Source organism: Ceratotherium simum, chromosome 4 (genome assembly GCF_057802395.1).
Source record: "Ceratotherium simum simum isolate JZ-2026a chromosome 4, ASM5780239v1, whole genome shotgun sequence".
Lineage (NCBI taxonomy): Eukaryota > Metazoa > Chordata > Mammalia > Perissodactyla > Rhinocerotidae > Ceratotherium > Ceratotherium simum.
Window position 1 is genome coordinate 20,736,380 of NC_141903.1, and position 60,694 is coordinate 20,797,073.

The 60,694-nt window shown below is 37.9% G+C and overlaps 1 protein-coding gene across 3 annotated transcripts; it reads left to right on the top strand.

Moving 5' to 3' along the window:
- The first annotated feature begins 21,688 nt into the window (after positions 1-21,688).
- Positions 21,689-46,189, top strand: SOX30 (SRY-box transcription factor 30). Of its 3 annotated transcripts, XM_087430284.1 has the most exons (6): positions 21,689-22,691; positions 24,347-24,586; positions 25,833-26,012; positions 30,192-30,239; positions 33,668-34,157; positions 45,762-46,189. In XM_087430284.1, exons 1-6 carry the CDS (start codon positions 21,689-21,691, stop codon positions 46,141-46,143), a joined length of 2,343 nt encoding a protein of 780 aa, XP_087286410.1. In that variant the 3' UTR covers positions 46,144-46,189. The 3 variants fall into 3 exon arrangements, with proteins under 3 accessions (XP_087286410.1, XP_004428646.1, XP_004428647.1); XM_004428589.3 differs by lacking the exon at positions 30,192-30,239; XM_004428590.3 differs by lacking the exons at positions 30,192-30,239; positions 33,668-34,157 and having other exon boundaries at positions 45,762-45,880.
- The last annotated feature ends 14,505 nt before the right edge of the window (positions 46,190-60,694 follow it).

The window sequence follows — 60,694 nt, forward strand, 5'->3', positions numbered from 1 at the left end:
GATCTCAGAACCAGACCATGCCTCCCACCACCATTCCAGAGTGTTGGAGTGGGAGCAGAGTGACAGAGCAGACCCAGGGCCTCCCACTCCCAGCCCTTCAGTGACAGGCCTGGCCTGTGCTAGGGCGAGGAGGCAGGGGGCACTTGTCACAAAAAGACAAATACTGTATGATTCCAGAAACTCAATGAGGTGCTTCCAGTTGTCAAATTTATAGACAGAAAGTAGAATGATGGTTGCTAGGGAATAAGGGGAGGGGGAAAAGGGGAGTTTTTATTTAATGGGTATAGAATTTCAGTTTTGCAAGATGAAAAGAGTTCTGGAAATTAGTTGCATAACAATGTGAATGTACTTAACACTACTAAACTGTACACTTAAAACTAGTTAAGATGGTAAATTATATGTTATGTGTATTTTACCATAATTAAAAATAAAAAAAATTCTGCATAACAGATATTTATGACCTAACTGGATACTGACTTTTATTTTTTAAAAAATTCTATTACTTAGAAGATCACTTACTCACTGAGGCTGACAGAAAAAAAAAATAATTGCCTTTGGTATGAAAGTCATATTTCAGTTTGTCTTCTCCAGTGCTGACTCATTTCATTTGTACTTAGAGCTGCATTATGTAAATGAAATTCAGGGTGGAGCAGGGTAGGAGTCCCCCTCTGAATCAGTCTAATCAAGTTTCTGGCTGGGAGTAATGTAAATGATTCCGGGAATGGACTGCCTAGTTCTGTCATGGTTTTGAGGCAGATAGGAGCATTAGGACATACCAGGATATACAGGGGTATAAAATTTAGAACTGTTATTCCAGAATAAATTAATGATTACAAGGCCTTGAAATTGCTATAATATATTTGTTCTGCATTTTTGAGATGTAGTTTGCATAGGTTAGAGTGAATGGATTTTACTTCTAAATAGTCATTGATTGTGTGTCCTTAAAGGGACACATTTAGTCAACTACCCATTCTTTCTCTACTTAGCAGAGGTTCCAGAAGTTGTGAGGATGTTGTCACTGGAAGGCTTGGAAAAAGATGTTAGGAGAACAGAAAGGGGAAATTAGATGTATGTTTCCTATTCCACTTGACCTTGTTCCACTTAATCCCATGAATTTACTCATTTACTGAACAAATACTTCTTAATTTCTTACTATGTGCCACGCACGATGGGATGGAATAGCAAACAAGACAGCCATGTTGCCTGCACAACGGAGTTCATGGCAGTTGGGGAAGACAGACATTAAACAGAGTTTCATAAGTCACTGTTGGACTAGAATTGTGTTAAGTCTTGTGAAACAGGTTGGAGGCCCTGCCCTGATTGAGGGGCCGGGGATGGTCCATGAAGTTTTCTCTAGGAAGCAGGATTTAATTGAGACCTGAATGATGAGGTCAAAAGACAGCTTGTTTCATATATTCCTGGAATCATTGAATTTTAATGTTGAGTGAACATTTTGCCAAAACATTTTGCTTGCAAAAGATTTTGGAAAAGTATCCAGAGTAATGTGAGTTTCCATATCATGGATCAGCCAATTAAGAAACATCTATTGAGCACCTTCAATTTGTTAGGGCACTGGGCAAGGTACTGACTGGGAGGATATTAATAATAATAACAATAATAATATCTTATCAGTGAAAGAAACTTAGAGTTTCCAAACCATAGTTTCATACGTTATCATACATTATTTTTTTCCTTTCAATGAGACTGTGGGGGAGGTAGAACAATAATTCTCTCCATTTTATAAGAAAGAAAACAAACTCGTAGGAGCCAAACTTAACCAAGCGATTTGCCCAGTGTTCCACGGCTTCCAGAACTTCCAGTCCTTTTGATGCCAAGTCCAGAGTCCTCTCCACTCTACCACCTTACCTTTCCCTGCTTTTAAGGAATGAAATGGATATCTGTTGTTTTTGCCTCTCCAACTTTCATTTGTATGTCATCCGGCAACTGCACTCTAACTGTCCTTTCTCCACCTTCGGAACGTGTGGTTCAGGTGAGGATAATCCCATCTCACCTTTGCTCCAGGGTGAGCATGCAACCAAGACCACTGTAGTGTCTCAGTGCGAATTATAAAAAGGGCCCCCTCTCTGGGCAGACATAATCGTGCACCAGTCAAAGGTATGGTAAGTATGCCCTGCACTGGATTTCAGCCCCTGCTCATCCTTGTTGCAGTGAACAACCTGCACAAATATTTGTGGTGGCATTACCAACGACTGAGCCCTGGCCATTCAGGTTCAGAGATGTGCACCTGACCCAAGCCATGTCAATGAGACAGACTGACACTCTGCTAGAAGGACTGGGAAAAACAGACTCTCTTCCCATTAGAACTGCTACACTGGTGGCCATGTTGCCTTCAAGAGGGAAGAGCTTGCCCATGAATTAGGCCTATACAAAGGGGAAAAAAGCCTAAGAGATAGAGAAAAAAATTTCTGACGACATTGTTGGAGCATCATGCCCAGAATCAGCACTACTCCTAGACTCTTACAAGTTCCAAGAGGGTAGGGACCTTGCTTAATATTGTTCAAAGCTCTATCCCCCATGCCTAGAACAGTGCCCGGCACATGGGAAGCAATCAATCAATATTTTGACAGATTAAGCCAATAAGTTCTTTTTTGTATACAAATTGGGTTTTTAGAAGTCTTAATTCATTGGAGTATAAATAAATAATAACTTCATTGCTTTCCCAATGACTGCTCTCTCACGTTCTCCTTTCTAGCTGGTTAGCAATTCCCTTAAAGAAGCATGGCCAGATCCCATAACTTTCCAGTTAGTAAAATGTACTAGTGTTGGTGTTCAAGATTGATCAAGAGCTCTGTGCTCCCTCAATGCAGGCAACTTTCTCCCTCTCATTCTTATTCCTCTATCAGCTCAGGGTGGGGAAGTGGTTGATATGGCAGATCTGGTTCTGGCTTCTTTCAGCAATCCCTTCAGGGTGATAGCTGGCTCCAAACTGCTAGTGGCTTAGTAGGGGCTCTGTGAACTTAGAAGTGGGCTACTGTACATCTTATGTTCTCAGCTTTGGGCCTTTGGTATAATTTCCAAGCAAGAGGAAAAATTCCACTCAGCATTCTGTTTATCAGGTTTGAGTGGAATCAAAAGAAATTTATATAGATTGAGAGAGAATAGGATGACATTTTGGATAAATTCAGGAGCGTGAGTAATATATGCAAGGTAGATTGAGGGACGTGTGGAGACCCACAAAGAGGTGGAACGCAGGGAGTAGGAGAAAGGCTGTAAGAGACAAAATCAGACTTGAGACCATTAAGTACAAGCTAAGGACTTTGGCCTTGATCTATTTAATGGTGTTTTAGGAAAATTAATCTGGCTATAGTGTGAAGAGTAAATAAGAGTGAAGAAAACCTGGAGGAAGCTAGGCCAACTGAGAATCTATTTCAATATTTCAGATATGCAGTGCTGATTAAAAGGAAAAGATGGATTAAAAAAACAAAAAACAGGGCCGGCCCTGTGGCTTAGCGGTTAGGTGCACGCGCTCCACTGCTGGCGGCCTGGGTTCGGATCCCGGGCGCGCACTGACGCGCCGCTTCTCCGGCCATGCTGAGGCCGCGTCCCACGTACAGCGGCTGGAGGGATGTGCAGCTGTGCCATGCAGCTATGTACTGGGGCTTTGGGGAAAAATAAATAAATAAATAAAATTAAAAAAAAACAAAAAAACAAAGAATTTGGTGCCCACAAAATGTTTTGAGATCCTAAATTACAAAGAGCTTTAATCCTTTTTAGAAAAGGCAAGGCATTAAGATATCTTGAAATAATATAGATACTATTGATACAGAAGCAGAGTCATGTTCAATGAAGTATAAATTCTACCACATAACTAGGAGTTATTTATAGGGCTGCATATTGAGTGTCCCATAATATTGGCCCTAAATGGGCCATCAGTTGGTAGTGAGATTAATACACACAGATATATGTAAATTTAATTTTTTTTCCAGTGGCTGGGCTGATTTATTGAATAAAAGAAATTGAAATCTGCATGCCTATATAAAAGTGGAATCTGGAATGTGAATTGACTTTCTACTTGGCTTATACTGTTACTCATTCCTAAGCAATGGAAATTAAGGGTAAAAGAAAATCCACTAAGTGATTTTTGAGTAATTTGCTTGGGAAGAATTCTTTTCTTTTTTTTTTCCCCTGTTCTCCATGAATTTTATTTATTTATTTATTTATTTATTTATTTTTTGTTTATTGCAGTAACATTGGTTTATAACATTGCATAAATTTCAGGTGTACATCATTATACTTCTATTTCTGCATAGATTATATCATGTTCACCACCCAAATACTAATTACAACCCATCACCACACACATGTGCCGAATTATCCCTTTCGCCCTCCTCCCTCCCCCCCTGGGAAGAATTATTTTCTAATCCGAGTTTAGTGAGGTCTTCCTTTTCATTTTAAAAATGAAACAACAACAACAACAACAACAACAAAACCCTGCATAACAAATACTACATGCCCAGCCTAACAGATACCCATGCTTGATTTTTATCACTGGTTCTGGCTAGTTGGGGAACAGTAATACACAGAATTTTTATTTATCTAAATATTTCCAGCATATAGTTTTCCTCAGTTTCTGTGAAGAAACATCAAATTTCAAAGAGAATTCAGAGGATTTCAGAGACTGAGCCACATCACATCACTGATACTGCATGCATTTACACCATTTAAGCCAATATTTTCTCTCCATGATACTTTGTTTTTGATGATCACTACTTGGGAACACATTCTTAGGCAGAATCTCAGAAACTACTACCCTTGGATTTGACTCCTCATAGATACAATCTCAAAGTTACCCTCCTCCTTAAATTACTATATTTAAAAGTAAAATTATGTAATTGTAGAATTTCAGGATGGGTAACTGCAATATAAATCAGAATTTGAGTAACTCCCTCTATATAAATATAACCAAAGTATTATCACCCTTGAACTATATTTAGGTTTTGTTTTACACATGTCTGAATAAGAACATCATTTTTTCCATTCCCACACTGAATTTTGGCCAGAGTTATCTTCATTTTTCCAGTCAACCAGGCTTGAAAACTTGGAACCACTGTTGGCTCTCCTCTATTCTTCTTCAGTAATAATGGCTAACATGTTCAGTGTTTATTAGGTACCAAAATCTGTATAGAACCCCTTGCATGGAGCATTTAACATCCTCACAACAGTTCTCTTAAGTATACCATTTTTATAGCTGAGGAAACAGCCTTGTAGAGATTAAGTGACTTGCCCAAGGTCACATAGCTAGTAAGTGGTGTAGCCAGGATAGGAAGCCAGAAAGTTAAGGCCAGAGCTTATGCTCTTAGCCAGTTTTTCTACACTGCCTGCCAATCACATCATGTTGATATATGGATTCATTCATTCATTCATTTATTTATTCATTGCACAAGCACTTCTTAAGCAACCATTCTAAATCAGAGATTGTAGAAGGTGCTGGGAATTGATTAAGACAAGGTCTCTACTCAATTTAGGGAGAGAAACATGTTAACAAAAAATTAAAGCATATTACAAGTGTTTAACAAATGTTATTTTCTTTTCTCTGTCTATCAATTTGGATGCTTTTGGCTACAAATAACTGGGAATCTGACTAACAGACGCTTAAACAGTATGGAAATTTACTTATATAACATAGAGCAGTTTGAAGGTTGGCAGTTCCAGGGCCCTTTCAGTGGCTAAATGATGCCATCAAGGATTGGAACACTTTTAATTCTTTTGCTTCACTATCCACAGCTGATCAGAAAGATCTCTCCTCATGTTCACAAAATGGCTGCCATGGTATCAGACATCATGTCCTCACACGATAGCATCTAAAGCAGAAAGGAAGGAGAAGTACAGAAAAGAGCTTTCTTTGTACATCTGCTCTCTTTTATCGGGGAAAATTTTTTCCCCCAGGAGCATCCAACAGCTTCTCCTTATGTCTCAGTGGACAGAACTTGGGTCACATGCCCACCTGTACACCAAACTCTGACTAAAGGGAACAGTACTTGGCACAGTGCCTTCTAAATAAAAGCAAAGTTCTGTTAGCAAGGAAAAAGGGGGGATGGCTAGAGGGTAGGCAACCAATAGTGTTTGCCATACCTCTCTTCCAATATGAGTGCCAAAATAGAGGTATATAGAAAGTTCTCTGAAAGCATAGGTAAAGAAATGTTTCACTTTGCCTAGGAGAACTGAGATGGCTTTTTAAAGAATGGTACATTTAAGCTGAGTCTTGAAGGGTAGATAGGAATTTACCAGGCAAAAGACAAACACCTCAGAACATCAGGGATAATGGATGTAAAAAAATATTTAGTGCAAACTCCATTAAACATGTGCATCTCCTTCACAGTATTTTCCAAATATGCTTCATTCTTTTCTATGACCTATGCCTCTAGCCAAGTCAAAGCCAACAGTGCTTAGGCCTCCTTGCTTTGGCCAACAGTAATTATACATGGTAGGAGGTCCAAGATAACATAAATTCAAGAACCACATTTTTGCCAGCTGACCAAATGATCTTTCAATCAAAACAAAATAATAAAGGACATAGTTGGCACACTGTAAGGGGCCTCAAATATTTGTTCCTTTCCAAGCTCCCTTTCTCTCTTCCCATCTTTCTCCTTTATTAACTATCTTAAATTCTTGTTTTAGGGAATGCCAAAATTGAAAATGTAGAACTTACCTTGATTCTTCTGATAACAATGAAATAGAAACTGCAGAACACTGTGTGATAGAGACCAAAGAGTTTCACTTGCTCTTGATTCAGTATTAAAATTATACTAATGGCCCAAGATGGCAAGATAATAAGACCCTGAATTCACCTCCTCCCACAGACACACCACACGTGGAATCTGCACCTACATATAGAGCAATTTCTCCTGAAGAAGAAGTGAGGGCTGAATGAACAGCTCCTGCACAACAAACAATTGAGAGATCACATAGAGACGGGTAGGAGAGACGGAGACATGGTATTCACGGGAACCCCACCTCTGACCTGACAACCTGCAGCAGGCAGGGATATTACTGAGGGGCCTGTGCGCAGGCTTGCCTGCCCTGGGGCCAGTGAAAAAACAGCAGTTTAAAGGGGACCTAGACTACAAGGGAAGGAAACTCATTTACTAACCCTAGAGCATCTGCCAAACAAGCCGGGAACTGCTGGAACTCTTTCTGGGGTCAGAAGAGCTGGTAGGTGCCAGTTTTTGCATTCCCCCTCCACCTTGATAGCATGGGTGGCAGCACTGGTCCAGACACTCTAGCCAGCCTGCTAAAGCAGCCCCAGTGTACTCTGGGCCCCTGGCCCACACCAGCTCCAGTCATCTAGCCAGGATGGCCCTGGTGTGGTACACCCTGGGACTCCTGGCCCATGCCTGCTCCAGCCCCAGCTGGCCCACCAAGGCAGCCTAGACACAGTGAGCCTCAGGACTCCCCAGGCCTGTGCCTGCTCCAGCTCAAGCTAGCCTGGCAAAGCTGCCCAATACACACAGTCTACACAGGGGATGATCCTACACACAGCCACTTCTTCCAGACTAGGAAGGTAGCTGTTTCACTTAATTTGTAGAAACAAACACAGAAAGTCAAACAAAATGAGGATATAGAGGAATATATTCCAAACAAAAGAACAAGATAAAACCCCAGAAAAAAACTCTAATGAGATAAGTAGTTTAGATAAGTAATTTACCTAATAAAGAGTTCAAAGTTATGGTCATAAAGCTGCTTACTGAACTCAGGAAAAGAATGGAGGAACACAGTAAGAAGTTCAACAAAGAGTTAGAAAAATATAAGAAAGAACCAATCAGAGATGAAGAATACAATAACTGAAATGAAAGATACACTAGAAGGAATCAACAGCAGATTAGATGACATAGAAGAAAAGATCAGCAACCTGGAAGACAAAACAGTGGAAATCACCCAATCAGAACAGCAAAAAGAAAAAAGAATTTTAAAAAATGAGGATAGTTTAAGGGACCTTTGGGACAACATAAAGCATATTAACATTCAATTATAGGGGTCCCAGAAGGAGGAGAGAGAGAGAAAGGGCCAGAAAACTTATTTGAAGAAATAATGGCTGAAAATTCCCAAACCTGGGGAAGGGAACAGACCTCCAGGTCCAGGAAGCACAGAAAGTCCCAAACAAGATGAACCCAGAGAGGCCTACACCAAGACACATTATAATTAAAATGGCAAAAGTTAAAGATAAAGAGAGAATTTTAAAGGAAGCAAGAGAAAAACAACATCACATGCAAGGGAACCCCCATAAGACTGTTAGCTGATTTTTCAGCAGAAACTTTGCAGGCCAGAAGGGAGTTGCACAATGTATATAAAGTGCTGAAAAGAAAGGCAAATATTTAGTAAAGGCTGTGGATACACCACTTAAAAAGCTAGTATAAAGGTTAAAAGACAAAAGTGGTAAAATCAACTATAACTACAACAAGTAATTAAGAGATACACAAAATAAAAAGATGTAAAATATGACATCAAAAACATAAAACATGGCAGGGGGGTAGTAAAAACGTAGTGCTTTTAGAATGTATTCAAACTTAAGTAACTATCACCTTAAAATAGACTGCAAAAAAAGATATTCCATGTAAATGGAAATAAAAAGAAAGCTGTGATAGTAATACTCATATCAGACAAAATAGACTTCAAAACAAAGACTGTAGGGGCCAGCCCCATGGATTAGTGGTTAAGTGTGAGTGCTCCACGGCTGGCAGCCCGAGTTTGGATCCCAGGCGTGTACCAAGGCACCGCTTGTCAGGCCATGCTGTGGTGGCGTCCCACATAAAGTGGAGGAAGATAGGCACAGATGTTAGCCCAAGGCCAGTCTTCCTCAGCAAAAAGAGAGGAGGATTGGCATGGATGTTAGATCAGGGCTGATCTTCCTCACACACACACAAAAAAACCAAAGACTGTAACAAAAGACAAAGGAGGGCATTATGTAATGTTAAAAGGGTCAATCCAAGAAGAGTATATACCATTCACAAATAATATATGCACCCAATGTAGTAGGAGCTAAGTGTATAAAGAAAATATTAACAAACATAAAGGGATAAATTGACAGTAATACAATAATAGAAGGGGACTTTAATACCCCACTTACATCAATGGATAGATCATCCAGGTGGAAAATCAATAAGGAAACATTGGCTTTAAATGACACACTAGACCAGATAGACTTAATAGATGTATACAGAACATCCCATCTAAAAAGTGCAGAATACACGTTCTTTTCAAGTGCACATGGAACATTCTCCAGGATATATCACGTGTTAGGCCACAAAACAAGTCTCAATAACTTTAAGAAGACTGAAATCATATCAAGCATCTTTTCCAAACATGATGGTATGAAACTAGAAATCAATTACAAAAATAAACCTGGAAAAAACAAAAACATCTGGAGACTAAACAACACGCTACTTAACAACCAATAGGTCAATAAACAAATCAAAGAAGAAATAAAAAAATACTTTAAGACAAATAAAAATGGAAACACAACATTCTAAAATCCATGGGATGCGGCAAAAGCAATTCTAAGAGGGAAATTCATAGCAGTACAGGCCTTCTTTAAGAAACAAGAAAAATCCCAAATAAACCATCTAACTTTACACCTAAAGGAACTAGAAAAAGAAGAACAAAGAAAGCCCAAAGTTAGTAGAAGGAAGGAAATAATAAAGATCAGAGTGGAAATAAATGAATTAGAGACTGAAAAAAACAATAGAAAAGATCAATGAAACTAAGATCAATCAAAGCTGGTTCTTTGAAAAGATAAATGAAATAGATAAACCTTAGCCAGACTCATCAAAAAGAAAGAAAGAGAGAGGGCCCAAATAAATAAAATGAGACATGAAAGAGGAGAAGTCACAACTGACACCACAGAAATACAAAGAATCATAGGAGACTACTACAAACAATTATACACCAACAAATTGGAAAACCTAGAAGAAATGAATAAATTCCTAGAAACACACAACTTTCCAAGACTGAATCATGAAGAAATAGAAAATCTGAATAGACCAATTACAATGAAATTGAAGCAGTAATTAAAAAACTCCCAAAAAACAAAAATCCAGGACCAGACTGCTTCACAGGTGAATTCTACCAAACATTTAAGGAAGAGTTAATACCTATCCTTCTCAATTTATTCCAAAAAATTCAAGAGGAAAGAATGCTTCCAAACTCATTTTTATGAGGCCAGGATTATCTTTGATACCAAAATCAGAAAAAGACACCACAAAAAAAGAAAATTACAGGCTAATCCTTGATGAACATAGATGCAAAATTCCTTAACAAAATATTAGCAAACTGAATTCAACAATACATTAAAAGGATCATACACCACGATCAAGTGGGATTTATTCCAGGGATGCAAGGATGGTTAAACATGTACAAGTCAATCAACTTGATACACCACATTAACAAAACAAAGGATAAAAATCATACGATCATCTCAATAGTCAGAGAAAAAGCATTTGACAAAATTCAACATCCATTTGTGATAAAAACTCTCAATGAAGTGGGTATAGAAGGAATGTACCTCAACATAATAAAGGCCATATATGACAAACCCACAGCTAACATCATACTCAGTGGTGAAAAGCTGAAAGCTTTTCCTTTAAGATTAGGAACAAGACAGGGAAGCCCATTCTTGCCACTTGTATTCAACACAGTATTCAAAGTCCAAGCCACAGCAATTAGGCAAGAGAAAGAAATAAAAGACATCCAAATTGGAAAGAAAGAAGTAAAACTGTCACTATTTGCAGATGACATGCCACTATATATAGAAAACCCTAAAGACTCCACCAAAAAACTACTCCAACTAATAAATGAGTTCAGTAAAGTTGGAGGATACAAAATGAAAATACAAAAATCAGTTGTGTTTCTATACACTAATAATGAGCTATCAGAAAGAGAAATTAAGAAAATGATCCCATTTACAGTTGCATCAAAAGAAATAAAATACCTAGGAATAAATTTAACCAAAGAGGTGAAAGACCTGTACTCTGAAAACTATAAGACATTGATGAAAGAAATTGAGGACAACATAAATAAATGGTAAGATATACCATGCTCATGGATTGGAAGAATTTATATTGTTAAAATGTCCATACTACCCAAGTCAATCTACAGATTCAATGCAATCTCCATCAAAATACCAATGATATTTTTCACAGAACTAAGGCAAAGGATCCCAAAATTTGTATGGAACCACAAAAGACCCCGAATAGCCAAAGCAATCTTGAGAAAGAAGAACAAAGTTGGAGGTAACACACTCCCTGATTTCAAGCTATACTGCAAAGCTATAGCAATCAAAACAGTATTGTACCAGCACAAAAACAGGCACAAAGACCAATGGAATAGAATAGAGAGCCCAGAAATTAACCCATGCATTATGGTCAATTAATCTATGACAAAGGAGGCAAGAATATACAATGGTGAAAAGACAGTCTCTTCAATAAATGGTGTTAGGAATACTGGACAGCCACATGCAAAAGAATGAAACTGGACTACTATCTTACACCACATGAAAATAAATTCAGAATGGATTAAAGACTTGAATGCATCACCTGAAACCGTAAAACTCCTAGAATAAAACATAGGCAGTCAGCTCTTTGACATTGGTCTTGGCAATATTTTTTTGGACCAGTTTCCTCAGGAAAGAAACAAAAACAAAAATAGACAAATGGGATTACATCAAACTAAATAGCTTTTGCAGAGCAAAGGACACTATCAACAAAATGAAAAGGCAACCTACTGAATGGGTGAATATATTTGCAAATCATACATCTGTTAAGGGTTAATATCCAAATATATAAAGAACTTACAGAACTTGATATCAAAAAAAAACCTGATTAAAAAATGTGCAGAGGACTCAAATAGACATTTTTCCAAAGAAGACATACAGATGGCCAACAGGCACATGAAAAGATGCTCAACATCTCTAATCATCAGGGAAATGCAAATCAAAACCACAATGAGATATCCCCTCACACCTGTCAGAATGACTATTATCAAAAAGACAAAATAACAAGTGTTGGCAAGGATGTGGAGAAAAGGGAACCCTTGTGCACTGTTAGTGGGAATGTAAGTTGGTGCAGCCACTATGGAATAGCCAGTATGGAGGTTCCTCAAAAAATTAAAAATAGAACTACCATAAGATTCAGCAATTCCACTTCTGGGCATGTATTTGAAGAAAACAAAAGCACTAATTTGAAGAGATATATGCACCCTTATGTTCACTGCAGCACTATTTACAATATCTAAGATATGGAGGCAATCTAAGTGCCCATCAACAGATGAATGGATAAGGAAGATGTGGTATATATACAAAGGAATATTACTCAGCCATAAAAAAGAATGAAATCTTGCCATTTGCGATAACATGAATGGACCTAGAGGGTACTATGCCAAATGAAATAAGTCAGATAGAGAAAGACAAGTACCATATGATTTCACTTATATGTGAAATCTGAAAAACAAAACAAATGAACAAAACAAAACAGAAACAGACTCATACATATGGGAAACAAACTGACGGTTACCAGAGTGGGAAGGGGTTGGGGAGTGGCCAAAATAGGTGAAGCGGATTAAGAGGTACAAACTTCCAGTTATAAAATAAATAAGCCATGGGGATGTAATGCACAGCATAGGGAACAGAGTCAATATTATTGTAATAACTTTGTATGGTGACAGATGGTAACTAGTCTTATCGTGGTGGTCATTTCATAATGTATATAAATATCGAATCACTAAGATGTATACCCGACACTAGGATATTGTATGTCAATTATACTTCAATTAAAAAAAACTGTATTAATTATCCTTGGCCGTGTAACAAATTATTCCAAAACTTAGTGGCTTAAAACAACAATAAACATATATTGTCTCACATAGTTTCTTTAAGTTGGGAATTCAGGAGTAGCTTAGCTGGGTGGTTTTGGCTCAGAGACTTCCACAGGGTTGTAATTAAGATGTCAGCTGGGTCTGTAACCATCTGAAGGCCTGAATGGGGCTAGAGGATCTGCTGCCAACATGATTCACTTACACAGCTGTTGGCAGGCAGCTGCAGTCCTCTCCATGTGACCTCTTCATACATACATAGATACAAAGACTTGATACATAGAGGCAGGCTAAAGTAGCAGAAAACACATGGATCATTAGATGGTGTTAGGATAACTAAATTCCTATATGAAATGAACGTAGATCTCTATTTTACATCACATATGAAGGAAAATCCCATATAGACTAAAGACCTAAATATAAAAGGTAAAATTACAGAACTAATGGAAGAAAATATAAGAGAATTTCTTTGAGGAACTTGGAATAGGAAAATATTTCTTAAACAAGACCCTAAAAGTACAAAATGTAAGATTTAAAAATGATGGATGCAACTGCATTAAATTCAGGATTTCTGTTCAACAGAGGATATCAGAGACAAATGAACAGATAGGTTACAGACAAGAAGAAGATACTTGCAATGTCTGAATATCTGTATCTGAATATCTATATAAAAAAGGGGCTTCTGCAGCTCAACACCGAAAAAGCAGGAAACAATAATAAAATGGCAAGTGATCTGAATATGCATATCATTGATGGAGAAAGACTACTAAGTGTATGAAGAAATGCTCAACCTATCTAAAGGCTAGAGAAGTGCAAATTAAAACAACAATACTTCGGATACTTCTGTACATCTATAAGATTGGCAAAATTTATTGAATAAAACCAAGTGTTGGTAAGGAAGTGGGAAAAAGGAAACTGTCATGTAGTGGAGTTTGAAGTGGAATAGCCACCTTGGAGAGCAATCTGTTAGTGAAGCGGTGAATGTGCATACCTATGACCCAGCAATCCCCCTCCAGGTATATCTGCAGAGAAAATGTCATACAGGTTTGGGGGGCAATGTCCATGACAACACTGCTTGTGCTATAAAAGGAAGCTTACTGTGAGTGGGGTGCAGATGTTAGATTTAGCAAACAAAACTTCCATGAAGCTTTTATAAATATGTTCAAAGAATTAAAGAAAAGTATGATAATAACAAATAGGAAATCTTAACAAATAGAAATTATTAAAAATGGAAATTCTAGAGTTAAAACATACAACAATGGAAATGAAAATTTCACTAGATAGACTCAACAGTAGAATTAAGAAGGTAGAAGAAAGAATCAGCAAGCTTGAAGACAGATCAATAGAAATTATACAATCCAAAGAATAGAGATAAAAAGGATTGAAGAAAAATGAACTGAACATCTGAGATTTGCAGGATAATGGTAAGGATCCCAACACATGTTAATGGGACTCCTTAAATGAGAAGAGAAAGAATGGGTAGAAAAAGTATTTGAAGAAATAATGGCTGAAATCTTCTCAAATTTGATTCAAAACAAAACTTACAGATCTGAGAATCTCAACAAATCCCAAGGAGGATAAACATAAACAGAAGCACACACAGACTCACACTTGTCTAAGCAGGGCATGAAAGCCAAAAACAAAGCGGAAACTTTGAAAGCTGCAAAAGCAAAATGACTCATTACATATGGGGGAAATAAAGGTATAAATACTGGTTGACTTCTCCTCAGAAACAAAAGAGGGTAGAGGAATGACATATTCAAGGTGCTGAGAGAAAAAAAGAAAGTCAGTCAACCATGAATTCTATATCCAGTAAAACTAGCCTTCAAAGATGAAGGTGAAATAAAGATATTTGCAGATAAAAATTGAGAGAATTGTTGCTAGCGGATCTGCCTTCCAAGAAATACTAAAGGATATGACAATAGACAATCACTTGGATCTACAAGAAGGAAAGAAGAGCATGAGAAATCGTAAATATGTGGGGAAATATAAAAGACTATAATTTTTCTTTCTTTTCTTAATTTCTTTAAAAAACACAAGATTGTTTAAAGCAATAAATATATTACTATATTATTCGGTTTGTAACATACATAGACATAAAATATATGACAATAATAGCATAAAGGAAGGAAGAGAAAATGGAATTCTACTGGTGAAATGCTGCTATATTTTACCAGAATTAAGTCAGTATTAACCTGAAAAAGACTGTGATAAGTTAAAGATGAATGTTGTAAACCAAAGAACATGCACACACACACATACTCATACTTGCACACACTACAACTCATAAACTCCCCTTAAAAAATCAACAGAGGAATTGAAATGGTACACTAAAAGATATTTGTATAACCAAAGGAAAGCAGCACAGGAGAAACAGAGGAACAAAAAGCAGATAGAAAACAAATTCTAAAATTATAGGCACAATTCTAGGCATATCAATAATTGCATTAAATTTTACTGGACTAAAAACTCCAATCAATAGTTAGAACAGTCAGGATTAAAAAGCATATTCTGTCTACAGGAGAAACACTTTATATTTAAAATACAGTAGACTGAAAGTAATAGGATGGGAAAAGATATACCAAGCAAACAGTAACCATAAGAAAGCTGGAGAGGGTATATTAAAATAGACTTTAATACAAGAAATATCACTAGAGACAGAGAGGAATATTTCATAATGATAAAAGAGTCAATACACCAAAAAGAGACAGCAATTACAAATATACTTGCACCTAACAAGAGAGCCCCAAAATATGTGAAGCAGAAATTGACAAAATTGAAAGGAGAAATAGACTATTCAGTAATTATAGTTGGATATTTAAATATTTCTCTCTCACTATTGATACTACAGCTAGTCAGCAAATCAGAAAGAACACAGAATACTTGAGCAATACTACTAAACAGCTAGAACACTCCACCCAATGACAGTAGAATAAATATTCTTTTCAAGTATACACAAAAGATTCTCCAGAATAGACCATATGCAAGGTAACAGAACAAGTCACAAAACATTTAAAAGAATTGAAATCATTCAAAGTAGGTTTTCTAACCATGGTGGAATTAAATTAGAAATCAATGGCAGAAGGAATTCTGGAAAACCTCCATATGGTTGGAAATTAAACAACATGCTTCTAAATAACTCATGGGTCAAAGAAGAAATCACCAAGGAAATTAGAATATATCTTATACTGAATGAACATAAAATCATGACATATCAAAATTAATGGAACAAAGGTCAAGCAGGGCATAGAGGGAAATTTATAGCTTTAAATGTTTATATTAGAAAGGAAACAAGATTTAAAATCAATAACATATAAAAATCAATTAACTAAGCTTCTACCTTAAGATATTAGAAATAGAAGAGCAAATCAAGCTCAAAGTAAGTGGAATAAGGAAAAAAATAATAAAGACCACAGCATAAAACATTTTTAAAAAGCCAGCAAAACAGTAGAGAATATTAGTGAAACTGATGGTTGGTTCTTTGAAAAGATCTATGAAGTTGATAAAAGTTTGGTAAAATGACCAAGAGAAAAAGAGAAAAGATACGAATTACCAAAATTAGGAATGATAGAGGAAACATTCTGAACCCTACAGAAATTAAAAGGATGATAAAGGAATATTATGAACAACCTTATGCCAACAATTTGACAACTTAGTTGAAATGGGCAAACCTGTAGACAGAAATGATGAAAGTTGACTTAAGAAGAAATATAAAATCTGAATAGACCTATATCAAGTAAAGACATTAAAGTATTTGAGTTATCAAAAAAATCTATCTTCCTACAAAGAAAAGTCCAGTCTATAGATGTCAATGAATTCTACAGACATTTATTGAATTAATAATTCCAATCCAACACAAACCTTTTCAAAAATAGAAGTGAAGGGAACACTTTTCAGATCATTTTACCCTGATACCACAGCTGCAGACAAAGCTATCACAAGAAAACTACAGACCAATATCCTTCATGAATATCAATGCTCAAATTCTTAAAAGATCAGCAACTGAATCCAGTAATGCATAAAAAGGATTATACATTATGACCAAGTGGGGTTTATCCAGGAATGCAGGTTAGCTTAACATCTGAATATCAATTAATGTGATGCATTTATTAATAGAGTAAAACAGGGGTCAGCAAACTACAGCCCTTAGGCCAAATCTGGCATGCCTTTTGTTTTTGTAAACAAAGTTTTATTGGAACACAACCATGTCCATTCATTTACACGTTGTCTATAATTGCTTTCATGCTACAACAGCAGAGTTGATTGGTTGCAACAGAGATCATATGGCTCACAAAACCAAAAATACTTAGTATATGATCCTTTCTGGAAAATGTTGCTGACCCCTGGAATAAAGATAAAGTCATATGATCATCTCAATAGGTGTAGAAAAAGCATTTGATAAAATTCAACATTCATGATAAAGCTCTCAACAAACTAGGAATGGAAGGAAATTTCTTTAATTTGATAAAAGGCAGCCTCATAAAACCTACAACTGATATCACACTCAAAGATCAAAGGCAATGCTTTCCCCCTGCCATTGGGTACAAAGCAATGATGTCCACTCTCATCACTTCTATTCAACTTTGGATTGGAGCTTCTATCCAGTGCAATAAGGCAAGAAAATACAAATATAAAATCAATACACAACCAACTAGAAATGAAATTAAGAAAACAATTACATTCACAACAGCATCAAAAAATAAAATATTCAGGAATAAATTTAACAAAAGAAATGCAGAACTGTGTACTGCAAATTACACACATTGTCAAGAGAAATTAAAGACTGAAATAAATGGAGATATGTCCTATGTCTGCAAATTGGAAGACTCAATATTGTTAAAACGTCAATTTTTCCAAAATTGATCCATAGATTCAATGAAATTCTTATCTAAATACCAGCAGGCTTTTTTTTTTTTGGTGAAAATTGATAAGCTGATGCTAAAATTTATATGGAAATCCAAAGGACCAAGAATAGCCAATATGCTTTTGAAAAAGAACCAAGTTTGAGGACCTATATGACCTAATTCCAAAATTTACCATAAAGCCATACTAATCAAGATAGTGTGGTACGGCATCAAGATAGACATATAGATCAAAGAATAGAGATGAAAACAGAATAGAGTTCAGAAATAAACCCATACATATATTGTCAATTAATTTTTTACAAAAGTGCTAATGTAATTCAATGGGCAAAGGATAGTCTTTTCAACAAATGGCATTGGAACAACAGTATGGTTGAGGTAAGGGTCTACGTTCTTTCTTTGTATAAAAATTAACTTGAAATGGATCACAGTGCTAACCACAAGAGCTAAAACTATAACACTGCTAGAGAAAAACATGAGAGAAAAACCTTTGTAACCTTAGGTTAGGCAAAGATTTCTTAGATACAATCAAAGGCACATTGACAAATTAGACTTCATTAAAGTTAAAAATTTTGCTCTTCAAAAGATACCATTAAGAATGAAAAACAAAAAAAGAATGAAAAGACAAGACACAAACTGGAAGAAAATATTTGAAAAACATACATCTAATAAAGGAATTGTATCAGAATATATTAAGAATTCTTAAAAATCAACAATAAGAAACCAACAACCCAATCTCAAAAACGGGCAAAAAGACTTTAATAGACACTATGCAATGAAGCTATATGAATAGCAACTAAGCTCATAAAAAGATGCTCAACGTCATTACTCATTCTGAAAATGCAGTTTTAAACCACAATTATTTACTACTATATGGCTAGAATGGCTAAAATTTAAGACTTATGATAACTAATGTTGGAGAAGAGGTAGAGAAACTGTGGCTTTCATATGTTGCAGGTGGAAACATAAAATGGTACAGGCAGTTTGCAAAGCAGTTTGACAGTTCTGTAAAATGTTATACATATACAACCATATAACCTAGCAATTTTGCTTGTAGGTGTCCACCCAAGAGAGATACAAACCTATTCCCCAAAATATTTGTATTTGAATGGATGTCATATTCATAGTAGCCAAAACCTAGAAATAATCCAAATGCTCATCTAGTGAATGGATAACAACATGAGTGGGAGACACCTTACAATAAAATATCCATGTACAATTTGGTATTTCCACACAATGGAATATTACTCTGCAATAAAAAAGAATGAGCTACTAATGCATTCAACTTGGATGAACCTCAAAACCTTATGCTAAGTCAAAGAAGCCGGATATATAACCTATATACTATACGATTCTATTTATATGAAATTTCTAGAAAAGCCGAAATTATAGAGACACAAAGCATATAAGTGATCACCTGGGGTTAGAGATGGGGGTGGAGATTGACTGCAAATGGGAACAAAGGAAGTTTTTGGGTTCCCTTTCCCAATTTTTTGGGATGGATGGAATTGTTCTGAAACTGGATTGTAGTGATGGTTACAATACTTTATAAATTTATTAAAACTCATCGAATTGTACATTTGATTGTAAACATGATATATAAATCAAACCTCAATAAAGCTGTTTTTTGTAAAAAAAAAAAAAAAAGATTGCTTTCTGCTTAAAATATACTCCCCACGTACTATTTGCATTGCTGTTACAGAGGACTGTCACATCACTTTTTTTGAATTACTAAATCAGGTTGGAATATGACCTAGTCTTGAACAAATCAATACTAACTTGATATGTCTGCTTCTTTTATCAGCCTTTGCACACATATTTGGCTCTTTCATTTAAACCCTAGTCCAGTGGTTCTCAAAGTGTGGTTCAGGGACTGACTCTTTCAGCGAGTCTGCTAGGTTAATAACTATTTTCATAATAATTCTAAGGCAGTATTTGCCTTTTCCATTTCATTCTCTCATGAGTGAAGCTTTCCAGATCCTGCATGATGTGGGAATCACAACAGATTGAATGCAGAAGCAGACATGAGACTCCAACTGTTTTTTTTTTTATTAAGCCAGACATTAGATTCACAATGCCACTCTTTTAATTTTGGGAAAAACATACTTTTATCATGAAAATGTGTTATATTAACATGTAACGGATTTATTATCGATATTTTCAATGAATTGATAACTAAATACTTTTTAAAAAGTCCTCAGTTTTTATTTATATGGAGTGTATTAATAGATAAAACCACATAAATAAAGCTCTTGGGAATCTTCAGTCATTTTTGTGGGCGTAAAGGGTTCCTGAGATTTAAAAAAAGTTGGGGAACCACTGCTGTTCTCTCCTTGCCTGGTCCAAGAACTCGTTTTTGCCACATTTGACAAAAGGGGATTAGAACCAGAAATGGGGCAGGCCTTCTTTGAGGGATAATTTGTCTTGGTTGCAAAAACCATCTGCTTCAAGGTAAATCTATAGCTTTTAGTTAGGGTATCATTCAGAAATATATCAAATGTTAATACAAGACTTCTTTTTCTTTTTCTTGGTGATATTTAATGGAAATAAACACAATCTTAAAAGAAGAGGCATAAGCATGGAAAGGACTTGGAGCAGTGCAAAGTGTAACAGTAAGCCCTTAGTATGGTAGTGATTATTACTATTTTATTATTAGACAATGGCAGACCTTATTCATTCAACAAGTATTTACTGAATGCCTACTATATGCCAGGCTCTGTGGTTGGCATTGGTGATGCAACGATGAGCAAAATACAAACAGTGGGCCTCAAGGAGTTTACAGCCAAATGGAGGAGGCAGTAGAATAATGACATAAAGAAATATATAACTGCGAATTGTGGTAAGAGCTTTAAACGAACCGATAGAGGTATGAGTACATAAAGCAGATTTGGTTTGATTTTCAGAGTCGGAGAAGACTCCTCTGAAGAAGTGCCAGTTGAGCTGCAATTTGAAAAACGAGCAGGAAGAGTTAAGGAGACACAAGGGAGGAATAGCATTGCGGGCCTATTCAAAGGCCCTTGAGGTAGCAGAGAGAATGACCAGAAGCCAGTGTGGCTGAAGCCCACAGAACCAGGGCTAGAACGGTGAAGTGGGAGCAGTACTTAGGGCCCAGGCCATTTGGGGTTTTATAAGCGTTGCCAAGAATATCAGACCTTTATCATGTGGCCAGTGGGGAGCCATTGCAAGATTTAGGAGAGTGAGATGTGACAGGGTTAGATCTGTACTTTTGAAAGATCCCTGGCAGCTGGAGTGTAGTGGGACAAGAGTAAAAAGCAACGAGACTATTTACAGGGCAGTACCCAGGTGAAAGACGATTGAAGCTTGGAACAGAGTAATGGCGGAGGAAACCTAAAGAAGTGGATGAATTTGGGGTTTATCAGGACTGGTGATTAATGGAAAGTTTACCTAGGACATTAACCGCACGAAGTCGAACACTCTTCCCAGCAAGATGAGCTAATAGAGTTATTCAGAAGATGCACAATGTCCCCCTTTTCCCCTTGATACAGATCCAAAGGCCCCCGTGATGCTCAGGGCTGATCGTGTATTCCGGCGGCGCAAACCGCACGTACAAAACCCAGTTCCCCAGTAAGTGCAAGGCACTTAAGAGATTTTATCCCCTGGAGGGCAGTGGCGTGGAACTGCACCGTTTCCTGGGCAACACCATTGTCCCGCTCCCGGGGGCGGGGTAACTAAGGACAACGGCTGGAAGAGAACTCCGGGAGAGAGGGAAAGTCAGAGGGGAAAAATGGGCAGCACGTGCCGCGGCCCCCGCCGTCGCGGGTGATTCGAGGGCTCGGCACGAGGCGAGAGCGGAGGGCGGGCCGGGGGGACGGGGACGCTTGTGATTGGCCGCCAAGAGGGAGAGCGGCTTTTTGAACCGCGTAGGGTTCTGGGTAGTAAAGGCCTTGGAAGGGGCTTAACCGAAAGGGGGAGGGGGAAGGTGCCAACAAACGGCTGAGCTCACAATCCCGGCCAGGAGCAGGCCGGGGCGTCCCCCTCCCCCCATGAAGAGAGACAGGCCGGAGCCGCCGCCTCAGCCGCGCCAACTGCCGCGGGCGACCCCGCCGCGCCCGCTGCGCCCCGCTCCGCCCCCGCTGCCAGTGGAGGGCACCTCCGTTCGGGCAGCGGCCGCCGAGCCCCTTCCGTTGCCGCCCGCCCAGTCCGCGGCCGCCATGGCCTCGTCGTGCAGGGAGGCCCCGGCGTCGGGCGTACAGCCCGTGGCACGGCGGCTGCTGCAGGTGAAGCCGGAGCAAATGCTGCTGCTGCCGCCAGGGCCATCGCTGCCTCAGGCCCGGGACGAAGCCGCCGCCGCCTCGGCCGCGCAGGCGCGGCTGCTGCAGCTGAGGCCCGAGCTGCTGCTGCCGCCGCCGCCGCTGCCCGCGTCCGAGGGCGCCCCCTGCAGGCCTGACTTGCACCCGGTGCAGCCCCGGGAGTTGCACGTCAAGGGCGAGAAGCAGGAGCTGGGGCCCAGCTTGGATCTGTCGATGGGGCCTCGGAAGGCCGTCGAGGCGGGCCCCAGGGCCTCCAGGGCGGCCAAGGTGGAAGGCCCCGGGCTGGCCCTCGACAGCCGCCGAGGGGACAAAAAGAAGGGGAAGTTGGAGGTGGAGGAGATCATGAGGGACGCGGCGAAAGGCGAGGAAGGCAAAAGCCTGGCGGCCATCAGAGAAGGAATCATCAAAACGGAGCAGCCTGAGAGGCTCCGCGAGGACTGCAGGCTCGGCGCAGAGCCCGCGTCCAATGGGCTGGTGCATGGCAGCAAGGAGGTCATCCTGGCCCAGCCGTCCAGCGCCTTTGGTCCGCACCAGCAAGACCTCAGGATCCCTTTGACTCTCCACACTGTGCCCCCTGGGGCCCGGATTCAATTTCAGGGACCTCCTCCTTCAGAGCTGATTCGATTGACCAAGGTCCCCTTGACACCAGTGCCTATTAAAATGCAGTCCTTACTGGAGCCTTCTGTAAAAATTGAAACCAAAGATGTCCCGCTCACCGTGCTTCCCTCAGATGCAGGTATTAGACGGCAGGGGAATCTGGTTTTCACACTTCATCTTTGTTGCCCCATAGCTGACATATCAGTGGTTCAGAAGCCTAAACTAGAAAAGTAACATCATGGAACCGATTCTTTTCAGGGCAAAGTCTGCAGAGGTATCACTTCTGATTGACTTGTACATAGACCAGTAAAATACACTAACACGTTCAAGATTCCTAAACATTAAAAAAAAATCTATTTTAAGGCCCAGTGAACGACGAGATTTAGATGTGATTAATGTTTATACACAAAAATAGAAATATTCTTGTTAGGTAACATAAAGCCCTCAGTTTATATGCTACAGATAATCAACATTTTAAAATATTGTATATAGTAGGTCAATATTTTTATGTGTGTCAAGAAACAAAAAAAAATGGTGTTTAATGAAAAAATGGTTATAATTAAACAGGAAAGTTTGTACTGAAGTTAGAGGTGATTTATCTTTAAAAATGAACAGTAAACATTTTTCTAGGAGAAAACAGTACATGATTAAATGTAACGCTTTAGTATTCTAGAAGCTAAGGACTTATAGAAATATAGAAAATGAAAATACGGTGGTAGAATAAGCTAAAAAGATTGTTTTAAAAGAAAGGACTATAGTTACAGCAGTAACAAGTAGAAGTAGATATTTTATTTCTATCCATTATGTCCAAATATATAGTTAGAAAATTCTTATTTTAAGATTTAATTCAGACAGAATACTATGCCAATGAATGTCATGGAAAGTCATATTAATCTTCATGATTTTATTAACTTTATTGTTTTTATCGTTTTTTTTTACTGATTCTTCTTCCCCACCCCACCATCTTGCTTTTATCTTCAGTAGTTTTTAAACTTTGTTTTCATTTCTAAAGGAGAGAAAGGAAAAGCTTTCTTTATAATACTTATTTCACCCTTTGTGCTTTTTTTAGAATTTTACATATCAAGTAAACAGAAAAATAAAGAGAACAATATAAGTTTACAGACAGTTGTTTCTGATGAATTATGTAAGAGATGTGAATTTAGCCACCTTCCTTTATTGTAATTTCAGCTGGCTCTGTGACTCGCAAAAAGTCACTTTTATTATTTTTTTCCTTGGACGTGGGACTAGTGTTGATGACCCATCTCAGCAGGAACTTCACCTTCATAATGAAAAACAACTAATATACTATTATAATATTATAAATATTTTTGCTTGAATGGCCACTACAGTGGCATCTAAATGAGTTCCTTTAAACATTTAGGGAAAAGCTGCCTAGGGCTAGGATTATAGTCATGAATAAATGATAGTTCCTGTCTCCCAGTAATAGAATATTTTTAATGGGAAATAAGCTAAATGTTAATTATTGTTCGAGGTATTAATAAAGCTCAAAGAAGTAATAAGCCAGCAGTTTACTGTGTCTTCCGCATTATTATTTCCACAATATCTTCAATGATATTATTCATTTTGAGGAAAAGAAGAGTCATTCTAAGCTACAGTTTAGAATGCTGAGTTGAGGGGTTATGAGGAATTCTGGAATACTGGCAGTTCTTTGGCTATATTGAAGTGTATATTTTCTCCAGATGTTTAAAAAATAAATATATATGGAGGTACACTTCACTTTAAAATTGTTTGTGTGTGGCACGTTAATTTAGTCTCTTAATTTTTGTCATCTAGGAATACCAGACACTCCCTTCAGTAAGGACAGAAATGGTCATGTGAAGCGACCCATGAATGCATTTATGGTTTGGGCAAGGATCCACCGGCCAGCACTAGCCAAAGCTAACCCAGCAGCCAACAATGCAGAAATCAGTGTCCAGCTCGGGTTAGAGTGGAACAAGCTTAGTGAAGAACAAAAGAAACCCTATTATGATGAAGCACAAAAGATTAAAGAAAAGCACAGAGAGGAATTTCCTGGTAATCAAATGAAATGAACAAAGCCTCTTTCTAATTTCTTTTAAATTAATTTATTTAGGTAAAGATTAGGTTAGGTTGAGATTGAAAGACAAAAATGCGTAATTTTTTTCTAATCTGATATATACAATAAAGAGAATAATGGCTAATATTATAGTAATGATTGAATTGATACTGGGCATAAGTTTCCTTAAACAGAACCAAGTAGAGAGATATCTGGTCTCATATTTGTCAGCTAATACAAATCAGGGGACATACAGTTTCACTGTGGTTTTGATTAAATATATAGATATAAACTTAATGAAGGTAAAGCTCGAGAGTTCTAGGCTATAATTTTGCAAATATACTATAAAATGAAGTATTAAAATCACAGCAACAGAAAAAAATACGTAGTGCACACGTAAGGACAATGAGAATGCAGGGATTAACACCATGCTCCATTTTAATATTATATGGTTATCAGACCATAGTCCTGCTTTCTGATTGATAGATATATTGCATTATGATATTGTTTGAAATGATTTCCTGCCCAGCAGTGAGACACTGAGATTAAGCTTGGGTAAATGCACAGTGTATGGCTGACATGACTTTGGATGGTGGGAAAAGAATTACCTTTTCTAAGGTATGAGCGGAGAGGTTCTAGTGAGAGATGGTCAGAAGCAGCAATTACAGGGAACCAGTGATTGTCCTGGTTATACAGTGGCTACAACTGCCGTAACTCCACTCTTCTGACTTTGGAGCGAAATTGGGCTGTTTGTGGACTTGGAGATTGGCAAATCTAGGAGAGTGACTCTTCCTGAACTAGGCATAAAAATAGTGACTGGTCATTAGTGACCATTTCATTGTGAGATGTAGACAATTGTATCTTATAGAAAGTGAGGAAACGGGGAGATAAATACTATCTTAGTGGGGCATTGTTTTACAGGAAGAGGAAAAGCTTTGGGATTTAAACTCAATGCCTTTAATGTTGATTTTACTACAGATTCAATATATGTCTTTGGTTGTAAGACATTTGACCTTGCTCTTCCTTTGAATTATAGGTTATAACATTGACCACTAGTTAGGAGCTGTATGGATATATATGCTAAAATGCACAGAAATAGTATCATAGAGCTGGAAAAGATACTTTAGACAATAACTTATTTTTTAAAACTTAGAAGTGTTTTGGATTTTCAATGTGAATAGAACTATTTAAAGAGTAAATAGGGTCTATATGTTCAAATTAAAAATAGTTTATCTTCTTCTATAGGTTGGGTTTATCAGCCTCGTCCAGGGAAGCGAAAACGCTTCCCTCTAAGTGTTTCCAATGTATTTTCTGGTACAACACAGAATATCATCTCTACGAATCCTACAACAGTTTATCCTTATCGCTCACCTACCTACTCTGTGGTAATTCCCAGCCTGCAGAACACCATCACTCATCCAGTTGGTGAGTTGGTTTTAATGTAGATTACTAAATTTTTAATAGCTGTGTGAAAATTTTACCTTTTTAGTTGAAATTTTGTTTCTCTTAGCCTAAGAATTTAGAACAACAATATTAAGGGAAAAAATTAAGAAGAGAAAAAGTGAAAACATTAAATCAGAGAAGGAAAAATTTCAGTAGAGATTAAAGCATTTGGTTTGCCACAGTAGCAAATATTCCATGTTGAAAACCTCAGACCTTTTAAGCAAATCAGGATGAGCCCATGGGTTAGGCAGATAATGCAGGAAATGACTGAGGTAATTCAATAGGAAATAAGAGTGTCTTTTTACTATCAGCATAAAAGAATGCCTTGCTAATGGTGTATGAGGCATCCTGTTCTGGAATTTAGTAATGATGACTGATGTGTTAAGACCATTCTTTCACTGCTCTAGAAAGCAATGGAAGTAATCTATTTTCTACCAAATATTTGGTTCTTCGTGTTGTCTTTCCCTAAATTTCTCCTCTATTATCAGTTCTTTACAACTTTCCTGTCTGTTGCTTTTAAGAACCCCAAATAGACAATCTAGTGTCTTAATAACTTGTTATAGGGCTATCCATCATTGGTTTGTTCTTCCAGAACCTATTTTAACTATCCCTTAGGCAGAGGTTTATACATTCACTACTTGCTATCACTTGTCCTAAAACAACTACTCTTTTCAGTTTCCAACCGCTCAGATCCTTTTGGTAATAAAGCCACTCCTATGTGCTGGGAGGTTTAGGTATCTTGAAAATTGGCAAATTAGAATCTTATGCATTTTCAATGTTTTTTTTTTTCTCCTTATGTATCGTTATAGCACTTTATAGCAACAAAGCCGCATTCAGGAGACTCAAGAGAAAGATGCGGGAAGCTGATCCTCTTGCCCTGTTCTCTCCCAGCAGTCAGGCACTTTCATCCTTCACTATTTGGTAGTATCTCCTTTAATCCTGTATTTCAACCTAGGCTTAATTATACTTTTGTTATCTTTGTTTTGTCTGCTATGTTTATTTAGGATTTCTGCTTTCATAATCTATGTTTCTTCTCTTTGTCCTTTTTCCACGACCTCGCTTCCATCAGCTTCTATCCACAGGTAAATGCTGTTTGTTTTCTTCTCCGAGGAACTGATTTATCGATGTTCTCATTTGAGGGAGCTGACAGTTTTATACAATATATTAATTTTATGCAATTCTGCACAAAGATGTGAGGTGGATAGAAACTGTACAATTTTCTTCTGATGTTGGTAGAGCTCTTGCATCGTGATGTTTTATTTAAGTATGACAGGCAGAATTATAGGAAGCATTTCAGAGCCATACACAACAGTAATCAAATCTAAGGCAAGATAACAATCTTTTGTTTGGTTTGTTTGCTTTTTTATAATTTCTCTTATTTCTGGTGATATGTAGTAAATTCATTTCTTGGATCTCAAATGATAAATGAGATCATTATTTTATAAGCATAATTTGGGAATTATTTTCCCAGATATGTATCTTAATAGTTAGGATAAGATTTATTTGCGACTATGCTGCCCAGTCATACAACTTTGGAATATGTTCTTTTAGTTTGTTCTCATCAGCTTGGCATTGTATTACTTAGGGGGGTTGGTATCACTTGCAAATTTGGAAGTTTCATTATATATTTTATATTCTAAATCATTCATAAAACTGTTTAATAAGAAGAAATTATAGCACAAATCCCTAGGGGAATCATACTTTTAATTGCTTATCATTTGCAGATGCAAATTTTTATACCTTCCCTTTTTTTGTTTCTTTCAACTAATTTTACATTATATACCAAATATAAAGTCATGCTAATTTTGTTTTTGAAACTTGTTTTCTTTATTCCCGTGGAAGAAGGATATGAACTTAGTAAGGTATGATTTATATCTTACAGAAACAATTTGCTCTGTTTTTTTCTAGCAAGCTTTGTGCCCTCACATATTATATATTATATAGATTCACCAGGTTTTCAGATGTAGAAAATGGGCTCGCCAAGCTATAGTTCTCAAGGTCACCGCTTCTAATAGCTGGGAGTTATGTTGACTTTCCAAAAATGCTCTGGCATAGCATTTTTGGCAGAGAGATCATTTGTATCTACTTTATCAAATGTTTTCTCAGTTCTAACTTTGAGTTTTATCCACTAAGATCTAGTTGTATTCATTTTGTCAATTTGGGTTAGAGCATTCTGTGAACTTGCCATTGTACCACAGTTGATCTAATATTCTTAACCTATCTGCTATGCAAATAAATTAGGATTCAGAAATCTTAAGGTCTTCTTTAGTAGGAAGTTAGTAGGAAGGGGTTTATTGAGTCTCTGTCTTTCAGTTGCCTTTTATACTGTAATAACTATTCTACTGATTTCACTGAGTCTCTTCTTTCTGTAGAAGTATTTAAAGAGTCATTTAGTATTGACTTTGAGGTCCCTCAGATGTGACTCCTTCAGTTTTCTTTGGACTGCCTAATTTCTATTTGCATCTGATTTACACACTTGGGCTTCTCTGTCTTACACATTTGGACAAGCTTTTCATTTTAAAAAGATGTCTTTCCCTTTTGATGGGTTCTCTTTGATTTGGTCAGTTAGCCATAACAACTTTCTGATTTTTGAGGCACTTGTTTTGCTTCTGGGTTTTTAGCATTATCATATAAAATAACCTTCAGGGCCGGCCCCGTGGCTTAGCGGTTAAGTGCGCGCGCTCTGATGCTGGCGGCCCGGGTTCGGATCCCGGGAGTGCCCCGAGGCACCACTTCTCCGTCCAACGCGAGGCCGAGTCCCACGTACAGCAACTAGAAGGATGTGAACCTATGGCGTACAACTATCTACTGGGGCTTTGGGGGGAAAAACTGAATAAATAAAATCTTTAAAATAACCTTCATTTTTCTATGAACTTTTTATTTTAGTTATTCCTATCATCCTTATTTTTCCTAGCCAATATCTATATTTCCAAAAATCTAATAACCCCAGGGTGGATTTTTTTTTTTTGTCTTTTTTCATTAGAATCTTAAATTTAAATGTATGTTGTGATCACTACTGCCTAATATTTCACACACAGAATTCATGCATTTTTCTAGTAATCTTCATCCATTATTTGATTCTCAATCAAGCAAATTTCATTTTATTTTGTATTCTACTAAAACTGTTTGTTCTAATAAGCAATTATTTGTTCTGTACCAGATTGTTCCAGCGCATTTTTATCCCATTAAGTCAATCTATTTGAAATCTGGCAGTGTAATTTGGTATTCTCCCTTATTTAGGTGAATGTTTCCATTTCAGATGTTTTCTCAGTATTTATAGTATACTGTAGTACCATGTTTGCATATCTACCTACCTGCTCCCCATTACCTAATGTTTATTAAGTGCTGATTATGGGTCAGACTGGGTGCTGAGGACACAATACAAAGACCTTTCTACAGTCTCTGCTGTCAGAGTTATAAGGGAGTTGTAGAAAGGATAGATACAAATATACAAATAATTTTACTATTTCTTTGATATAATCTATAGTACTTTTCTTGTCTGGTATTATTTTTATGACCAGTGCATTATGTTTACTCTGTCTTTCACATTTAATGCCACATCCCGAACTCTTCTCCTGTTGTCAGTTTCTAAAAGTGCTTACAGCACAATAGTCCAGAATTCTTTTTAGATATCTTTCTTTTATCAAATGTCTTTGATGCCAGTTATGCTAGCATTTTCATTTTATATTAAGTATTCAAATTTGTTTATTTTAAAGGCTTTTGGAACTTTGGTAGAAGCTGTATTTATTTTAGCCTGGCCTTTAAATGTCACTTTATACTATATGAATTTTCTGGTGAGATCGTTTTGTTCTTTACATTTTATTTCTCAAGTCTGAAATGAGTTTTCCTTTTTACATTTTAACTCATTTGACATCTTTCACTCTTCTGAATGCATACATTTCTCTAAAGTTTTAGTTTAAAAGATGCTTACTACTGTTTTAAGTTTTTGTAGTAGACTTATGGTACCATTTGGGCTTACCCACCTCTTCTTGTTTAACCAAAACAAAACAAAAAACCCTCCATCATTCTGATACTGTTGTAATCCAAAAAAAGCTGGTCTTGTCCCTGCCTTAAGGTCCATTCCAGCAAAGTGTTATGTCCATAAGAAACATAAATCTGGCTTGAAAATTCCTTGAAAAGTGATGTAGCTTTTTATTGTAGGTTTTCTTGAGGGGGCAGGGAAGGAGGAATCACATGGTTCAATATATTGTAAGTCTTCTTGGGCTCTCCCCAGAGTCCCATTGTTCTTAGCAGTTGCCTAACTATTCCTAATTCTCTGTCCCCATCTCTGTCTCTGTGTCTCTGCCTCTTACTCTGTTTCTCTCTCTCCTCTCCTTTGCTCTCTGCCTCTGTTTCTCTCTCCTGAGCCACAGATGCTGGTCCTCCTCTCCTTCTCACTACCTCCATACAGCTTTTTGTTGTAGAGAAATTTGGTCTGTCCTCAGTTTCTGCCATTCGCCACTCCTTCACTGTTCATCCCAGTCATGCAACAAAAGCCTGTTGCACCCTTCATCCATTCAGCACAGGCAGTGGATTCTTCCTCTTTGGGGGTGGGTGGTGGGAGATTTGCAAGAATTGTTGAAAACTATTAATAACGTTTTATTTTTTCTTTTGTCATTGTCATGCTATAACATAGATCTAAAATTCTGCTCTTTACCTCGTGTAATGATTAGATAATGCTAGCTGCTTTAACAAGCACTTAAACATAATGGTTTAAACAGAATTATGGTTTATTTTTTACTCAAAGTCCAAAATAGGTATTTCTTGTTGGTAGAGGGCTCTCTTCCAAGGGGTGATTCATGGACATAGGCTTCTTCTATCCTGTGGCTCTGCCCTCTTTAATATGTGGCATCCAAGGCCACTGTACTAGTGTGCATGAACCTGCAGAAGGGGAAAGAACATGGAGGATCACGCACGAGGGTTTTTTATGGGCCAGTCTCAGAAGTGGTACACATCATTTCTACTTACATTCCGTTGGGTAGCCTTGGCCACATGGCCACTCCTAAGTGCAAGGGAGGCTGGGAAATGTAATCTATCTGTGTGCTAGAAGAAGAGAAAAGAAGTGAGTGGCTAGTCTTTTCCATACCTTACCTACAGCTTGATGCATTAGAGCTCTGCCCTTTCCACAAGTCTTTTCTATTCACTGACAGTTTATCTGAGATGACTGGATGTTGCAGACTTTAACCTCCTGCTTAGCAACCTGAATTTTGACATTGAGGACATCTTTGTTATACTTGCATATAACTCTGTGATTTAATTTTTTACCTCAGACCAAAATAGTGCCTGACACATGTCAGCTGCTTAGTGAATGTTTGTTGAATTAAATGAGTGCATGATTATGAACCCATGCCTCACTGGTACCCCTTCTTTTATGGAAATATCTTTGGTAGAAAAGAATATTTGGTATCAGCTAAAAGATGTCTGCTCCTTCTTCAGTAACTGAAATAATATCGATGGACTCCATAGCTCCTGTAATTTATGTTTCCTTTGTCCAGAATGACCATACTTCTTTGCTGAAGACTAAGAGCTTCTTGTACTGGATGTAGGGAAAAGAAATCTGCATCACAGGTAGATTTTAGGAGCTGATGTCTTGATTGCAGTGACTATTCAATTAATAAAACTTTGAGAGATTTTACAAGTCAGCCTGGCTTCATAGTTGTTTAGAGGAGAAGGTTCTCCTTATACCAGATCAGTGGTAGAAGTGCTGTCAGCTATAGGCTTATTTGTTAGTTAGTTTTTTCTTTCTTCTAGTCATGGCTTTCTTAAGTATTATGAACCAGATTTTGTGTCAGATATTGGGGATGCAAACATGAATAAAACTGTTCTGCTCTCAAGTGCCCAGTTTCGTGATTGTGGTAGAGGTTGCAGATGTGCAAATAACAATATTGACACTATTTCGTAGTAAGTGATAGATTTACAGGTTCTGAGGAAACATAGAGGAGGGAAATTACTTTGTGCTTGAGTAATCAAGAAGGGCCTGACTGAGGCCTGTGCCTCACAGATGGGAGGGCTAGTCCGTGTAACCCCACCAACAGAGAACCAGGACAGCTTCGTTTACACTCAGCTCCTGTGCTGCCTCCACTTCACTGGGTCAGAGGCCATCTCAAAACAGATGGATATATCCCTTAATTCCTTACCTCCAGATTTGAGAGGGGGTATATTGGCCTTATCTGGAGAGAAGGAAGGAGGGGAGGGTCTTTCCTGGACAAGGCTGAGAGAAGATCCACATTCCTTTCAGCCTCTGACAGAGACATTTCTAACCGTAAAGTCTGTTCTTGGACTATATCTTCTATATTAACAGAGATCTAACTGCATTGGAATAAACTAGACCATGAGTCTATTGCTCCAGCTTCTCTCCGTATTTCTTTGGAAGAGTTTAGTTAAATTTAGGCTGTGTCATTTGGATAACTCAGCAACTCAATCAGCAGTCCTCTATTCTTCAGGAACAGAAAGATCAAATACATGATTATTTCATCTACCTTTAAAAATTCTGCTGTATCTGTCATGCCTGCTGCAATAATATTCCTTTCATATCTGTCACAAATTGTTGACTTGTGGAAAGTCCTATTGTCACTGAGAATTTCCTTCTGTATTCACATTGAATACAATAAAGTGAAATAATTTTAATGATTGTTTCTTTAGTTTTTTCAGTTAAAAAAGTCAAATGTCATTCATAATTTAGTTTAATATAGAGAAGTATAGGGCTGGCCCCGTGGCTTAGCGGTTAAGTGCGCGCGCTCCGCTACTGGCGGCCCGGGTTTGGATCCCCGACGCGCATCGATGCACCGCTTCTCCGGCCACGCTGAGGCCGCGTCCCACATACAGCAACTAGAAGGATGTGCAGCTATGATATACAACTATCTACCGGGGCTTTGGGGGAAAACAAAGGAGGCGTATTGGCAATAGATGTTAGCTCAGAGCCGGTCTTCCTCAGCAAAAAGAGGAGGATTAGCACGGATGTTAGCTCAGGGCTGATCTTCCTCTCACACACACACACAAAAAAATAGAAGTATACAAAATTAAAAAAATGACCCACACCACTAAGCTGAAACCTCTATTAATATTTAAAATAAAATTAATATATTTAGAGAAAAGAAAATTCAGACAGTACTGATAGGTGTAAAATGAAAGTCTAGCTTTTCTTACTGCCCTACTGCCCTGTCCCCTCTCCCAGATGACTGTTCCTTAAAAGTAACCAGTCGGTAGTTTCATATTATTTCTTTTAGAAACATTTATATATACATACCAGCATTTGTGTGTATTCATCTTTCACTCAATCACTCAATAATTTTATTCATTTATTTATTAATCAAAAAAATATTTGTTGAGGGCCTATTCTGTGCCAGGCAGAATTTTGAGCCCTGGGGATACAGCTGTGAATAAAAGAGAAAAGGTCTCTCCTGTCATGGCACTTAGAGTCTAGGTGGGAAAGAGAGGCAAAAATGTAAAATAGGTAAACAAGATGACTTCAGTTTGTTCAAAATGCTATAAAGGAAATAGAGTGGTTTGACGTGGTAATGCTATTAGGTGAAGTGGTTAGTGAAAGCTTCTGGTTGTACTGTTTATTAAATTATACTGAAAAAGAAACATGGAGTGACTCAATTAATGCCTGACCTATGCTATTTTTATTTCTAAAGGTGAAGCCCCACCTGCCATCCAGCTGCCCACCCCTGCAGTCCAGCGCCCAAACCCCATCACTCTTTTCCAGCCCAGCGTCTCCAGTCCTGCCCAGGTGGCTGTCCAGGCTCCAAGTCTGCCCCTCTGTCCAACACTCCCACCCCAGCACTTTGCTGGACCCTCCCAAACGGACACTCATCGGCTGCATTCGGGGGGCATTTCTGTGAAGAGACCCACTCCTGTCTCTCTCGAAAGCACCAGCAGGATTCCAACTACTACAAGTACTGCCCATGCCAGATTTGCAGCCTCGACCATCCAGCCTCCCAAGGAGTATCCCAGCGTTTCCACTTGTCCCAGAAGTGCTCCAATCCCCCAGGCTCCTCCTATTCCACACTCACATGTCTACCAGCCCCCTCCCCTTGGCCATCCAGCCACGTTGTTTGGGACACCACCGCGATTCTCTTTTCATCACCCTTACTTTCTACCTGGACCTCACTACTTTCCATCAAGGTAAATGAACAATTTTTTTCCTTTCACCTAAAAATACATACAGCTAATGAATTTTTACCTCTGAAGCCATCTCTTTTTTACATCTAAAGGGGCAGCTGCTCCAGCTCCAGTCGACTGTTGCCACATGAGAATACGGGCTCCGATGTTGTCAGATCTGATTTTCATGAGAAAAATCAGTTGTAAAGGACCTTAAGATCGTTTAGTCAAACCCCCTTATTGTATAGAGCTGTGCTTCTCAAACCTTTATATGTATATGTGAATCATATGTGATCTTGTTACAATGCAGATTCTGAGTCAGTAGTTCTCGGGTATAGGAGTGTTCTATACAGGGGTATAGTAGGCTTGATATTTGCATTTCTAACAAGCTCCCAAGTGATGCCAATCCTGCTGCTTTGTGGACTGCACTTTGAATGGCAAGGGTATAGAGGAGAGCACTTGGTCTGAGAGCTTAAATGACTTGTCCAAAGTTACACTCCCTCTCAGTGCCCTTTTAACCAAAAAATTTTCTGTATAAATTGCCAGTCAAGGAATTGATTTTCATAGAGAGGTATCTAGGGAAAACAAATTTGTCACTTTTCATTTTAGAGCGATAGAATTTAACTCCCTTGCAAGTGTTCTAATAGAGTAGTACTAACTTCTACTTTTCAATTGCTGTTAAATGTGTAGACAAAGATAGTTTCTGTTGAGATTGGAGTTACATGTCTAACACCAATCTTCTATCATTACTTATTTAGAAAATAAATTTACTCCCCACTGGATATACCAACGCCTAAAAGAAAGAACTTTTGAGGTATATATTATGTTGCTTCAATTTGTAATGGGATTGCTTGCTTTCAAGTCCTTAACCCAGGACTGAAAGAAAGTGGAACCAGGGGATCAGATCAGGAGAAAGGGAGATTTTGCTATCTGAGGTTTGTTTTACTTTCCCCTGTAGTCTCTTTTTATCTTTAGCAGCTTTCAGACGTCTTATAGTTCAAGAAATCAAACCTCAAGAGACTCCTAAGGCCAGGGGTTGATAAAATCTTCTCATTGCTATCTGCCAGGATCTGAGATTTTATGGGAATTTTAGAGAATTTTACAGTGTTTTCAGAATATAAGAAGAGTACTAAGGACATAGCTGAAATTTAATAAATTAATAGGTTTGAGAAGATCAGCCTTGGTTAGAACCTTGAGGTCCACAAACTAAAATTGGAGAAATTTTATCTGTGTTACATAATTCATTTCATAATACAGGAAAGACTTGGACAATATTTACTCATAGAGAAGGAGAAAAAGAAGCATCTAGAAGAGGCTGTGCCTTGCAATCTCATCCTAGTTGTTATTGTTTTTTCTTTTTAGCATTTTGAGAGCTAGGCATTTTTACATGTAATTCTCACAGCAATCCTGTGACTTGAGTATAACACTCCCCCCAGTTTTTCAGATAAAGAAATTGATCAGATGTTAAATCGCTTTGTTAAGGTCACATAACTAGTAAATGGCAGAGCCAGTAGTCAAACTTAGGTTTGTCTGTCCGATTTTGCATTCCATGTTTGTTATTTTCACTATATCAGTAAGGCTTCTCAATATAATGGCTCCTCTTGATGGGCAGCTGTTAGTTGCTAGCAGAGAATCATATGGAAAACGCATAGTTTTGAATGGAAAACTCCTGTTGTCTAGTGGACTTTGGGGCAGATAATGTTTCCTTATATAATAAATAGATAAAAGCATAGGAAGTTTATCTTCCTTACTCATGACAAGGCTTATAGGATTTGGCTGTTAATGTACAAATCGTCTGATACAGGACATTTTAAAAGGAAGCTCTGGAAAGTAAGTCCTTAGAAGACAGAAATTATACCTTTATCTTTAATACCATTATTTCTAGTTAATAATAATGCTATTGGTGGAACCAAATGAAGTGAATTAGGAGTATTATACTGAATTTTATTTCATTTAAGAATGTCAAAGCAGTATGTCAACTATAAACATTAAGCTGCACATAGTTTTCCAAAACAGAAGACCAGCCTTATAAATTAGAATATTGTCTAGTTGCTTTTCTACCTTCTACCTGAATGTGTGTGATGATAATTTCCCCAAAGAAATGGATAATCTTATTTATGCTTGTTTAGATAGTATATTTCATTAAAATGCAGCCTGGCTAAATGACAAAATTAATTGATACCCTCTCAATTTTTCTATTGTCTCTTTTCCCAACTGATTACAGAATCTTCTATAAAGAATATTTCTTCCCTAATCTAATCCATTTATGTGTGGAATTATTCAACCATTTCAATACTGTAATTATAATGACATTTTATATATATATCAAATATATAAATACATATGAAATATACATATTTGCCAAACAGTAAATTTTGCCCTGTGTATCTAGAGTAAAAAGCTAGGGAGTCAGGCAGTTTAATCAAGGAGTCATTTTTATAAAACAGATGGATGACTCAAAAGTGCTGATCCCTAGCTCTGAGGCCTAACATCTTGTTCCTGCCTTCAAATCTTAATCTTAACCATCTTCATACTGTGTTTAATGAAACACTCTCTTTCTGTACTACATTAATTTCTTAGATTAGTTTCTTCTTTTCTCCCCCTACCCTTTCTCCTCTTCCTCCTCCTTCTTACAGTATTTATACTTTTGCATGCAAAGGATCTTTATTTTTGTTGGCTATTGGGTAAATAAATGTGTTTTTTCTTCTTTCTCAGGATTGCTTTGGCTATTCAGGATCTTTTGTGGTTCCGTACAAATTTTAGGATTGTTCTTTTTCTGTGAAAAATGCCGTTGGAATTTTGATAGAGATTGTGTTGAATCTGTGGATTGCTTTGGGTAGTATGGAAATTTTAACAATATTATTTCTTCTCATCTGTGAGCACAGAATATCTTTCCATTTACTTGTGTTTCCTTCAATTTCTTTCATCAATGTCTTATAGTTTTCAGTGTATAGATCTTTCACCTCCTTGGTTAAATTTATTCCTAGATATTTTATTCTTTTTGATGCAATTATAAATGGGATTGTTTTCTTAATTTCTTTTTCTGATAGTTCATTGTTAGTGTATAGAAATGCAGCTGATTTTTGTGTATTGATTTTGTATCCTGCAACTTTACTGAATTTGTTGATTAGTTCTAATAGTCATTTTGGTAGAGTCTTTAGGGTTTTCTATATGTAATATCATGTTATCTGTAAATAGAGATAGTTTTACTTTTTCCTTTCCAATTTGAATGTCTTTTATTTCTTTTTCTTGCCTAATTGTTCTGCTTAGAAGTTCCAATACTACGTTGAATAAAAGTGGCAAGAGTGGGCATTCTTGTCTTGTTTTTGATCTTAGAGGAAAAGCTTTAAGCTTTTCACCATTTTTGTATGATGTTAGCTGTGAATGCTTAACTTTAAATAATGGATAGAAGATCATCCCTCCAAAAATGGATGAAGATCAATAAGAAAATAGAAGACTGGGGGCTGGCCTGGTGGCGTGGTGGTTAAGTTCACGCACTCCACTTCGGTGGCCTGGGGTTCGCAGGTTCGGATCCCAGGCATGGACCTACGCACCACTCATCAAGCCATGCTGTGGTGGCATCCCATATACAAATTAGGGAAGATTGGCACAGATGTTAGCTCAGGACCAATCTTCCTCACCAAAAAAAAAAAGGAAAGAAAGAAAATAGAAGACTGTACAACACTGCAAACCAACTAGATCTAACAGACATGTATAATACTCCACCCAAAAACAGAATATAGATTTTTTTCAACTGTACATGGTATATTCTATAGGATAGACTGTATGTTAGATCACAAAACAAATCTCAAAATTTTTCTTTTTTTTATGAGGAAGATCAGCCCTGAGCTAACATCCATGTCAATCCTCCTCTTTTTGCTGAGGAAGACCGGCCCTGAGCTAACATCTTTTGCCAATCCTCCTCCTTTTTTTTCTCCCGTTTTCTCCCCAAAGCCCCAGTAGATAGTTGTATGTCATAGTTGCACATCCTTCTAGTTGCTGTATGTGGGACGCCACCTCAGCATGGCCAGACAAGCGGTGCGTCGGTGCATGTCTGGGATCCGAACCCGGGCCGCCAGTAGCGGAGCACGTGCACTTAACCGCCAAGCCATGGGGCCGGCCCCTCAAAAAAATTTTAAAAGATTGAAATCATACAAAGTTTCTTCTCCAACCATGACGGAATGAAACTGGTAATCAGTAACAGAAAGAAAACTGGAAAATTCACAAATATATGGAAGTTAAACAGTGTACTCTTAAATGACTGATGGGTCAAATAAGACATCACAAGGGAAATTAGAAAATACTTCGAGATGAATGAAAATGAAAGTACAACATACCAAAACTTAAGGAATTTTATAGCAAAAGAAGGGCTGATAGAGAAATTTATAGCTTCAATGGCCTACTTTTAGAAAGAAAGATCTCAAAGCAACAACCTAACTTTAGACCTTAAGGAACTAGAAAAAGAAGAACAAACAAAACCAAAAGCTAGAATAAGGAAGGAAATAATAAAGATTAGAGATAAATGATATGAAGAATAGAAAAACAATAGACAGTTAATGAAGTAGAGAAAACAAAATCAACAAAAATTGGCTTTTTGAAAAAATCAACAAAATTGACAAACCTTCAGCTAGAATGACTAAGAAAAAAGAAAGAAGACATAAATTACTAAAATCAGATGTGAAATTGGGCACATTACTAGTGACCTTATGGAAATAAAAATGATTATAGGAGAATACAATGAATATTTGTACACCAACAAGTTAGATAACCTAGATGAAATGGACAAATGCATGAATTACCAAAACTGACTCAAGAAGAAATAGAAAATCTGAACAGACCTATATCAAGAGATTGAATCAGTAATCAAAAACCTCCCAGCGAAGAAAACTCTGGACTATATAGCTTCACTGGTGAATTCTACCAAACATTTAAAGAGGAATTAATACCAATCCTTCTCAAAGTCTTCCAAAAAATGTGAGAGAACACTTCTAAGGCCAGCATTACTCTGTTAGCAAAGCCAGATAAAGATATCACAAGAAAGAAAATTACAGACCAATACATCTTATGAATATAGATGTGAAATATACTCAACAAAATACTAGCGCATTTAATCCAGCAGTATATTAAAAGGATTATACACCAAGACCAAGTGGAATTTACCCCAGGAATGTAAATGTGTTTCAACATTTGAAAATCAATCAGTGTAATAAACCTCACTAAGAGAATGAAGGAACAGAACCACCTGATCATCTCGATTGATGCAGAAAAGCATTTGATAAAATCCAACACCTTTACATGATAAAAATAAATTCTTGATTTCAAAACTTACTCAGAAAACTAGCAATAGAAGGGAACTTCCTCAACATGATAAACAGCATTTATCAAAACACTACAGTTAAAATATACTCGATGAAGGACCAAAAACTTTTCTCCCTAAGATTGGGAACAAGACAAGGATGCTCACTTTCACCACTGCTATTCGACATTGTGCTACAAGTTCCAGCCAGAGCAATTAGGCAAGAAAAAAAGAGACGTCCAAAATGGAAAACAAATAAAATAAAATTATCTCTATTAGCACATGATCCTATATACAGAAAATCCTAAAGAATCCACAAAAATTTATTAGAGCTAATGAAGGAGTGCAGCAAAGTTGCAAGATACAAGATCAATATACAAAAATCACTTGTTGTTTCTATATACTAGCAATGAGTAATCCAAGAAGGAAATTGAGAAAACAATTCCATTTACAAGATCATCAAAAGAATAAAATCCTTGGGAATAAATCTAACCAGGGAGGTGCAAGACTTGTAAACTGAAAACTACAAAGTGTGCTGAAAGAAATTAAAGAAGACCTAAATAAATGGAAAGGTATTTGTTTTCATGCATTGGAAGACTTAATATTGTTAAGATGTAAATACTTCCCAAAGTGATTTACAGAATCAATACAAGCCTCTCCAGTGGCTTTTTTGCAGTAATGGAAAAGCTGATCCTAAAATTCGTATGGAGTTGTAAGTGACCTGGCATAGTTAAAACAATCTTGACAAAGAACAAAGTTGAAGAACTCACAATTCCTGATTTCAAACTTACTACAAAGCTACTGTATCAAACAATGTGGTATCAAGAGAATGAGAAGACAAGCCACAGATTGGGAGAAAATATTTGCAAAAGATATATCTGATCAAGGACTGTTATCCAAAATACACAAAGAACTCTTAAAACTCAACAGTAAGAAAATGAACAATGTGATTAAAAATGGACAAAAAACCTGAACAGACACTTCGTCAAAGAAGATATACATATGGCAATTAAGCATATGAAAAGATGCTCCACTTCTTATATCATTAGAGAATTGCAAATTTAAACAACAATGAGACACTACTGCATACCTATCAGAATTGCCAAAATCCCAAACACTGACAACACCAAATGCTGACCATGATGCGGAGCAAAGGAAACTAATTCATTGCTGGTGGGAATGCGCAATGGTACAAACACTTTGGAAGATAGTTTGGCGGTTTCTTAACAAAACTAAAAATACTCTTATCATATGATCCAGCAGTCACACTCCTTGGTGTTCACCCAAATGAATTGATAACTTATGTCCACACAAAAGCCTGCACATGGATGTTTAAAGCAGCTTTACTCATAATTGCCAAAACTAAGAAGCAATCACGATGTCCTTCAGTAGGTGAATAGATAAACGGTGGTACATCTAAGCAATGGAATATTATTCAGCACGAAAAAGAAATGAGCTATCAAGCCATGAAAAGACATGGAGGAAGCTTACATGTGTAGCACTATGTGAGAGAAGCCATAAATAGTATTTTATTTTTACCTTATTTACCATTTTGTTGTAGAAATTTTCATCTGCAAAGCAGATGGAATAGTATAATGAATCGACATGTACCCATCACCCAGCTTCAACAATTATCAACATTTTAGCCATTCTTGGTTCATTTATTCCCCTACTTTTTGAGGGGCAGTGTCTTAAGTATTTTAAAGTGAATCACAGACGTCATATAATTTCACCTGCAAGTATATCAGTATGTATATTTACTAGTTAAGGACTTGGAAAAAAACCTCCTACCACTTTCATACCTGAAAAATTAATATTTCTTTATTATCATTCAACAATTAGTCTGTTTAATTTTCCTCCATTGTCTTATTACTGTCTTTTCACAATTGCTTTCTATAAAACAGGATCTAAGCAAGGTACACATTGGATGTGATTGTCTTTTAAGCCTCTTTTATGCTACAATAGTACTCTATCCTCTCATTATTTTTTTAATGTCATGTATTTATTGAAGAAACAAGAAATTATCCACATCCTGGATATTGTTTAACATGTTTCCCTATCACCCATTTTTCCTGTAAAATGGTAGATCTTGCAACTTGATTAGAGTCAGGTTCAAATTTTTTTCTTTTCTTTTTTTTTTTTTTTTTTATTTTATTTATTTTCCCCCCAAAGCCCCAGTAGATAGTTGTATGTCATAGTTGCACATCCTTCTAGTTGCTGTATGTGGGACGCGGCCCCAGCATGGCCAGAGAAGGGGTGCGTCAGTGTGCGCCCGGGATCCGAACCCAGGCCGCCAGCAGCAGAGTGCGCGCACTTTACCGCTAAGCCACGGGGCCGGCCCAAATTTTTTTTTCTTTGTTTGTTTGTTTCTTTCTTTCTTTCTTTTGTTTTTTGGCAATGATACCTGACAGGTGGTGCTGTGTACCTCTATTGTATCGCATCAAGAGTACATAAGTCAGTTTTTCTCTATTAGTGATGTTAAGAATGGTCTGTAGCTTCAGGTATTATCAGTTTGATTATAAGCTTCCCCATCAACCTTTCACCTAAACCAGTGCTGCTTCTCAATTTTTGGCTGTATAGTAGCATCACTTGAAGAGCTCAGACCAAATAAATCAGAATCTTTAGGTGTAGGACCTGGGCAGCAGTATTCTTTAAAAGTTTCCCCAGGTGATTCAAAAGAAGGGTCAGCTAAGGTTGAGAAATACCAGCAAAATACCAGTAATGATTTTAGTAGCTATGTTGATTGTTGCCTACACTCATGGGATTGCAAAACGGTCATTTTCTGATTTGATATCCTTTTATTCATTAGCTGGAATTCTTTCATGAAGAAAAACTTTCCCTCATCAACTGTTTGGTTACTCTGAAATATAGGAAGGGCAGGGTAAACTCTTGATTCTTTCCCCATATCAATGAGTCTTGTTTTGTTTTGGGAATATCATTATGAAGAAGTGGATTTTTATATATTTGGTACGTTTCAATACATTGTAGTCACTATTTATCATACCACTTGATGCTCAAATTTTCCCTTTTTGTCCAGTTGGCCACACGTTGGCTCCTGTGTGCTTAATCTTTGATATAGCTTTTTTGCTCTCTGTCACAAGATGTCCCAGGCTCATCTTGTACATTATCTATGCCAAGCCTGGAATCAGCCATTTTACCCAGAAGTCTAAGCTCCTTTTACATAAGGTGGTATTTAGAAATCACAATTTGGGCAATAGGGGTGCTTATTGCTACCAAGTTAATAGAGTATCTAGGTCTTTTCAGTGGAAAATGTGAGAAAATATGTATTTTTTTGAATGAGAAAAATAATTTGTGAGTTTATATTGATGTTTCCAAAATAAATGTAATATTATAGAGTTTCAAATGGAGTTCTTTGATTTTATGTGCTAGTATCTTTTCCTCCTAAAAATCTTGGTTCCTAAAGATAATATCATAATTACATATTTGCTTTATCCTACTAAACATGTTTTTTTCTGATATATATATGGAGAGAGAGAGTATAGTTTTAAAACGATGATATCAATAGTTTCAAAACAGCAATATCACAAACAATAATATTACTGAATGCAGTTTAAGGTTTGTTTGTGATTCTTTTTTCTCTTTCAAGTATACCTTATCAGGAAGGTACATAAGTATCAGATTTAAATTATCTTGAAATAATTTTTCTCTGTGTAGTTAAGGCAACTACAACTTGATACAAACTTGGGTTCATTTATTTTCATTTGGTTTCAATTTTTAGAGATTATTTTTTTAAAAATTAAATTTATTTTAAAGTTATGTAAAATATTTACATGGTTTCAAAGTCAAAACCATAAGATAAAGTACATTCTGAAAAATCTAAATTCTCTTTCTGTCTCTTCCTCTCTTCTTTCTCTCCTCCTATAGGTAACCATTTTAGATTTTTTTCTATCTTTGCATTCTTTGTTTTTAAAAATAAAAGCAAAATGTACATGTATGTATGTATTTATGAATACATTATTAAATGTAACTTCTTGTAGGACTAATCATACATTGAAAGTGTTTCTAGTTTCCAAAGTACTCGTACACATCCTCTCCGAAGTTCCTCATGACAGACCTTTTAAGTTGGCAGAACAGGCAGTATTATCCCTATTTATATAAGAAGGACCTAAGGCTCAGATAAATTAAGATTTACTTAAGGTTACCAGGTTTGTAAGTAGCACAGTTAGAACTAGTGCCCAGGTAGTGTGGCGTGGTAGTTAGGAGAACAAGTTCTAGAGTCAGATTGCCTGATTCTGTTTCACTACTTACTAATTATATGACTTTGAGCAAGTTACTTAATCTCTTTAAGTCTCTGTTCCCTTATCTGTAAGGTGAAGAAAATATAGTATCTATCTCATAAAGTTGTTCTAAGGAATAATTGAGATAACATATAAACTCCTTAGCCAATTCCTAGAACACATAGTAAATGCTTATTACGTGTTGGCTAATATTATTATTCTAATAGTACTAATTGATGCTTTTCCCACTACACCATGATGCTTCTATAATTGTTCATTTTCATCCATGTGACCTTCTAGGATTACCCTTGTCTTAATTGATCTTTTTGTTCTCTGGATATAACACTAACTTGTTTTTACCACACCCATACAGCCATGTGATGTTTGCATTATAGACTTTAGCATGTGCCTAGGGTATACCTAGATTTTAGATCTTTTTTTTTTTAATTCTTCAGCAAACCTTGCAGAGTATCTTGCCTACACTGAGTCCTGAAAAAGATAGTTATTGAGTGAATTGTTTCTAACTGAAGTGAAGGGGCTAGATTTGAGTGCCCCTGTGCAGGATCTGTGGAATTCAATGGATGGAGAGGCCTGAAGGTGGGAGAGCTGCAGGAGCAAGGTCGTAGCTGGAGGCACAATGTATTCAGGACATATGTATGACATTAAAAATGCGTGAATGAGGATGTGACCTTAGGAATGGAAACCTGAAACAGTTTAGAAACTTTGCCTCATATTTGTGATAGTTAACGTCAGCAGGGTCCCTGGCACTTGGAGATTTGGGGGTGGGACACCAAACCACGAAGATATCCCATATTTTCAAAGAGTTTGAGCCGATAGTCTAGTATGTTGATCATACTTATACTTATATTTTTAAAGAGAAGGAAATAAAGTTGACCTTTATTTTTTTCCCCCCTGTGGGAGCATGAAATGAAACACCCAACTTGTGATGGGTTTTGCTGATGAGTGTGGTCATTATGTTTATGTTTCTGTCACTAGATGGAGTCCATGAGCCCAGGGAACTCTTGGTTGTTGGACTTTTCTATATTCTTGTTCCTATGATTCCTGTTCTGCGCCTTTGAAAGAGAGAATAATACTTAAGAAAAATTAACAAATGGGTTTGAAAGGCAGAATTTTTAGATTTGCCTTAAAAAAATCATCAGTTTGTAAAACAACAAAATAATCTTTTCATTTCTTCACATTCCTGCCCTCCAAAATTTTTTTTGGAAAAGATGTTTTCAAACCACAGTTTAGAGGCCGGCCCCGTGGCCAAGTGGTTATAGTTCTGCACACTCCACTTCGGTGACGCAGGTTCGTGGATTCAGATCCCAGGCGTGGGCCTACACTACTCATTGCCTTGCTATGGCAGCAAGTCACATACAAACAGAGGGAGATTGGCACAGATGTTAGGTCAGGGCTAATCTTCCTCAAGCAAAAAAGAAAAAAGAGGAAGATTGACAATGGATGTTAGCTCAGAACAGATCTTCCTTAGCAAAAAACAAACAAAAAAACCCACCACAGTTTAATATCAGTTCTAAATCTTTCTGGTAGTTAGTGTGTTTTTAATTTACTTTGTTATTGAATGTCAATTAAAAACTTAGTTTATTATCTTCTGTTCCCGTGCCCCCTGCCAGGAGATTTTGATTTCAACCCAATTATACGTTTTCCCCCCCAATAAACTTTGTTTCAAATACTAGTAAGAACAATTGTTGTACTGCTTACTAAGTGTCCATTTTTAGCTCAGGACAACACATGCCTGCATTTCCAAAACCTTGCATGGTGTAAGGCATGGTGAAAGAAAGACCCAGATAAGCAATTTTTCTTTATCAAGGCTGTGAAAAGGTAAGAAGCCTGAGGGTGAGGGTAAATAATAGTGCTGGTGAGTATTCCAGTTACAAGCTTACTTTGCCATTTATTTTCTCTTGGGACTAGGCAACAGTAAAAGAGCAGATGAATAAATGAAGTGGTTGTGGAAATTCATCTTGGGGACTTTCCAAGCCCCAAAGAGGATGCAGTTAAACTTGCTCAGTTAGTCTGTATGCAAGGCAACATGTGGGCGTGGTATGATCTAATTCCTTTGTTGTCTTTCTGCTGCAGCACGTGTCCTTACAGTCGGCCTCCTTTTGGCTATGGAAATTTTCCAAGTTCTATGCCAGAATGCCTTGGTTATTATGAAGACAGGTACCAAAAACATGAGGCTATGTTTTCAGCTTTAAACAGAGACTATCCTTTTAGAGACTACCCAGATGAACGCACACACGGCGAAGATTCTCGGAGTTGTGAGAGTGTGGATGGGACCTCTTACTATAACAGTCATAGCCACAGTGGGGAAGAGTACTTAAATCCCATGCCTCAGCTGGACATTGGAGCCTTGGAGAACGTCTTCACAGCCCCGACATCAACTCCACCTAGCATCCAGCAAGTCAATGTCACTGACAGTGATGAGGAGGAAGAAGAAAAAGTGCTCAGGAATTTATAATTTTAAAACAAATATGCACAGAAAATAAACATTTCCTAAAATATATTCTGGGTCAGTTGGTGTGAGAAAAAAAGCCTAGAATGCTTTGCTGAGAGTTTTCAGCCGTGATTTGAGGAGTCAAATCAAATGCAATTTATGCCTTCATAAAGTTTTGATTAGTGAAACTGGAGTCCTGATGTTTCATCATAGGAATGTTTAAGCTATGAAGTAGTTTATTTTTATGGCTGAAATTTGCATCAACATATATTATCATTACTTTACCTTGGAACGTGCAAAATACCAAATCCTCACAATTATATGTGAGGGGAAAGGGAGTATATATATCTGGCATGACAAGTGTGATTTGTATTTTACCTCAAGATACATTTATTTATTTTTCTTACGTGATTTTTTGGTGTGGTATTTATATAATACTTACGGATGTTGTCAATTTTTATGTAAAATTTTGAAAATATTTTGATAACTTTTAGAAGTGAATTGGGACTCAGTTACTAAATTTAATTTATGCTAATAACCAATTATAAGTTGCAAATATGTTTTAATGGCACCGGATAATTCCTTCAGCTAAATTAGTCATTTCTGTTCCTAAACATTTTCATCATCTTTTTTGGATATCTTTTTCCATTTGGTATGCTTTGTTCTACTTTTGCTTTAATTAAATAACCGTAGATAAAATTGTTCTTGTTGGATGTTTTCTGTTTGGGGGATAGAAATAAGCAAAATGAATATTGTTCAAATGAGAATGGTTTTCATACCACATGCAGATAATAGTCTCCAGAACTGCACAGATCATATTAGCTTACATGAGACTTAAAATTATCAACAAAGATGTTGTGCACATATTCCGATGCAATTTCCAAACTCTTTGCACATGTGTACATCTGACTTAAGCGCTCTCCAAAATGGAAAGCTTTTCCAGATTTGGTTCAAGCAGCTGTCATTAAACCATGGAGTTCATATAAGAGCACATGGAATTTGTTTAATTCACAATGAGCAAAAAAATCCTATTTGCAAAGTGACCTCTTGGTAAGTGCCCAGTTATGGCTGGAGAGAAACTTTTAGAACAGGATCAGGATCACCAGAGTTGGGATCATGGTAAAAGAGATCTACAAGGCACAAAGTAAACTGATGATTGTCAATAGCCACAAACCAATACACCTTTCCCTTAATGATCTGTATAATTTATGCAAATTGAGATTTTGTTACTTAAAACTGCTTGGAAATTGTGTATGGAAACCTGTTCTAAGCCTCCAACTTCTTCCTTTACTAAATCTACATTTATTCCTTAAGCAAAGGTTATTAATGTAATTTCATCAATCCTATACTTAATTGTACATAACATTTCCTCTTCCCAATAAAAATTTTATTTTCATATTTTATAGTCTTTATTACTCTGTGCAATGTCATTTCAATGTGGTTATAGAGCAACACTTGAATTTCTTGGCAGAGAGCAAACATGTAACTTCACATCAGAGTTAAAGCAGCGTTGTCTTTGCATTTGATATCTACACCACGAAGGAAAAAAGTATGCAACAATTTGACCCATTTTACTCCATCTCATTTTAATAAGACCTTAGCGACTAAATTGGGTTTTGATCACAGACCTTTTCTTACAGACAATTTGGTTGGGGGATCCCTGTGTAAGGCAGTGGAATGATGTAGAGCATAGCTCACTGTTTCCTAACTACCTGTCTTCAGGCTAGCCTCGCACCACTGATTCCTTCCCTGTCTTCTTTTTAATGGCTTTTGAGGCTGGGCAACTCATTTAATCTTCCTCAGTGTTGGGATCAGAAGTCAGGAGGTTAGGTTGTTTACAGATACAGTATAATTTGGGCTGGGAAATACGGGTAGCCTTATGTAGAAAAGTACTTAATTGCAGATAAGCGTGCCTAGCTACAAATGCCCGTATCTGCTCATTTATAGCTCTTTAAACCACTATTGGCTTTGACTAGAGATCCGCAGACTAAACACAGCCCTGCCCATTGGCACTAAGTCATCTGTCTCTCCAAGTCATCAAAACGAGATTCTCTAAGCTCGAAGCCACAATCACTTTCTTATAGGTCTCATTGCCTTGTTTGTTCTTACTGTACCTTGGAAGTAATGATATTTGTAATAAGAATAGCCTCCTTTAAAAGTATGTTGAAATGTCAATATGTTTAGAACGTCAAACTGTTCTGTATTTTGGACAAAGCTGCTTTGGCTATTTGTAAATTAAAACTATTTTCATGCAAATAAACTGAAAATAGATTTAGTCCCAACTTTCAAGTAGCTAATATCAAATTTAGAAAGGCAAGAGCAGTATTTCTCTAAGTAGGTTAGTTGGAACCCAAGCCTTTTAGATATTCTGACAATATTTGGTCAAATAAGTTTGGGAAACACATGCCTTGCCCATTATTATTGTAAAAGTCTTGCAGTGAAGAAACATGTTGAACTCTGTTTATCACAGTGCTTCCTAAACATATTTAATTTGAGACTCCCATTTTGTTTTAACATAATGTCTACTAACATCTCACAGAATCCACTCTGGAAAATGCTAATACAATCCTAGCTGGTGGCCTTGGTTTTCAATTGTTGACCTCACATATAGTTTTCAGCATTGATCACCTTAAAGCCTTCACTGAGAAGGCAGTGGCTAAATAAACCGTTTTCTGCATTAAATATCTGATGGTCTTAAAAGAGTGAAGAACTGAAACTTATAGTTGTTGTAAATTGCCACTGTTTATGAAACTGGCCTTTTAATGAAAGTTGATATTGCACCCAAGAATTCAAGCGGGCAAATGGGCTAAATTCCCTTACAAGTATATTTTCCTCAGTATAAACCAGCTGTCAGTAGGATTATTCCTGAGCCAAAATTGTAAGCTACTTTTGAAAGTTGTAGTTTGGAACTGATATGGAAATGAAATTCTGGGGATTCTATGAACTACTTTCAATATTTTAAAGAAGTATAATTTTGATGTGGGCAGAGTAATTCTGAAAAATTTCTGTCCTACGTTTTGGAACAGGCTGCCGAGGCACATCCTTTTTTAGTTTTCTGAATCATCTTAACATTTTAGGATTTTAGAGAAATTCCAAAGACTTTGCAATAAAACTACTTTTCTAAAAACAAGTGTAAAAGGAGTTACTTTCTAATTCTGGTTGATGAAAAATTCCATATCCTCTAGACAGATTTACCCTTCATCTCTACATTCTGCATTCTAACTGCCTGAGCAAACCTTATATGTCTCTTTTCTGATGTTAAAACACACACAAATCTTAGTAAACTTTTCACTAAGTGATGAATGCTTATAGGAAAAGGGGGAAATAGGGGAAGGGTTGTTTGCCACACCCTTATATCTCTGGCTCCTTCTCTGAAACCACTTCAGAGAAATGTTTTATTTTTAAAAATAATGAATAGCATCTTACATGTATTCTTTTTCAAAGATCTTCAAAAAGCTAAGTTTTTGCCTGTGTTCCCTGGGACAGTGTCTGTGGAGGCTGACAACACTTTCTGGAGAATGTCTTTTCTTTTAAGCTGTACGTAATTACATAGGTCATAGGCAATGGAAAGGTGTAGGTGACCAACCGTCCTGGTTTGCCCAGTATTGAGAGGCAAGGTGTCTCATGGGACTTTCAGTGCTAAAACCGGAAAGCCCCTGGGCAAACCGAGACAAGCTGGTCACCCTAATGAATAAAACGAGTATAGAATCATCCAGAGGGCTGGCTTATGCAGATTGTGCTATCCAGATGTATAGTTTGAAATCCCCATTCTTCACTCACAAAGGCAGATTATAGCTGAACTTGTGTCAGGCCTATTAGAAGGACTTGGGGTAAGTTACAGACATGTGGGGACTGTAAGAGAACTAGAGATACATTAACTGTCAATACCTGGGATGCTTCAAGTTTACTAGGAAAACTAAAAGAAAAATGATCAAAGCTGTACCTTATAGTGATATTTCACTTTATAAACCAAAGAGAGATATCATTTTTGTTAATATAGCATCTTTGTTTTAAACTTTCTTACTGTTTCCCCAACAACGGTAGAGGAATATTGGCCATAGTCTTTAGCTTACAACAAAGCCGGGCTGCTTTGGCACAGATAATGTCCCAACTCTATCCTTTTTTAGGTGTCTCTGAAAACATTAGTGATGGTGGTGTTTTTCAAACATGTTCAGTGCACGACTTCCAACAAAATGACCTCGGGTGCTTGTTACAAATGCAATCATTCCCCAGACCTATAGAATTACAGTCTCTCTGACTACAGTCTGGAAATCTCCATTTTTAATAAGCTGCTTAGGTGATTCTTAAGTACACCTACCTTTGACAGTAAGTAAAGTTTGCAAAACCTATTACAAATTTTATTTGTTGTGAAAACAATATAACTACTGGTTTTCAGAGAAGAAAAACCTTTAATCCATCCAATAATTGTTTTTATTTTATGTTCTTTCCAATATTTGTCCATATACACACTTTTTTTCACATAATTATAATCACAACACTTGCACAATTTTGCACATACACAATTGTGCATATCCTCAATATTTTAATATGAGCTGTTTTTCATCCTCCACAACTTCATAACTGATCACGTTTCATGTTGGCATAATATTGCTTCAGACAGATGTGCCATAATTAATCATATGAAAGTGTTAGGATTCTAGTTTCTTCCAAATTGGTTTCAGTAATTTGTCCTAGTAAATTTCAGTGATGAGATTTCAGAGTGAGCTCTCTTACAGACCAGAAGGAAGGGGGTCTCTAAGCAGCCATGATTCCAGTGACATGATGGGTTTTGATGTCATTGTCGAGGTCATTTTAGATCTGAGTGCTGAATGGCTAGGGCAGGCAGGCTCATTCTAGGTGGACTTTGGGGAACAATATGAAGGATGATGAACAGAGCATTTAGAAAGAAAAGTGCTGCATGGTGTCCTTTCCTGCTGAAGGGGACACACCAGCCCCGCTTTCTGGATAGTCTTTGCTTTGTGACTTCCTCTGCCTAATTGCTACTCATACTTCATATCTCACTTAGAGATCTGCCAGTTGTCTCCCAATGGCTATTTTCCTTTTCTTTTTTGATAATAGGACTGTATATTTTTAGCTACACTACACCTCTTGAAGCAAGGTGTGGCCAAGTACCTAAGTTCTAGATTATAAAATGTCAAAGGAAGCTTCATGAGCAACTTCCAGAAAGTACACACCCTTAAAAGGAGAGGTTATGCCCTTCCTTGCCCCTTGTCCTTTCTACTAATGGGAATATAGAAGTGATGGCTGGAATCTGAGCAACCGTCTTGGACCACATAGGCCTCATGCTGAGGATGGTAAAAAACAAGAGAGGAGTCTAAAGCACTATACCAGCACAAGATTACTTTCCTCAAGACTTTTATATGAGAGACTTTTATATTTCCATCTAGTTTAATCCACTATAATTTTGTGTTTTCTGTCACATGCAGCTGAACCAAATTCTAACTCATCCAGAATTCTTCCTTTCCAGAAAGTTTTCTCTAACCTTCAAAGTCTAAATTAGTTGTTCCTGTTTTATAATCCCACAGCACTTTCATTTATGTCTCCCACTAGATTCTAAACTTTTTGAGGGCCAACTGGGGCAAATATCTTAGGAACTGGAAAAATAAACATATGGTGGCCAGCAGAATAACAGACACAGCCTTGTATTCTCAGCCTCAGTGGCTAACGGAATTTATAGGCCGGCTAACAAGTAGTGCTTCCCATGTCTGATTGCCCATAAGAATTACTAGGGAACTTAAAAAGGGCCTCCAGAATTTGAATATTTGAGGATGGGAACTTGGAGTCTGGATCTTTTAAAGGCTCCCCAGGTGATGCTGAAGCCCATCAGGCAATGATTCACAAAATGGCATTTGGATGTCCTATAGGATAGCGTCAGAATTTTCCTCCCACCAACATCTCATTTTCCTTTCCTCCCTCTTTCTTCTTCATTCCACTTTAAGAGCCATTAGTTCAACGCCTTTCCAAGCTCAAGCTTAATGTTATTGCTGAACTCTCTTTGAGAATGGCTCCCAGCACATAGATAACAGGGTGGAGAGAGATTGACCAGGAGAGTATTTATACTAATAATAAGTATAAGCATAGAAATAATTTCATTTTTTCAAAGCACTTATCACTCTCTGTAATTATCTTGTTTGTTTCCTTATTTATTTTCTCCTCACCAACCCCCACTGCTGGAAGCTCCAGGAGAATAGGAATATCATCTTTCTTGCTTGGTGCATGGTCCTGAACACCTAGCACTGTGCCTGCATGTATTACATGCTCAATAAGTATTTGTTGGATTTATTAACAGATAGAAGCTACACTTTGTTTAGCAACTACTATATGCCACTGTATCTGGTATTTTATATGATTATCTCACTCAGTCCTCATAACAAGCTTGTAAATATGTGTTATCATCTTTGCTTAACCAATGAAAAAACTGAATACTTAAAGAAGTGAAGTAACTTATCCAAGGCCACCCAGCAAGTGAGCAGCAGAGTTGACAACTGACTCAAGTTTCTCTGCCTCCAAACTCAGCACTCTTTCTGCTTCACTGCTTTCTGTTGCCCTTGCTGACAGACAATTCTAGGGTAAAATCCACCTCAATTGGAGCTCTCAGATTGATGGAACTTTCTTCCATCAGATATGGAAGGCTGAGCTAGCTTAGGATGGAAGAAAACATGAAAGGAAGCTGCAAGGCTAAAGGGGCCATCAACTCATCCCTGATTTTGTTGCCACCTTCCAGAGCACAATGGGGGCCCCCTACATTTTCCCTCTATTTGTGACCACCATGTTCCACCTGTTCCTTTGGGGATCCTTTGCAGCCACGTGGTTCTGGTGCGAGCGATCACAGCAGTGGCTCTGGACTCAGTGATGGTTCCAGGGTGGGGTGTGCTATTCAGCAGGCCAATCAGAGCCTTCACAAGGACTAATCTAAGGTGGACACAGTGGGGCAACTTTACTTTCCTTATAGAAAGTGATTCTCTAAGAATGTGACTTTAGAGCTGCCCATGGCCATGTTCCCTCTGTTTTGGGCAAAGCCCATCTTTGGTAGGAGCAAATGATGCCAACACAGACGCAGAGACAGGAAGACAGAGAGAGAATCCAGACAATGAGTCTTTGGCTCCCTTCACCACAGAGCTCAGCTTCACACCTGCACTGGTCCTTCAGCCAGTTAGCTAGTTCAAGTAATTTTTTTTTGCTGTGGTAGTGTTTTTATTTCTTACAGGTTAGTCTGGGCAAACACAGGGACATATGAAAAGGTCCCTTCGTGTGGCGCAAGGAGCCAGCCAACATCTTAAAACCCAGCGAGGGGCTGGCCCCGTGGCTTAGCGGTTAACTGCACGCGCTCAGCTGCTGGCGGCCCGGGTTCGGATCCCGGGCGTGCACTGACGCACCCCTTGTCCCGCCATGCTGGGGCCGCGTCCCACGTACAGCAACTGGAAGGATGTGCAACTGTGACATGCAACTATCTACTGGGCCTTTGGGGGAAAAAGTAAATAAATAAAATTATAAAAAAAAAAAACCCCAGTGAATACTCTTCACACTGCACATTTTTCACTTCTAGTGATGCTGTACAGAATAGTGTTTAGGAATTTCTGTCAGTTTTAGGATCAAGCATAACTGGGAAATAGTCCGGGCTCCATCACTTTGGAGCTGTGTGACATTGGCCAAGTAACTTCATCTCTCTGAACCTCAGTTTTCTTTTCTGAACAATAAGAATAATAATTGTGGGCCGGCCCCGTGGCTTAGCGGTTAAGTGCGCGCACTCTGCAGCTGGCGGCCCGGGGTTCGGATCCCGGGCACGCACGGACGCTCTGCTTGTCCGGCCATGCTGAGGCCGCGTCCCACATGCCGCAGCTGGAAGGGTGTGCAGCTATGACATACAACTATCTACTGGTGCTTTGGGGGAAAAAAATAAGTGAATAAAATTAAAAAAAAAAAAAGCTTTAAAAAAAAAAAAGAATAATAATTGTACATACCTTACAGGATTGTTGTGGAGGATTAATGATTACACACAGTGTTGGGTGCACATTATGAGCCGCAGTTGTGTCCTGGTGTTTCCCTCTCGTGTTTTTAGCAACAGCACACAGCATCCCCACCCCACTCTATTTTACCATATCTCTGGGACACCCATTTTAAATTCTCAAGTTGCTAGAACAAGGCCAACCTTGAGAAATGACTAGGGGGAAAATAAGTTTGTACTTAAGTGTCCACTTGCCCCAGTGGTTAACTTCTCTCTCTCTCCTTAAGACGTGATGGTACAATGGTTAGGAGGAGACTAGCCACTGCCATCTCCTCACATTTGTATAAAGGCTTTCAGAACACTTTGCTTTCTCCTTTGAACCTCACAAAAAACATAAGTGAAAGGTGAGGAAACTGAGACCCAGAAAGGAGCAATTGACTTGTCCCACATCCACAGCTCCTCCTTGTTAGAAGACTTGTCAGGTCTGCCAGGGAAGAGTTCAACTTTATACAGAGATAGAATGCATAAATTGGCGGTTATGAAGTATTCAAACATTTTCTTAAAATGACTTAAAGCCAAGTTTTCTTTGTTCTAAATTTCTTTTTACAAGAAATTGTACTCTTTGCAATGAATTAGGAAAACACAGAAAAGCCCGAAGTACTATCGCCCAGGAGCACTATCTTTCTATAACTTTTTCTGTGCAAATATAGTTATGCATATATTTTTTGTAACTGTAAATGCATTTCTTGTTATTTTCTGCTAAGAGTAATAACGATTATTATAAAAAATTCATAGTAGTGAACACCATAAAAAAAGTATAAATCACTATAATTCAGTTATTCATGATTAATCATAGTTCACCAATCATCTTGGTTCATACATTTTTGTAGACTTTTTCACATATCTACCCACACAGTTACAAAAATGGGGTCACAATAGTACTTGAGATACAACCCCCTTGTAGACTCTTTCTCTTTCTTTTTATGTAATATGTCATAAACACTTTTCCATGACACTAGATTTTCCTCTACAACATTATCTTTTAAAACTTTTATTATGAAAAATTTCAAACTATATTCAAGTAGCAAGAATACTATAATAAACTTTCTGTACCTATCATCACCCACATTCAACAATTACCAATTCTATACTCCCTACTCCCCCACTCAATGGATTTTTTTTAAAGCAAATTGCAAACATTATATTATTTTATCCACAAACATTTCAGTATATATATCTGAAAGATTAGGACTCTTTTAAAAAAAATGACCAAAAATTATAATCATTCATTAATATCATTGAATATCCAGGGTTCAACTTTCCTGATTGTCTCATAAATGACCTTTTTGTTTACAATTGTATGTTTGAATCAGGATTCAAGCAAGGTCTACTCATTGCATTTGGTTCAGATGTATCCTAAGTCTCTTTTTCTTTACATGTTCCTCCTTGGTCTCTTTTTCCTGTATTTTTTTGTTACTAAAGAAGAAACTAGTTTGTTTTGTGGAGTACTTACATTCTGAATTTTCCTGATTGCATCCTCTTGGTGTCATTTAACATGTTCCTCTGTCCCCTGAATTTCTTATAAATTGGTAGTTAGATCTAGAGGTTTGATCAGAACACTTTCTAGGTGGTGGGTTGTACTTCCACCAGGAATTACTAATCCAGAATTCAACTTTTAATGGTTCACTTGTATAGATATACTATAGTCTCTTTAACCAATCCCTTATTATTGGAATTTGAGTTGTTTCTGACATGTATTGTGATTACCAACATTGAGATGACAACATCCTTATAGCCAAAACAAATTCTTTTCTTTAGAATAGATTCCTGTAAGTAAATTCAGTGCCAGAGCTCAAAAGGTATGACCTTTTAAAAGATCCCAAGGAGTTAAACTTTCTAAGAGGTTCTCTTGGTTACTCTGAGTTAGGCCAGAGCACAAAGGCTGGTTGGGTCTGAAGATAAGTGAGAGGATATCTTGCTCTAGCGAGGTTGCTCTCCCTTTGACTTCCTATTGCCTAAGCCCGCAAGCAGTGCAAAGGCTGCACATAGAATTGGGGATCCATGATGGTAGATGCAGCCACCCTCCACCCCCACCCCAGGCCTCCCTTCTTGGGGAGGCTGCCCACAACATCTCAGTCTTAGCTCCACATGGAGTCAAGAGTCTGCCAGGCAAGAGGAGCCCATATGGGCTTGTTCCCTTGGATCCTTTGTTAGGTTTATGATGACTGGATTCTGGGTTCATAGCTTCTTGTGACACCACAAATACTTAGCTTAGCTCCTCCCACATGATAACTTGTTTCCCATTGGGCCTAGTCAAGGCCGGCCTGAGTCTCCTCCACAACAGTGCAGCTGCAGCAGGCCAGCCTGAGTCTCCTCCACAACATTTATTGGGAACTAAGACTTCCGAATCATTCTAGAATCTCTAAAAGCTCAGTTCTTCACTAGAAGGGGAAGCAGCCCCTTCTCCCCTCTGGTTTGAAGGAGAAGGCAGGGGGTGAAACACTCCTTAGCTCTGGCCTGGGAGTGTTGAACTCTCCCATATAATGGTGCAAGCCCTTGACAGGCAGGTGGACAGCAGGTCAACTTCTGACTCATCTTGGCCTGAGAAGACAGTCCAGAGCTGATGAATCCAGAAGCACTTCGCACTTACAAAGTATCTTACTGAGAAGGCAACAAGACCAAGAAGGTGACTTTATGGAGCTGGGTAGAAGTGACTTGAGCACAGACCCTGTGCTCCTGCTACCCTAGTCTTGGGAATGACCACACCTTACAACAAATGGGTAGATGTCAGAGTAGACCCTGAAGTAGGTAAAGATGCTGAAGATAAATGAAGATGGTAATAGAGGCTACCAATTCAGGACACTGAATTCTGCAGCCCCAAGAGGAACTCTGGGGTCAGCCTTTGTAACAGTCTAGCCTTGTTTAGCTTATCAAACCTGGATGGAGCAAAAGCCCCAAGATGCACCCATTCCATCAGAAATAAGTCTGAACAAGCTGGGCACTGTCCATCAGACACTAAAGCATTTTGACAGTTCAGTTCTGACCACAAGCCAAATGTAAATCGAGAACTCTAAGTCATCCATCATGCTTTAGCCTCGTGTGAGGTTAATGCCTCGCCTTTTACAAGCACACAAAGGGCCATTTGAGTAGGAAAGTCCCACCAAATCCCCCTGAAACATGCAGCCCACATTTGGATCATCTTTCTGAACAGCGTCTTGGTTTGGAAGGCACAGCTGTTGCTGAGATCCCTGAATACAGCCTGCTGTCCTTGGTGGAAGCTAGGATAGAATAACATGGTTAACTTGAGATGCAGTAAAGCCCTCCAGACTGCCCCTTACTCCAAATAGCCAAGCTGTTGGGAGCCAGATGCTGGTGTTTGCCAAGGTATCCGTGTCTGCTTGCCAGTGGTCAAAGCTGGGTGGTAGTTGAACTTATTGCATGACTTTAGGAATGTCAGCACCCCTCTCAGGGTCTTGGTTCCGTTGAATCAAGACATGAGACTGGAAAGTCTCCTCGGGAATGAGCACTCAGCAATTCTGCTTCCTGGGAGGGTGATGATTAGGAGAAGTGGCCTTTTCTAACTCAACCCCCAGAAGTGTGGCTTTTAGAGAATTCCCTGAAACATGAGACATGGACCAAGGACAAAGCTGGAATCAGGTTTATGCCTCTAACAGCTGTGGTTTTCAAATTGTTTCAGATTGAAGAAGTTGAAATAACAGCTGCAGATTTATTCCTTGTTCTTGGGATGGGAGGTGATGGGTGCAAATACAATGGAGGCACAACTGCCATGACTATTTTCTGCTTCGGTAAATCCCAAGTTATGTCTTGGGTTCTGTGAAATAAGGTGGAAAATGAGTGATCTGGTACAATCTAACCAAAATGAATACATAGAGTTAGGTATCCCCAACTCCTATGACTTTACAAATTCAGATTAATATTTTTGCTTAAAGATGCCCCAGACTCATAGAGTTCTAAGAGACCTTAAAGTTGTCTAGTTTACATGCACGAACTGCATGGTTGTCCTAGGTTATTCCTCATTCTTTTGTCCATGACAGACTTTGTTAGTCACAGAGCGCTTGCCTTCATTCAGACATTCCTTCTCATCACACAGGTGGTCCCTGGCAATGACGTGAAGTTGACACTCAAGATAAAGTCATTTGCCACCCCTGACCTAGCCCAACTCATGCGTTTTACAGAAGGAAAACTGAAAGCAGAGAGGGGAAGAACCTGGCCACAGTGAGTCAGTGTATTTGTGGGAAGCTAAATAAACGGCACAGCATTCTTAGAAATATGAAGTAAAAGATAAGTCACTGCTTACTTACCTATTGTGCTGTGTTTGTTCTCTCCTTCTGTTTTCTAGATTGATGGAACTATTTATTTTTCTAATTTGGGGGGATTTTTTTTCTTTTATAAAAGCAATATATCTCCATAGAAACACAAATAAATGAAACAAAAAACCAACTCAAATGAGCCACACACACATGAAACCATTATATTAAGCCCAAGTCAGAACTTTTCTCTACATATGTGTACAGATACGTATATATCTGTAGAATTCAACCTTCCTTTTTAGAGTTCCTGGTCATAAGAAATTCTTAATAAAAATGCTACTTCAGGTGATGCCCTCCAAATGGACTCCTATTTTACTTATTGTTTTGTGACCTGCTTTGTGTAAATGTTCATCAATTGTAATATCTAAATATGCATTGAACCTAGATATTGCTAGATACCTAGATGTTGCTAGATGTTTAGACTGTTATCAAATTTTTGCTGCTCTAAGTAATATCCAGGCTAAATCTTTGCTCACAAGCATAATTATTTTCTTAAGGGCAAACATATTTTAAAGGCTTTTGGCGCACATTGACAAACTGCTCTCCGATAAAGCTGGAAGCAGGGGGCCAGCAGTGTCTGAAAGACTAAAGTGCATGTTTTTTTGCAACCTCACCAACACAAGATCTCATTATTTCTGTTGTTGTTTTATTCTCCTGTCTGTATGCTTTGTGTATCAAGATAGAGTGTAGAATTCCCCAAGGCAAAACCACACTTTGCAGTCCCCAGGCTGAGAGACATGACTGAACACATAATAATAATGAATTAACATTTACCAAAAATTTCCTAAGTGCCAGACATCAGGCATTAGCTCATAGGGTTCACAGCAACCCATTTTGTAGGGGAAGCTCAGAAGGGTTGAGCAACTTGCCAGATGACACACAGGGACCAGCCCCGGGTGAGTCCCTGACAAGAGCCTGCATACCAACCCCTTTGCCATGCTGCCTCCCCATAGTCACTACAAATAAATATTTGTACATAGTTTGATTAACTGATTATTTCCCTCTGGTAGGACAGACCTGAGTAATTCAGAAGAGGGCAGCCATAAAAATGGGTTGTCCCAGTCAGTCCTGATTTGAATAATCCCTAAGGATTTCAGCAATGTTAAGCTGGGTTTGAGGGTATGATGTGAGGTAGTATTTTTGTAAAGGATTTCTTATGACCGGGAATTCTAAGAAGTAAGCTTGACTTATCCCATATAAAAATACAGACATCTAAGATTGTCAGTGGCATTTCCTTTTTATAGTGTTTGGTGCTAATAATAGCCCCAAACTCCTCAACCTAACTTTCCAGCTTTTTAAAAGAAAAGTACTTATGAGAATGTCTGAATGCTTGTGACTGGCGGGATTTATTCCATCCAGTGTTTCCTACGGCTTCCCTGATGGAGAAGGCGAAGGGCTCAGGAGGTGATGGCTATTACAGTCTCTGTGCTGCCCAGTGACCTGGTGAGGGGCCCCTGGCAGCTGAGTGAAAGCCAGAGAGACAGACTCCTCATGAGGGGAGGCGGGGACGTGAGGCAGGAGGAGAGAGGCCATAAAGGTTTTTATGGAGAACTAAGTCAGATTATCTGTCCTGGGTTCCAGGGAGCTGAGTAGGCAAAAAAGGCCTCTTTCTCCATATTGTTGTCCTGGAGGCAGCCCTGCTCCTTCCAGGCCAGCACTCCATGTCTGACATGGGCCCTGAGGAGGGATTGCAACCTCTAAGTGTGTGAAAGGTCTTGGCAAAGTGGAGCGTGATTTTATAAACTAAATTGTTCCCTGAAGGTGTCCTGCCCTTGTGTACTTCCATGCCTTCCCCAGTATGTCTACCCATGGAGGCCCTCTCTCTGCCCCAGTGCCTGTGGAAGAATTCACCACGTCTCAAGGCTCTTTTTTTATTTTAAATCATTTTTGGAGGTATGATTTACATATACTAATATGTACCCCTTTTAAGTACATATACAGCTCGGTAAATTTTGACAAATGTGTGTACCCATACAACCACCACCACAATCAAGACTTAGAACACTTCCATCACTGTAAAAAATTCTTACCTCCCCATTCCAGCCAATCCCCTCTCCCCACCCTGCCTCAAGCCACCACTAATCTACCTTCTGTCACTACAGCTTAGTTTTGCCTTTTCCGGAATTTCATATAAATTGAATCATAGAGTACGTAGTATTTTGTTCCTGACTTCCTTCACTCAGTGTAAAGTTTTTGAGATTCATTACTGTTGTTGCACATATTGTAGTTGTTTTTTACTGTTGAGTAGCGTTATTGTATGGATGTACCACAATCTGTC

Excerpts from the sequence above, each read along its gene's own strand:
- SOX30 (XM_087430284.1), top strand. The coding sequence starts at position 21,689 with ATGAAGAGAGACAGGCCGGAGCCGCCGCCTCAGCCGCGCCAACTGCCG. Across the intron at positions 24,587-25,832 it reads GCACAGAGAGGAATTTCCTG|GTTGGGTTTATCAGCCTCGT; the intron begins GTAATCAAATGA and ends CTTCTTCTATAG. Across the intron at positions 26,013-30,191 it reads CACCATCACTCATCCAGTTG|GTTTTCTTGAGGGGGCAGGG; the intron begins GTGAGTTGGTTT and ends TTTTTATTGTAG.